General features: G+C 36.5%; 3 protein-coding genes and 1 non-coding gene across 7 annotated transcripts; 3 read left to right on the top strand and 1 right to left on the bottom strand.

Moving 5' to 3' along the window:
• The first annotated feature begins 9460 nt into the window (after positions 1–9460).
• LOC130938303 (small nucleolar RNA R71) lies at positions 9461–9568 on the top strand. Its single transcript, XR_009069474.1, has one exon. It is a non-coding gene; the product is annotated as a small nucleolar RNA R71 (small nucleolar RNA).
• Positions 9569–25721: 16153 nt separating this feature from the next.
• Positions 25722–26186, top strand: LOC130933907 (uncharacterized). Its single transcript, XM_057863508.1, has one exon. It carries the CDS (start codon positions 25722–25724, stop codon positions 26184–26186), a length of 465 nt encoding a protein of 154 aa, XP_057719491.1.
• An 804-nt stretch (positions 26187–26990) lies between these two features.
• Positions 26991–27913, top strand: LOC130933906 (uncharacterized). The gene is made up of 3 exons (XM_057863507.1): positions 26991–27176; positions 27336–27750; positions 27801–27913. Exons 1-3 carry the CDS (start codon positions 26991–26993, stop codon positions 27911–27913), a joined length of 714 nt encoding a protein of 237 aa, XP_057719490.1.
• A 26178-nt stretch (positions 27914–54091) lies between these two features.
• LOC130932646 (uncharacterized) lies at positions 54092–56594 on the bottom strand. Of its 4 annotated transcripts, none has more exons than XM_057862018.1 (4): positions 56281–56594; positions 56065–56170; positions 55481–55641; positions 54092–54439 (listed from the first exon to the last, which is right to left on the bottom strand). In XM_057862018.1, exons 1-3 carry the CDS (start codon positions 56314–56316, stop codon positions 55499–55501), a joined length of 285 nt encoding a protein of 94 aa, XP_057718001.1. In that variant the 5' UTR covers positions 56317–56594; the 3' UTR covers positions 54092–54439; positions 55481–55498. The 4 variants fall into 4 exon arrangements, with proteins under 4 accessions (XP_057718001.1, XP_057718002.1, XP_057718003.1 ...); XM_057862019.1 differs by having other exon boundaries at positions 54092–54431; XM_057862020.1 differs by having other exon boundaries at positions 54092–54372.
• Positions 56595–72089: the final 15495 nt, after the last annotated feature.

Raw genomic sequence — 72089 nt, 5'->3', positions numbered from 1 at the left:
AAAACACTTCTAATTTAGCCAATCTAGTCTCTGATCTGTCAAAGGCCACTTTCAGTTTCATGAATGAAACAAGATCCTCCATTAGAAATCTGGAGGCACAAGTGGGCCAGCTGAGTAAAAAAGTCATTGAAACTCCTCCCAATATTCTCCCAAGCAATACAGAAGAGAATCCAAAAGGAGAGTGCAAGGCCATTGATTTAATCAATATGGCCGAATGCACAAGGGAGGAGGAGGACGAAAATCCCAGTGAGGAAGACCTCCTGGGACGTCCCTCAAGCAAGAAGGAGTTTCCTATTAAGGATCCAAATGAATCTGAGGCTCATATAGAGACCATAGAGATTCCATTAAATCTCCTTCTGCCATTCATGAGCTCTAAAGACTATTCTTCCTCTGAAGAGGATGAAGATGTAACTGGAGAGCAAGTTGCTCAATACTTAGGAGCTATCATGAAGCTGAATGCCAAGTTGTTTGGTAATGAGACTTGGGAAAGTGAACCTCCCTTGCTCATTAGTGAACTGGATACCTGGATTCAGAAAATTCTACCTCAAAAGAAACAAGATCCTGGCAAGTTCTTAATACCTTGTACCATAGGCACCATGACCTTTGAAAAAACTCTGTGTGATCTAGGGTCAGGGATAAATCTTATGCCACTCTCTGTAATGGAGAAGCTGGGGATCATTGAGGTACAACCTGCCTTGTTCTCATTACAATTGGCAGACAAGTCATTAAGACAAGCTTATGGAATAGTAGAGGACGTGTTAGTAAAGGTTGAAGGCCTTTACATCCCTGCTGATTTCATAATCTTAGACACTAGGAAGGAAGAGGATGATTGCATCATCCTTGGAAGACCTTTCCTAGCCACAGCAGGAGCTGTGATAGATGTCAACAGAGGTGAATTAGTCCTTCAATTGAATGGGGACTACCTTGTGTTTAAGGCACATGGCCATCCCTCTGTGACAGAAGAGAGTAAGCATGAGGCCACAACCAAACTCTAATTTTGGTATTAAGACCCCATATCCAAACTCTAAGTTTGGTGTTGGGACTATACAACATTGACCTGATCACCTTGTGGCTCCATGAGAGCCATTGTCAAGCTATTGACATTAAAGAAGCGCTTGTTGGGAGGCAACCCAATTTTATTTATCTAATTTTTTTTTGGATTTTTATTAATTTTTTTTCGATTTTTAATTAATTTTTTCTAGGGTCAGGGATAAATCTTATGCCACTATCTAATTTTTTTTCTATTATTGTTATTTTGTGTTTTATTAGGTACATGATCATGAGGAGTCACGAAAAAAATCAAAAAAATTAAAAACAGAGTCAAAAACAGCAGAAAAAAATTCGCACCCTGGAGGAAGCACAGGCTGGCGTTCAACGCCAGTAAGATGCATCTGGCCGGCATTCAACGCCATAACAGAGCATCATTCTGGCGCTGAACGCCAGAAACAAGCAACATTCTGGCGCTGAACGCCAGGAATGTGCCCAGAGAAGAAAAGCTGGCGCTGAACGCCAGTAACAAGCATGAAACTAGCGTTCAACGCCAGAAACATGCTTTACATGGGCGTTGAATGCCCAGAATGTGCACCACACGGCGTTTAAACGCCAGAATGGTGTGCAAAGACAATTTACATGCCTATTTGGTGCAGGGATGGAATTCCTTGACACCTCAGGATCTGTGGACCCCACAGGATCACCTCAGGATCTGTGGACCCCACAGGATCCCCACCTACCATATTCCTACCTTACCTCCTAATCCTAGTTTTTGAGATTACTCTTTCCCATGTCACACTTCCCAACACCCTTCACCAATCACCTCAATTCCTCTTCCCAATCACCCCCCTCACCACTCACATCCATCCACTCTTCCCCATAAACCCCACCTACCTTCAAAAATTCAAAACCAATCTCCCACCCATTCCCACCCTAAATAGCCGAACACACCCTCCCCCCTCTCCCTATAAATACCCTTCCATTCTCCTTCATTTTCACACAACACAAACCCCTCTTCTCCCACTTAGCCGAACCTACATCTCTCCCTCTCTACCATATTTTCTTCTTCTTCTTCTTCTCTTCTTTCTTCTCTTGCTCGAGGGCAAGCAATATTTTAAGTTTAGTGTGGTAAAAGCATAAGATTTTTGTTTTTCCATTACCATCAATGGCACCTAAGGCCGGAGAATCCTCTAGAAAAGGGAAAGGGAAGACAAAAGCTTCCACCTCCGAGTCATGGGAGATGGAAAGATTCATCTCCAAGAGCCATCAAGACCACTTCTATGATGTTGTGGCAAAGAAGAAGGTGATCCCTGAGGTCCCTTTCAAGCTCAAGAAAAATGAATATCCGGAGATCCGACATGAAATCCGAAAAAGAGGTTGGGAAGTCCTAACCAACCCTATGCAATAAGTCGGAACTTTAATGGTTCAAGAATTCTATGCCAATGCATGGATCACTAGGAACCATGATCAAAGTATGAACCCAAGTCCAAAGAATTATCTCACAATGGTTCGGGGGAAATACTTGGATTTTAGTCCGGAAAATGTGAGGTTGGCATTCCACTTGCCCATGATGCAAGGAGATGAACGCCCCTACACTAGAAGGGTCAACTTTAATCAAAGGTTGGACCAAGTCCTTGTGGACATTTGTGTGGAAGGAGCTCAATGGAAGAGAGACTTCAAAGGCAAGCCAGTCCAACTAAGAAGACTGGACCTCAAGCCTATAGCTAGAGGATGGTTGGAGTTCATTCAATGCTCCATCATTCCCACTAGCAACCAATCTGAAGTTACTGTGGATCGGGCCATCATGATTCATGGCATCATGATTGGAGAGGAAGTAGAAGTTCATGAGGTCATCTCCAATGAAATCTACAAAATAGCCGACAAGCCCTCACCCATGGCACGGCTAGCTTTTCCTCACCTTATTTGCCATCTATGTTACTCAGCTGGAGTTATCATAGAAGGAGACATCTCCATTGAAGAGGACAAGCCCATCACCAAGAAGAGGATGGAGCAAGCAAGAGAGACCCTTCACGGTTCTCAAGAGATGCATGAGGAAGCTCATCATCAAGAAATCCCTGAGATGCCTCAAGGGATGCACTTTCCTCCCAACAACTATTGGGAATAACTCAATACTTCCTTAGAAGACTTGAGCCACAATGTTGAACAATTAAGGGTGGAACATCATGAGCACTCCATCATTCTCCATGAAATAAGAGAAGATCAAAGAGCAATGAGGGAGGAGCAACAAAGGCAAGGAAGGGACATAGAAGAGCTTAAGAACATCATTGGTCCTTCAAGAAGAAGACGCCACTAAAGGTGGATTCATTCCTTGTTCTTTATTTCTTTCTGTTTTCGGTTTTTAATGTTGTGTTTATCTATGTTTTGTGTCTTTACTTCATGATCATTAGTATGTAACCATGTCTTAAAGCTATGAATAAATTCCATTAATTCTTCACCTCTCTTAAATGAAATATGCTTTAATTCAAAAGAACAAGAAGTACATAAATTTCGAAAATAGCTCTTGAATTTAATTTAATTATATTGATGTGGTGACAATACTTTTTGTTTTCTGAATGAATGCTTGAACAGTGCATATGTCTTTTGATCTTGTTGTTTATGAATGTTAAAATTGTTCGCTCTTGAAAGAATGATGAACAAAGAGAAATGTTATTGATGATCTGAAAAATCATAAAATTGATTCTTGAAGCAAGAAAAAGCAGTGAAAAAGAAAGCTTGCGAAAAAAAAAATTTTGAAAAAAAATGGCGAAAAAAAATATAGAAAGAAAAAGAAAAAGCAAGCAGAAAAAGCCAATAGCCCTTAAAACCAAAAGGCAAGGGTAAAAAGGATCCAAAGCTTTGAGCATCAATGGATAGGAGGGCCCAAGGAAATAAAATCCAGGCCTAAGCGGCTAAATCAAGCTGTCCCTAACCATGTGCTTGTGTCATGAAGGTCCAAGTGAAAAGCTTGAGACTGAGTGGTTAAAGTCGTGATCTGGTGCACGAAATTGTGATCACTACTTTTCACAACTCAAATAATCCCTAGTAATGGCTCCAAAGACTTGGTGCTCAATACCATGGCATAAACACAACTTCGCACAACTAACCAGCAAGTGCACTGGGTCGTCCAAGTAATACCTTACGTGAGTAAGGGTCGATCCCACGGAGATTGTTGGTATGAAGCAAGCTATAGTCACCTTGTAAATCTTAGTCAGGCAGACTCAAATGGGTATAGATGATGAATAAAACATAAAGATAAAGATAGAGATACTTATGTATATCATTGGTGAGAGCTTCAGATAAGTGAATGAAGATGCCTTCCCTTCCGTCTCTCTGCTTTCCTACTGTCTTCATCCAATCCTTCTTACTCCTTTCCATGGCAAGCTTATGCAAGGGTTTCACCGTTGTCAGTGGCTACCTCCCATCCTCTCAGTGAAAATGTTCCTATGCTCTGTCACAGCATATGGCTAATCAGCTGTCGGTTCTCGGTCAGGCCGGAATAAAATCCATTGATTCTTTTTCGTCTGTCACTAACGCCCCGCCTGCTAGGAGTTTGAAGCACGTCACAGTCATTCAATCATTGAATCCTACTCAGAATACCACAGACAAGGTTAGACCTTCCGGATTCTCTTGAATGCCGCCATCAGTTCTCGCCTATACCACGAAGATTCCGGTTAAAGAATCCAAGAGATAAACACTAGAGCCTTGGTTGCTTGTAGAACAGAAGTGGTTGTCAGTCATCTTGATCATAAGTGAGAATGATGATGAGTGTCACGGATCATCACATTCATCAAGTTGAAGAACAAGTGATATCTTGGACAAAGAACAAGCGGAATTGAATAGAAGAACAATAGTAATTGCATTAATACTCGAGGTACAGCAGAGCTCCACACCTTAATCTATGGTGTGTAGAAACTCCACCGTTGAAAATACATAAGAACAAGGTCTAGGCATGGCCGTGAGGCCAGCCCTCAAATGATCTAAGAACTAGATGTCCGAAGATGATTTTTAATACAATAGTAAAAGGTCCTACTTATAGGGAACTAGTTGCCTAAGGATTACAAAGATGAGTAAATGACATAAAAATCCACTTCCGGGCCCACTTGGTGTGTGCTTGGGCTGAGCATTGAAGCATTTTCGTGTAGAGACTCTTCTTGGAGTTAAACGCCAGCTTTTATGCCAGTTTGGGCGTTTAACTCCCATTTTGGTGCCAGTTCCGGCGTTTAACGCTGGGATTTCTGAGGGTGACTTTGGACGCCGGTTTGGGCCATCAAATCTTGGACAAAGTATGGACTATCATATATTGCTGGAAAGCCCAGGATGTCTAATTTCCAACGCCGTTAAGAGCGCGCCAATTGGGCTTCTGTAGCTCCAGAAAATTCACTTCGAGTGCAGGGAGGTCAGAATCCAACAGCATCTGCAGTCCTTTTCAGTCTCTGAATCAGATTTTTGCTCAGATCCCTCAATTTCAGCCAGAAAATACCTGAAATCATAGAAAAACACACAAACTCATAGTAAAGTCCAGAAAAGTGAATTTTAACTAAAAACTAATAAAAATATACTAAGAACTCAACTAAAACTACCAAAAACATACTAAAAACAATGCCAAAAAGGGTATGAATTATCCGCTCATCACAACACCAAACTTAAATTGTTGCTTGTCCCCAAGCAACTGAAAATCAAATAGGATAAAAAGAAGAGAATATACTATAGACTCCAAATTATCAATGAAACTAAGCTCCAAATTAGATGAGCGGGACTAGTAGCTTTTTGCCTCCGAACAGTTTTGGCATCTCACTTTATCCTTTGAAATTCAGAATGATTGGCTTCTTTAGGAACTCAGAATCCATATAGTGTTATTGATTCTCTTAGTTAAGTATGATGATTCTTGAACACAGCTACTTTATGAGTCTTGGCCGTGGCCCAAAGCACTCTGTCTTCCAGTATTACCACCGGATACATACATGCCACAGACACATAATTGGGTGAACCTTTTCAGATTGTGACTCAGCTTTGCTAGAGTCCCCAATTAGAGGTGTCCAGGGTTCTTAAGCACACTCTTATTGCCTTGGATCACAACTTCAATTCTTTCTTTTTTTCTTTTTCGTTCTTTTTTTTTTCTTCTTCTTCTTTTTTTTTCGCTTGCTCCCTTTTTTTTTGTATTCACTGCTTTTTCTTGCTTCAAGAATCATTTTTATGATTTTTCAGATCCTCAGTAACATGTCTCCTTTTTCATCATTCTTTCAAGAGCCAACAATTTTAACATTCATGAACAACAAATTCAAAAGACATATGCACTGTTCAAGCATACATTCAGAAAACAAAAAGTATTGTCACCACATCAAACTAATTAAGCTAGTTTTAAAGATGAATTCGAAATCCTGTACTTCTTGTTCTTTTGTAATAAAAATAGTTTTCTTTTAAGAAAGGTGATGGATTCATAGGACATTCATAACTTTAAGGCATAGACACTAAGACACTAATGATCATAAGACACAAACATGGATAAACATAAAGCATAATTTTCGAAAAAACAGAAAAATAAAGAACAAGGAGATTAAAGAACGGGTCCACCTCAGTGATGGCGGCTTGTTCTTCCTCTTGAAGGTCTTATGGAGTGCTTGAGCTCCTCAATGTCTCTTCCTTGTCTTTGTTGCTCCTCTCTTAGTTGTCCCATGTTGGAACTCAATTCTCCTAGGGAGGTGTTAATTTGCTCCCAATAGTCTTGTGGAGGAAAGTGCATCCCTTGAGGCATCTCAGGGATCTCATGATGAGAGGGGTCTCTTGTTTACTCCATCCTTTTCTTAGTGATGGGCTTGAGGTCATGCCTTCTCAGTTGAACCAGCTTCCCTCTTGAGTTTCTCTTCCATTGAGCGCCCTCTTCACAAATGTCTGTGAGGACTTAGTCCAACCTTTGATCAAAGTTGACCCTTCTTCATGGCCACAACTTCATAGAAGTGGTCTTGATGCACCCTTGAGATGAATCTCTCCATCTCCTATGACTCGGAGGTGAAAGCTTTTGCCTTCCCTTTCCTCTTTCTAGAGGTTTTCTCCGGCCTTGGATGCCATAAATGGTTATGGAAAAACGAAAAGCAACGCTTTTACCACACCAAACTTAAAAGGTTTGCTCGTCCTCGAGCAAAAGAAGAAAGAAGAGAGTAGAAGGTGAAGGAATGAGGAAGAAGGGAATGGCTTTGTGTTTCGGCCATTATGGGTGGGTTTGGGTGGGGAAGTGGTTTGAATTTGAATGGTGAGGTTTTATGAAGGATGGAGGTGAGTGGTGAAGAGAAAGATGGGATTTGATAGGTGAAGGGTTTCTGGGGAAGAGGTGTTAAGGTGATTGGTGAATGGGTGAAGAAGAGAGAGAGAGTGGTGGGGTTGGTGGGGATCCTGTGGGGTCCACAGATCCTTAGGTGTCAAGAAAAAGTCATCCCTGCACCAAATGGCATTCAAAAACACGTTTTGAGCCAATTCTGGCGTTAAACGCCGGGCTGGTGCCCATTTCTGGCGTTTAACGCCAGGTTCTTGCCCTTTCCTGGCGTTTAACGCCAGTCTGGTGCCCCTTTCTGGCGTTAAACGCCCAGAATGGTGCCAGACTGGGCGTTAAACGCCCAACTGCTAGCCTCACTGGCGTTTAAACGCCAGTGAGTTCTTCCTCCAGGGTGTGCTATTTTTCTTCCTGTTTTTCATTCTGTTTTTGCTTTTTCAATTGATTTTGTGTCTTCTCATGATCATCAACCTACAAAAAACATAAAATAACAAAGAGAAATAGATAAAATATAACATTGGGTTGCCTCCCAACAAGCGCTTCTTTAATGTCAGTAGCTTGACAGAGGGCTCTCATGGAGCCTCACAGATACTCAGAGCAATGTTGGAACCTCCCAACACCAAACTTAGAGTTTGACTGTGGGGGCTCTGTTTGACTCTGATTTGAGAGAAGCTCTTCATGCTTCCTCTCCATGGTGATAGAGGGATATCCTTGAGCCTTAAACACAAAGGATTCTTCATTCACTTGAATGATCAGTTCACCTCCATCAACATCAATCACAGCCTTTGCTGTGGCTAGGAAGGGTCTGCCAAGGATGATGGATTCATCCATACACTTCCCAGTCTCTAGGACTATGAAATCAGTAGGGATGTAATGGTCTTCAATCTTCACCAAAACATTCTCTACAAGTCCATAAGCTTGTTTTCTTGAGTTGTCTGCCATCTCTAGTGAGATTCTTACAGCTTGTACCTCAAAGATCCCTAGCTTCTCCATTACAGAGAGAGGCATGAGGTTTACACTTGACCCTAAGTCACACAGAGCCTTCTTGAAGGTCATGGTGCCTATGGTACAAGGTATGGAAAACTTCCCAGGGTCTTGTCTCTTTTGAGGTAATTTCTGCCTAGACAAGTCATCCAGTTCTTTGGTGAGCAAAGGAGGTTCATCCTCCCAAGTCTCATTTCCAAATAACTTGTCATTAAGCTTCATGATTGCTCCAAGGTATTTAGCAACTTGCTCTTCAGTGACATACTCATCCTCTTCAGAGGAAGAATACTCATCAGAGCTCATGAAAGGCAGAAGTAAGTCCAATGGAATCTCTATGGTCTCATTTTGAGCCTCAGATTCCCATGGTTCCTCATTGGGGAACTCAGTGGAGGTCAGTGCATGCCCATTGAGGTCTTCCTCAGTGGCGTCCACTTCCTCTCCTTCCTCTCCAAATTCGGCCATGTTTATGGCCTTGCACTCTCCTTTTGGATTTTCTTCTGTATTGCTTGGAAGAGTACTTGGAGGGAGTTCAGTAACTTTCTTGCTTAGCTGTCCCACTTGTGCCTCCAAATTCCTAATGGAGGACCTTGTTTCAGTCATGAAACTTCGAGTGGTTTTGATTAGATCAGAGACCATAGTTGCTAAGTCAGAGGGGTTCTGCTTAGGATTCTCTGTATGTTGCTGAGAAGATGATGGAAAAGGCTTGCCATTGCTAAACCTGTTTCTTCCACCATTATTGTTGTTGAAACCTTGTTGAGGTCTCTCTTGATTCTTCCATGAGAAATTTGGGTGATTTTTCCATGAAGAATTATAAGTGTTACTATAGGATTCTCCTAGGTAATTCACCTCTTCCATTGAAGGGTTCTCAGGATCATAAGCTTCTTCTTCAGATGAGGCATCCTTAGTACTGCTTGGTGCATTTTGCATTCCAGACAGACTTTGAGAAATCAAATTGACTTGTTGAGTCAATATCTTGTTCTGAGCCAATATGGCATTCAGAGCATCAATCTCAAGAACTCCTTTCTTCTGATTAGTCCCATTGTTCACAAGATTCCTTTCAGAAGTGTACATGAATTGGTTATTTGCAACCATTTCAATTAGCTCTTGAGCCTCTGTAGGCGTCTTCTTTAGATGAAGAGATCCTCCAGCAGAGCTATCCAAAGACATCTTGGATAGTTCAGAGAGACCATCATAGAAAATACCTATGATGCTCCATTCAGAAAGCATATCCGATGGACACTTTCTGATCAATTGTTTGTATCTTTCCCAAGCTTCATAGAGGGATTCTCCATCCTTCTGTCTGAAGGTTTGGACTTCTACTCTAAGCTTACTCAATTTTTGAGATGGAAAGAACTTTGCCAAGAAGGCATTGACTAGCTTTTCCCATGAGTCCAGGCTTTCTTTAGGTTGAGAGTCCAACCATATCCTAGCTCTGTCTCTTACAGCAAAAGGGAATAGCATCAGTCTGTAGACCTCAGGGTCAACCCCATTAGTCTTGACTGTGTCACAGATTTGCAAGAATTCAGCTAAAAACTGATGAGGATCTTCCAATGGAAGTCCATGGAACTTGCAATTCTGTTGCATTAGAGAAACTAATTGAGGCTTAAGCTCAAAGTTGTTTGCTCCAATGGCAGGGATAGAGATGCTTCTCCCATAGAAGTCGGGAGTAGGTGCAGTAAAGTCACCCAGCACCTTCCTTGCATTGTTGGCATTGTTGTTATTTTCGGCTGCCATGGGTTCTTCTTCTTTGAAGAATTCGGTCAGGTCCTCAACAGAGAGGTGTGTCTTAGCTTCTCTTAGCTTTTGCTTCAAGGTCCTTTCAGGTTCAGGGTCAGCTTCAACAAGAATGCCTTTGTCTTTGTTCCTGCTCATATGAAAGAGAAGAGAACAAGAAAATATGGAATCCTCTATGTCACAGTATAGAGATTCCTTGAGGTGTCAGAGGAAAAGAAAATTAGAAGGAAGAGGTAGAAGAATTCGAACTTAGTGAGATAGAGTTCGAATTGTGCATGGAGGAGGAGTGATACTCCATAAATAGAAGGATGTGAGAAGAGAGGAAGAAATTTTCGAAAATTAGGTAAAAGATTTTAAAAACATTTTGAAAAACACTAATTGATTTTCGAAAATAAAAGTGGGAAAGAAATCAAGTGAATTTTGAAAAAGAATTTAAAATTAGAAATCAAAAAGATTTGATTGAAAACTATTTTGAAAAAGATGTGGTTAAGAAGATATGATTGGTTTTTTTTTTTAAAAAGATGTGATTGAGAAGATATGATTTGAAAAACATTTTAAAAAGATTTGATTTTAAAAATTAATGACTTGGCTAACAAGAAAAGATATGATTCAAACATTAAACCTTTCTCAACAGAAAAGGCAACATACTTGAAATGTTGAATCAAATCATTAATTGTTAGCAAGTATCTTTGAAAAAGGGAAGAAATTGATTTTGAAAACATTTGATTGAAAAGATATGATTTGAAAAAGATTTGATTTTGAAAAATTTTGAAAACTTAAAAAAAATCTGAATTAAAAACAGAATCTTCCCTCTTGTGCCATCCTGGCGTTAAATGCCCAGAATGGTGCACATTCTGGCGTTTAACGCCCAACCAGGCACTCTGGCTGGCGTTTAAACGCCAGTCTGTCCTTCTTCACTGGGCCATTTGAACGCCCAGCTTTTTCTGTGTAATTCCTCTGCTGTATGTTCTGAATCTTCAATTCTCTGTATTATTGACTTGAAAAGACACAAATTAAAAATATTTTTGGATTTTTAATAATGAGGAATAATCAAAATGCAACTAAAATCAAATAACAATGCATGCAAGACACCAAACTTAGCAGTTTGTCTACTACTGACACTAACAAGATGAGAATGCACATGAGAAACAACAAAACACTCAAGTCAATAGAATTCAAAGATCAAAACAAGGAAATCATCAAGAACATCTTGAAGATTAATGAAGACACATGAATGAATGCAAGAAGAACAGAAGCATGCAATTGACACCAAACTTAAAATTAGACACTAGACTCAAACAAGAAACATAAAATATTTTTGGTTTTTATGATTTTGAAATTTTTTTGAATTTTTCGAAAAATTAAGTGGAAAAGAAAATAAAGGTATCAAAATTCTTAATGAGAATTCCAGGAATCATGCAATGTTAGTCTAAAGCTTTAGTCTAAAGGAATTAGACATGGCTAGCCAAGCTTCAGCAGAACATTGCATTCAAGAGCTAAATTGATGAAGATCAATCAGCTTTGGTGATGATAAGAACATCACCTTGAAACACTAGAATTCATTCTTAAGAACTCTGAAGAAAAATACCTAATCTAAGCAACAAGATGAACCGTCAGTTGTCCATACTCGAACAATCCCCGGCAACGGCGCCAAAAACTTGGTGCACGAAATTGTGATCACTACTTTTCACAACTCAAATAATCCCTAGTAATGGCTCCAAAGACTTGGTGCTCAATACCATGGCATAAACACAACTTCGCACAACTAACCAGCAAGTGCACTGGGTCATCCAAGTAATACCTTACGTGAGTAAGGGTCGATCCCACGGAGATTGTTGGTATGAAGCAAGCTATGGTCACCTTGTAAATCTTAGTCAGGCAGACTCAAATGGGTATAGATGATGAATAAAACATAAAGATAAAGATAGAGATACTTATGTATATCATTGGTGAGAGCTTCAGATAAGTGAATGAAGATGCCTTCCCTTCCGTCTCTCTGCTTTCCTACTGTCTTCATCCAATCCTTCTTACTCCTTTCCATGGCAAGCTTATGCAAGGGTTTCACCGTTGTCAGTGGCTACCTCCCATCCTCTCAGTGAAAATGTTCCTATGCTCTGTCACAGCATATGGCTAATCAGCTGTCGGTTCTCGGTCAGGCCGGAATAAAATCAATTGATTCTTTTGCGTCTGTCACTAACGCCCCGCCTGCTAGGAGTTTGAAGCACGTCACAGTCATTCAATCATTGAATCCTACTCAGAATACCACAGACAAGGTTAGACCTTCCGGATTCTCTTGAATGCCGCCATCAGTTCTCGCCTATACCACGAAGATTCCGGTTAAAGAATCCAAGAGATAAACACTAGAGCCTTGGTTGCTTGTAGAACAGAAGTGGTTGTCAGTCACCTTGATCATAAGTGAGAATGATGATGAGTGTCACGGATCATCACATTCATCAAGTTGAAGAACAAGTGATATCTTGGACAAAGAACAAGCGGAATTGAATAGAAGAACAATAGTAATTGCATTAATACTCGAGGTACAGCAGAGCTCCACACCTTAATCTATGGTGTGTAGAAACTCCACCGTTGAAAATACATAAGAACAAGGTCTAGGCATGGCCGTGAGGCCAGCCCTCAAATGATCTAAGAACTAGATGTCCGAAGATGATTTTTAATACAATAGTAAAAGGTCCTACTTATAGGGAACTAGTTGCCTAAGGATTACAAAGATGAGTAAATGACATAAAAATCCACTTCCGGGCCCACTTGGTGTGTGCTTGGGCTGAGCATTGAAGCATTTTCGTGTAGAGACTCTTCTTGGAGTTAAACGCCAGCTTTTATGCCAGTTTGGGCGTTTAACTCCCATTTTGGTGCCAGTTCCGGCGTTTAACGCTGGGATTTCTGAGGGTGACTTTGGACGCCAGTTTGGGCCATCAAATCTTAGGCAAAGTATGGACTATCATATATTGCTGGAAAGCCCAGGATGTCTACTTTCCAACGCCGTTGAGAGCGCGCCAATTGGGCTTCTGTAGCTCCAGAAAATTTACTTCGAGTGCAGGGAGGTCAAAATCCAACAGCATCTGCAGTCCTTTTCAGTCTCTGAATCAGATTTTTGCTCAGATCCCTCAATTTCAGCCAGAAAATACCTGAAATCACAGAAAAACACACAAACTCATAGTAAAGTCCAGAAAAGTGAATTTTAACTAAAAACTAATAAAAATATACTAAGAACTCAACTAAAACTACCAAAAACATACTAAAAACAATGCCAAAAAGGGTATAAATTATCCGCTCATCATGATCCAAAGCAAAAGAGTGTGCTTAAGAGCTCTGGACACCTCTAACTGGGGACTTTAGCAAAGCTGAGTCACAATCTGAAAAGGTTCACCCAGTTATGTGTCTGTGGCATTTATATATCCGGTGGTAATACTGGAAAACAAAATGCTTAGGGACACAGCCAAGACTCATAAGTAGCTGTGTTCAAGAATCAACATGCTTAACTAGGAAAGTCAATAACACCATCCAAAATTCTAAGTTCCTAAAGAAGCCAATCATTCAGAACTTCAAAGGAAAAAGTGAGATGCCAAAACTGTTCAGAAGCAAAAAGCTACAAGTCCCGCTCATCTAATTATAATTAATATTCATTGATATTTTGGAATTTATATTATATTCTCTTCTTTTTCTCCTATTTAATTTTCAGTTGCTTGGGGACAAGCAACAATTTAAGTTTGGTGTTGTGATGAGCGGATAATTTATACGCTTTTTGGCATTGTTTTTAGGTAGTTTTTAGTAAGTTCAAGCTACTTTTAGGGATGTTTTCATTAGTTTTTATGTTAAATTCACATTTCTGGACTTTACTATGAGTTTGTGTGTTTTTCTGTGATTTCAGGTAATTTCTGGCTGAAATTGAGGGACTTGAGCAAAACTCTGAAAAAGGCTGACAAAAGGACTGCTGATGCTGTTGGATTCAGAGCTCCCTGCACTCGAAATGGATTTTCTAGAGCTACAGAACTCCAATTGGCGCGCTCTCAATGGCGTTGGAAAGTAGACATCCAGAGCTTTCCAGCAATATATAATAGTCCATACTTTATTCGGAAATTGACAACGTAACTTGGCGTTGAACGCCAAGTACATGCTGCTGTCTGGAGTTAAACGCCAGAAAAACGTCATGATCCGGAGTTGAACGCCCAAAACACGTCATAACTTGGAGTTCAACTCCAAGAAAAGCCTCAGCTCGTGGATAGATCAAGCTCATCCCAAACATACACCAAGTGGGCCCCGGAAGTGAATTTATGCATCAATTACTTACTCATGTAAACCCTTGTAGCTAGTTTAGTATAAATAAGACTTTTTACTAGTGTATTAGTCGTCTTTTGACCACGTTTCATCTTTGGTCACAGTTTTGTTTTATCCTTCATCTTAGGAGACTATTGATCATGTTTTGGGGGCTGGCCATTCGGCCATGCCTGAACCTTTCACTTATGTATTTTCAACGGTGGAGTTTCTACACACCATAGATTAAGGGTGTGGAGCTCTGCTGTACCTCAAGTTTCAATACAATTATTATTACTTTCCATTCAATTCTCTTTTATTCTTATTCCAAGATCTACGTTGCACAACACTTTGATGAATGTGATGATCCGTGACACTCATCATCATTCTCACCTATGAACGCGCGTGATTGACAACCACTTCCGTTCTACCTTAGGCCGAGCGCATATCTCTTAGATTCCCCAACAGAATCTTCGTGGTATAAGCTAGATAGATGGCAGCATTCATGAGGATCCGGAAAGTCTAACCTTGTCTGTGGTATTCTGAGTAGGATCCTGGGAATCCGGAAAGTCTAACCTTGTCTGTGGTATTCCGAGTAGGATTCCGGTATTGAATGACTGTGACGAGTTTAAAACTCCTGAAGGCTGGGCATTAGTGACAAACGCAAAAGAATCAATGGATTCTATTCCAACCTGATTGAGAACTGACAGATGATTAGCCGTGCTGTGACAGAGCATTTTGACCATTTTCACTGAGAGGATGGGATGTAGCTATCAACAAGGGTGATGCCTCCAGACGATTAGCCGTGCAGTGACAGCGCATAGGACCATTTTCCCGAGAGGATTGAAAGTAGCCATTGATGATGGTGATGCCCTACATACAGCTTGCCATGGAAAGAAATAAGGAGGATTGGAAGAGTGAGTAGTGAAGTAGAGTTTCAAGAGGAGCACAGCATCTCCATACGCCTATATGAAATTCCCACTATTGATTTACATAAGTATTTCTATCTTATTTTATTTTCTATTTATTATTAATTTTCGAAACCCATAATCCTTTAATCTGCCTAACTGAGATTTACAAGGTGACCATAGCTTGCTTCATACCAACAATCTCTGTGGGATCGACCCTTACTCACATAAGGTTTATTACTTGGACGACCCAGTACACTTGCTGGTTAGTTGAACGGAGTTGTGAATTCAAATAGAGCTAATTATTAAATTTCATACAAGTACAAAGAGCATGGATCACAATTTCGTCCACCACATGGTAAAGGTTCCCACATAGTCAATATAAAAGGTCTCGGGAAAGACAGAGACATTAATAGAACTTCGACACTCAGATTTCAGCATAAAGATCCAACTAAACTAGAAATTAAGTAAGTTATCTAAGGTGTTCAAGTTCTCAATCTAACTTTAACCTAACACTTCACTTTCTGTCTCTTCCAATCCTCCGAATCATCGGTGGAACAATTCCCCTTACACCTCTACCAAGAGAGATCTCTCAGAAAATATACATATAAAATTAAAGCAAGAAAAATACAGATAGATGGGCATTTACAGCAAGTAGAACAAGTAGTAGATAAGCAGAGTTAAGCAGTTAAGTGAACCAAAACAATGTACACTCAAGCAAAACAAACAAATGCATATGATGTATGCCTTTCCTATGGCTGATGAGTCTCATCTGTCGGTTATATCGCCAACCCGGCATATCCTGGTAGCTAACAATTGGCCAGTCCCTCTGTGCACGCATCCCAAGCTCAAAAATAATATCCATGGAGTCAAACTCCAAACTCAAATATAATATTCCATGTATATACGCATGCCCATAGGGAAAGCCGAGGAGTTAAAATGTCCGGTCACATCTTGAGATAGAGGGCCAAAAATTAGTCTAAAATACATAAGCCATATAATAATCTTTTTCTTTTTAAAATAACACTTTAAATCAAAACTCCAATTTTTATAAAAATTTCGACAGTATCTCCTCTAAAACTCAAACTTCTGCCACCTTTCAAGGGTCCCAACCACCAAACCAAACACCTCTCGGTCATTCAAATCATTTCCAGTATTAAATTATTCAAAATCAAACAATTTTAATATTAAATCTTTTTCAAAAATTAACCTACTCCAATAGCAAACCATTTACAAAATCGAATCACACATCTCTCAACTAATCCATTCAATTCAATTTCACAAACTCACCATCAATCTTCAACATATCAATAATCATCATTATTTTATACTCATCAAAATCTTAATCCAACACATACAAACTTCATTCATCCTTTATACACACATCATATACTATATACACAATCCATCACTAATTCATTAGGTCCATTCCTTCTTTAAGGTCTTCTAACCTAAGTTTTCACGTGACATTAAACATTAAGTACAAGAAACCAAAATCATACCTTGGCCGATTTTTTCCTAAGCTCGGAACACCTCAAAAACCTCTCTTTTCACAAGCTCCAAGCTTCCAAACGTCAATTTCTCAAGCTTAATCACCCAGATTTCGTTCTAAACCGCCAAATTGAACTCCAAATCAATAAGTACACAATTTAATTCACACAATATCACTATAATCATCATAGGGTTCACTAATTCAATGATTCACAAGGTTTCAACAGTTTCTTACCTTACCTACGGATCAATTGGACAAAATCACTGATTACCCGCTACTAGAGTTTACCTAACCCGTCAAAATCATTCAATTCCTCAATACCCAAACTCAAAATCCACGAAATTGAGGAGGAAAATAATTTGGTGAGAAATTCAAATTTTTTAGCACTTTGTTCGAATAAAATTGAAGAAAATTCCAAGCAGAACACATGATCGCTAATGGCTCGTCAATCAGTATTCCAGATAAAAAGTTAAGGACGATTCAATTTTTGGAGGAATAAGGATTTTGGTTAGGTTTTTAACCTTCTCCTATCTTCTTTCAGCGTGGATGGCTTTAATGAATGAGAAGGGAGGCCGAAGCAAGGCTTATATGGGTTGGCCTTGGATTTGGTTTGAATTCGATTCAATCGATTCGGTTCGTTGACCCAGTTTTAGGTTAAAACTTTTAAAATTAGTCTCAAAATTCGTATTTTAGTATTTCTACCTTTTTAAATTATAAAATTTAACTTTTCTAATTTTTTTAAATAATTATTAATTTATTAGCTAATTATTTATTAATTTTGCAGAATTTACAATTTAAATATAATCTATTTTATTTTAAAACATTGGTGCAATATGGATCCTTAATTAATTTATTTGTGTAATTTATCTTATTTTTTCATATGGACAACTTTTTTTAAAAAATATCAAAGTTAAAATTTTAGAGGGGGTGATGGTCTCCCACCCTCCCCTGCATCCAGAAATATCTTTTTTTTTAACAAGAGGGCATATTTCCATAGAATTAATTAAAATGTCAAAAGCATAGCACGTTTTCTTATTGATACTACTCATTTTGATACCAAAAAGCGTTCTCCTTTTTATCCTCATGAATCCACCAATACTATGCCTTTTTCTATGTTTATATTAGTATTATTTACTTTGTTAGTTGGAGTAATATGAATCTCTTTTAGCCAAGAAGGAACAAATTTAGATATATTATCCAAATTGTTAATCCCTTTTATAGACCTGCTGCATCAAAATTTTTCAAATTCTTTTGATTGGTTTGAAATTTTAACAAATACAACTTTTTCGGTGAGTCTGTCTTTTTTCGGAATATTTATAGCATCTTTTATCTATGAGCCTGTTTATTCGGTTTTACAAAATTTAAACTTAAAAAAATATTTAAAAAAAATGTTAGTAAAACAAAAATTCTAGAAAAATTGACGTAGGTGGATTTTTCTCAGTATTTTATTGTTAGATATAGTTATGCTTTTTTCCGTCGCGCTGTCGATCGATCAAATAAATAACAATAAGAGTTTCATCTATCAATATGTGTAGTCTTGGACTCTAAATAATAATCTTTCTTTAGAATTTGGTTACTTGATCGATTTACTTACCCTTATTATGTTAATATTAATCACTACTATTGGCATTTTGATTCTTATTTATAGTGATAATTATATGTCTCACGATCAAGGATATTTGAGATTTTTTGCTTATATGAGTTTTTTTAATACTTCAATGTTGGGATTAGTTACTAGTTCAAATTTGATCCAAATTTATATTTTTTGGGAATTAGTTGGAATGTGTTCTTATCTATTAATAGGTTTTTGGTTTACACGTCCTATTATAGTAAATGCTTGTCAAAAGGCATTTGTAACTAATCGTCTAGGAAATTTTGGTTTATTATTAGGTATCTTAGGTCTTTATTGGATAACGGGTAGGTTGGAATTTCGGGATTTGTTTCAAATATTCGCTAACTTGATTTTTAATAATTATCTTAATGTTTATTTTGTTACTTTGTGTGCCCTATTGTTATTTTGGGATTTCGTAGTTAAATCTGTCCAATTTCTCCTTCATGTATGGTTACCAAATGCTATAGAGGGCCTACATATGCCAATTATAAAAACAGCTTTTTTAATAGATATGTTCTTTCTCTTTGTGGTATTTCACCTTTTGCTTGTTTTTTGTCCAAAGATCTGATTCTTAATGATAGTTGGTTGTATTCGCTAATTTTTGTAATATTAACTTATTTTCATATTCATTTTCAAAATCTTAATGGCAAAAAAAATCATTATATTCAATATCTTTGTGAGATAAAAAAATATTTTATTTAATAGACTACTCTCTCTCCCAAAACGTCAGAAGGTATATACATATACATGTGATGTGAACTACTTAGGTGTATCTAAGGGCTTCGGTTATAAACCACCGAGTAGCTTTCAGTGGGATTTTTTATTTAATAAATAAAATAATTATAATAATTACTAAAATAAATAATTTAAAAAATATTTATCGAAATAACTATTCCTCTTATATCTTGTTTATACTGTAAACCAGATATATGTATTTGTAAATATAAAACTATATTTTTTAAAAATAATAAAAAAATATTAATAATTTAAATCGGACCAAACTATTAAAAATAAAATGTTTCAAATGATAGAAAAGATGAACGATTTTAAATAATAGAGAAGATAGACAGTCTATTTAAAATAAATATATTAACACGTTTACTTAGAAAGCACATAAGTGCACCTTTTTTCTAACTACCCATTATTAACATGTTTGCTTCTTTCATATTCACTTACTTCTTTCGTTTGTTATATGTGAGTACATAAGAAATTTGAAATATAATTTAAATAGAAAAGATTTCATATTCCATGCTAATAGAGCAGTGACATGCATTAACTAGTCATCAAATGAATCACGTATATTTAAATTATATTTTAAATTTTTAAATAATGGGTAGTTAGAAAAAAAAGTAACCGTGTTAACAGTGGTCAGTACATTTGCTTCTTCTATATTCACTTACCTCTTTTGTTTGTTGTATGGGAATACATAAAAATTTAAAATATAATTTAAATAGAAAAGATTTCATATTCTATGCCAATAGAGTAGTAACATGCTAAGTCATTAAATAAATCTTTTTTTTGTGACTAAATAGAAAAGAAAGAAGAAAAAAAATAGAGACAAGACTAAATTAATTGGCTAGGTTCATATCTAAATCTATTAGATGTTGAAGCTCACTCCATGGTTGGCTCCAATTCGAGTGAATGTCCGTGTCAGAAGCAGCTGCTTTAGCCATACAATTTGCAACACTATTTGTATTCCTCTAAATTAAAAGAATAGAAACTCTCCAATTCCAATTCATAACCTCCTGTATATGCTTTGCCAAATCCCATTCCGAAATATCCTTACCAAGCATTCTCTGGTTTACCAAGAAAAGAGTTTCTAAACAGTCTGTTTCACAAATAATCTCACAAAATTCACTCTCCCAAGCAAGAAGTAAACCTCTCCAAATTGCATACAATTCAGCAAAAAGAACACTGCACACTTCAATATTTCCAATGCAACCTTTCAACCAACATCCACCAGGATTGCGAATGATACAACCAAAAATAGCATTGCCAAAAGGAGCGAAACAACAAGCATCACAATTCAATTTAACAGAATGAACTGGAGGTGGAACCCAATGCAAACAAAGCGAAGGAGGAGACAAAGATTGATGCATAGCAAAAATATTGTGAAACTCCCTTACTGAACTACGAATCAAACTCACCACTTTAATAGCACCCCAAGAATCATCTATATTAAATAAGTCATGATTCCTGCATCTCCAAATCCACCAGATGGTCGAAAAGAAAAGAAAAACATCTCCACTCCTTGCACCTCTGTAGAGCCAATAACGTAAATCTGAGTTATCTGAATACAGGCCTAAAAGGTTCCAGACCTCCTTGGTACTAGGGCACTCCCGAAGACAATGAAGAATGGATTCAGAACCATTCTGATACCGATGACATGTTCTAAATAAAGCTAAGTCACGACCCAAACAAAACTGCCGTAGAAATAGCATTATGAAGACTGAGCCAAATCAAGAACTTTTACTTCTCTGGAATATGTAGTCTCCATATCCACAACCAATTATCATGCTCATTTCAGTCAAATTTTTTTTGGCTAGCAAACTATACCCACTCCTAGCTGAGTAGAGTGTAAAATGCAGTTATTTAATGGCTAATTAATCCATAAATGAGAATTTATTCTAGAAAGCCAAAAATATTATTTTTATGGCTTAATATGGTAGAGGAGATTAAAACAAAAATTTTGATACAAATTTTATAGAAATCGGACCAAGACTGGACCAAACGGGCTAAATCGGGCTAACCGGGCCCATATTGGGCCCTTGGCCCAACCTAACTAAACCTAAAGAACCCTAAACCAGCATTCTCTCTCCTCTCTACACACTCATACACGCTGAAAATTGCAAAGAATGGGGGAAGAACACTCTCCAAGGTTCTAACACTTGGTTGATCTTCAAACCACCATAACTTTTGATCTAGAGTTCTGATTGCCGCACCGTTTGTGGCCACGCGTTCACCGCGAAGAGCTCTACAAAACCCACTACTTTATTCTTGAGGTAAGCCACGAATTCATTTCAGTTCTTCATCCCTTAATTTCGAATTTTATGGAGAAAAGTGTTGAGATTTTGGGCTCTTTGATGTTATAGGACCCAACTTTGAAAGAGAAGATTAATCTTGTCTTCTCGAATCTTAGGTGTGGTAAGATTCTCAACCCTAGTGGAATTTTTTGTTCTATGATGTTTGGGTATTGAGTTGTTGTGTTTGGGTATGATAATTGTGACTTAGGTGGTGTGTATGTGAATATTCAAGATTGATTGAGATTTTGGAAAGCTTGGAAAAGGGTTTTGGTGTGTTAAAAATCTGTTCTTGGAGGTGTTGAGACTTTGAGAGCTTGTGGACAAGTGATTTGGAAGTGCTCCGGTTGAGCGTGGAAAATCGGCTAAGGTATGGTCTCGGTTTCCTATATCTAAAATGTAATGTGGTGTAAAGACTTAGGCTAGAGTCCCTAATATAGGCATTGAATTGTTGATGTTATTGAATGGTTGAGATATATTATGTGGTCATGTATGTGATTATGATTATTGATGCCTTGATGGTATGATGCATGAGAGATATGGATGTTGTGATATATGCTTAATGATTGATTGAGGTTGAATTGTAGGTGAAACCATGTTAATCGTGAGTATGATATTTGTTATGTGTAATGATGGTTGATTGAAAATAGTGTTGTTGGAAATTGGGATGAGGAAGGATGTATGACATGTTAATGTGTTTGTAATATAGCCATTTGATTGAGATGGGTTAAAATGGTGGGATGGTGGTTGTGAATTTGATGAAAATGTCAATGTATGAGTTGAGGAGGCTTGAGGTTGATTTTTGGTATGTTTTAGGTTGATTTCAAAAAAGGTTAAAATTGGTATGTTTTGGTTGATTTTGAAAAGGGTTGAAATTGGTTTGTTTTGAAAATGGCACTTTGAGGTTTTGTATGAAAAATATGATTTTTGAACATACTTTGATGGAGCATAACTTGGACTCCGGATAACCATTTTGTGCCAAACTTGTTTAGAAATGAAATTGGATTAGGATGTTCATGCCGTTCGAAGAACGGGCGAAAAATGATTTGAAACGAAGAAGTTATATCCGTCGGAAGATTGGGGTTTGAAACTGTAAATTCTGTAGTTTTTAACTTAGTAAAACTTTTGGCAGAATGCACCCTCACGCGTAGGCGTGACGGACGCATATGCGTCATTTTCACTATCCACGCGTGCGCGTGGCCGACGCGTACGCGTCGATACGCTGTACCAATTGCCCAGCTTAATTCCCAAGAGTTGTGCGAGAATTGTGCCAGTTTTGTGCGTGGGGCACAAACCGCAACCACACGCACGCGTGGCTGATGCGTAGGCGTCACTTGGCTGGTTTTCCATTCACGCGTGCACGTGGGCAACGCGCACGCGTGACCCTATTTTCTCTCCAAAGTTGATTTTTGAGGTTTTAAAACCAAATCTCATACTTCTAAGCCTCCGATCTCACCCCCTTATGACTTAAATCATTATGATATGCCTAGCAATGAGAAAGGAGCTAAGGGATGTGGTAACTTGTGAATGAAGAAAGGGGAGAAATAATGATCGATGATGATCAAATAAGATTGTATGAGATACGGAGGATAGAAATGGAAGTGTTGTATGTGCCATGAGCCAATGGGCTGTATTTGTTAATAAATTGACTGGTTATGGATTGAATTATGAGCCGGATGGCTGAGTTATTGCCGAGTTACGGTGGAGCCATTATTGAATTATGGTCGAGTATAAATGCATATATGCTATTGAATGAAATGTGAATGTTGCACTTCCACTATCTGAGACACGAGTTTCCTTGGGAAAAAGCAGTGGCTAGCCACCACGTGCTCCAGGTGGAGACTTGATACTCTACTGACCCTATGTCGTAAGTGTGGCCGGACACTGTGAAAGTTCTGGATGAGCTCATCCCCGTGAATATACACCAGTGAGGGTGTTGGATATGAATTATGAATTATATTGAGTATAATATCTAGTTGGGGATGGATGACAGTGAGACAGTCCAATGGTTAGCTACCAGGACTTGTCGGGTTGGCTTTATAACCGACAGATGAGACTCATCAGCCATTAGGATAGGCATACATCATATGCATATTATGTGAATTATTGAGATTGCCTAATTGACTGCATATTACTTGCTAATTGTCTAAATGTCATATCTGTCTCCTATTTGTATATCTCTTGTTTGACATAACTGTGTTTGCCATATTATACTCCTGCTGGTGGTTGGGAGGTATGAAGGATTTGGAAAGGGAAGTATTAGTTAGACTGAAGATCTTTAGTCAGTTGCCATTTGTGGTTTAGTCTATTTATAAGCTTTGAATTATCTGTTGGAAGTTCTAGGATTGCCTTTGGCTTTCCCAAGATATTACGTGTTAGATATGTGGGAACTGTTACCATACTGAGAACCTCCGGTTCTCACCCATGCGGATTTTGTGATTTTCATATGCAGGACGTGAATCTTCTCGCTGAAGCATGCTGGAGTCTTCTGGATTAGCGAAGATCCTTGTTTCTCGGAACGCTATTTTGGTTTATATGTTTTGTTTAGATACTTTTATCTCCACTAAATAATACAAATTGTGATGTCTCCTCTTAGAGGTGGTGTTTGGAGAATAGGTCTTCTGTATTTTTGTCCCTTTGGATTTTCTTTGGGTTTCTTGCTTTATATATTTACATGTATATATGTCTATGCTCGGACCGGTTATCTTCACAACCGGATTTTTAGTCTTGATATTCCTGTTTTTGGCACTCTTTTATATATATATAATATCACGTTAGTTTATCCTTTATTCGTTACGTTTTCAATCGGGGCGTTGCGCTTTTGAGTTACGATTTTGTTTTACCCCTTTTTATTCAAAGGCGTTATAATCATTTTTTCACACTGTTATACGTGCTAAATTTTATTTTAGAGGTCATAATACCTTGCCATCTCTGAATTATGACTTAAGCATAAGACTCTGTATGGTAGGATGTTACATTATGGTATCAGAGCAGTTCGTTCCTATAGAGCCTGAGAAACAGACTGACTATGCTTCTGTGCATTCTCTGTATGTGTGTTATGTGCTATTAGTATATCTACTTGATATAACTGACATAAACATTCATGAGCATGCATTTGGGACTTTGAAGCACTAAACTTCTGATATTGAGACTGATAAACTTGATATCGATTGTTTGGTGTGTATAGGAACCAGATGGCGCCTCGTGAATGCGATAGAGGCCGTGGGAGAGGTCATACTAATCCTCAGGGGCCGGGGATCAATCCAAATGACCCGGTGAACTTTATGATGGCGTTGGAGAACATGGCTGCTACTATGCAGGCCACTGCTGAGGCTCTTGGGCAACAAATGAACAACCATGGCAATGACGGGGGTGGAGCTGCTCAAGGCCCGATGACATTGGCAACCTTCTTGAAGGTTAATCCACCTAAGTTTAAGGAAACTACTAGCCCGACTAAAGCTTATACCTAGTTTCAGGCTATGGAGCGAGCACTGCAGGAGCAGGTGGTACCTGAAGGGCAATGTGTTGAGTTTGCTACCTATTTGCTCACTAGAGAAGCATCGCATTGGTGGCAAGGAGTCCGACGTCTCCTGCAGCAGGGTGATGACTATATCACCTGAGATGCTTTTCGGGAGGAGTTCTATAAGAAGTATTTTCCAACTTTTGCCAGGACGGCCAAGGAACTCGAGTTACTGCAGCTGAAGCAGGGTACTATGTCCGTATCTGAGTATACTGACAAGTTTGAGGAGCTGTTCAGGTTTTCCCGTATGTGTCAGGAAACTCCAGGAGACTATGAGAAATTAAAGTGCATTAAGTATGAAGGAAGACTCTGGAGCAATATCTTCAGCTCAGTGGGACCAATGGAGATTAGGACTTTCTCAGAGTTGGTGAACAAGAGTAAGGTTACTGAAGAATGTGTGAAGAAGGCGGCTACAGAAAGGGAAAGTCACAAGGGATCATTCCCACAGAATCGAGGAAAAAACTTTGCACCTAGAGGTCTGCCTTTCAAGCGGGGAGGTTCTTTCAGGTAGGCCCAACAATAACAACTCACAAGGGAGAAGGTTTAGAAAATAGCCACAGAACGAGCAAGCTTGTACTAGGTGCAGAAGTCACCATCTGGGAGCCCCGTGCAAGGCCGGGTGGTACTTGTGCTATTCTTGTGCTAAGGTGGGGGCATAAAGCCGCAAATTGTCCGGAGAAGCAGAAACAAGGTGCAGGGAAAGCACAGTAGACTGGTCGGGTGTTCACCAGCTCAGCTATAGGTGCTGAGGGATCTGAGACACTTATCCGAGGTAATTGTGAAATGGCTGGTCAAACTTTAAATACTTTATTTGATTCGGGAGCAACACATTCATTTATTGCATTCGAAAAAGCTAGTGAGTTAGGCTTGAAGATTGTAGTCTTAGGTTATGACCTAAAGGTGTATAATGCCACCCATGAAGCCATGGTATCTAGGCTGGGATGTCCGCAAGTTTCATTTAGGATCAAGCAACATGACTTTGTCCATAATTTAATCTGCTTACCAATGATCGATCTTGACCTTATCTTGGGATTGGACTGGTTATCTGAGAACCATGTCCTGCTCGATAGTTCTGCAAAATCGGTGTACTTTATGCCAGAAGATACAGAAGGACCGGTTGTATTGAATAGTTATTACTTGAATTCTATTATGGTGAATTGTTCTGGGGCCGAATGTCAGGGTATCTTGTTGTTAACTACAGATGTTTCGGGTGATGATCAAAGATTGGAACAAATTCCGATTGTGTGTGAGTTTCCAGAAGTGTTTCCCGACGATATTAATGAATTTTCACTTAACCGAGAGGTTGAGTTTGCTATTGAGTTAGTGCCTGGGGCGGGACCAATCTCAAGTACTCCTTATAGGATGTCACCGCAGAAATGGCCGAGCTAAAGTCTCAGCTGGAGGATCTATTGGGTAAGAACTTTATCCGACCAAGTGTTTTTCCATGGGGTGTGCCAGTGTTACTGATAAAGAAGAAAGACGGGAGTATGCGGCTCTGTGTGGATTACAGGTAGCTGAACAAGGTCGCAATAAAGAATAAGTACCCACTGCCGAGGATTGATGATCTCGTGGATCAGTTACAAGGAGCTGGAGTTTTCTCCAAGATCAACTTGCGATCCGGTTATCACCAGATAAGGGTGAGGGGAGAGGATATCCCTAAGACCACTTTTAGGACTCGTTATGGTCATTACGAGTACACTATAATGTCTTTTGGATTGACAAATGCTCCTGCAGTGTTTATGGATTATATGAACAGAGTTTTCCGTCCGTTTCTGGATAAATTTGTTGTCGTCTTCATTGATGACATACTGATTTACTCCAAGGCTGAAGAAGAACATGCATAACACTTGAGGATCGTGTTGCGGATACTAAAGAAAAAGAAACTATGTGAAATTGTCCAAATGTGAATTCTGGAAGAAGGAGGTGAAGTTTTTGGGTCATGTGGTGAGTAAGCAAGGGATAGCAGTAGACCCATCTAAAGTGGAGGCGGTAATGAATTGGGGGCGACCAACCTCACTGATTGAGATAAGGAGTTTTCTGGGCTTAGTTGGCTATTACCGAAGATTCATCAAGGGCTTTTCGCAAATAGTTTTGCCATCGACAAGGTTAACCCGCAAGGACGCGCCATTTGTTTGGACTCCTGGGTGTGAGGAGAGCTTCCAGGCGTTGAAGTAAAAGTTGACCACCGCGCCTATGTTGGTGTTACCTGAGCCAAATGAGTCATTCGAGGTGTACTGTGATGCCTCACTGAAGGGTCTAGGGTGCGTGCTGATGCAGCATCGTAATGTGGTGGCATATGCCTCACGTCAGTTGAGACCTCATAAAGTTAATTACTCTACGCATGGCTTGGAGCTTGCTGCGGTTGTGTTTGTGCTAAAGGTGTGGAGGAGTTACCTTTATGGGGTTAAATTCCAAGTTTTCTCTTATCACAAGAGATTGAAATACCTCTTTGATCAGAAAGAGCTTAATTTGAGACAGAGAAGGTGGATGGAATTATTGAAGAACTACGACTTTGAGTTGAATTACCATCCGGGGAAGGTGAACGTAGTGGCGGATACGTTAAGTCAGAAGTCGTTGTATGTTGCTTGGATGATGATTCAAGAAGAGGATTTACTCAAAGAATTCGAGAGTCTGAAGATTGGTGTTCAAGAAGTTTCTGGAACTCTATGTTTGAGTCGATTACAGATCTCAAGTGATTTTAAATCCGAACTCCTAAAGGCTCATGAAGACGATGACGTCTTACCAAAGGTGCAACCAGCCATTGAGCAAGGAAAACAGTGGAGAGTGTCGAAGGATAAAGACGGGCTATGGAGATTTAAGGGTAGGATCATTGTGTCAGATGTTGGCACTTTGCGACAAGATATCTTAAAGAAAGCACACAAAGGCGGATTCTCTATTCACCCGGAAAGTACTAAGATGTACCATGATCTAAAGGCAATGTTTTGGTGGCCGGGTATGAAGAATGATGTGGCGGAATATGTTTCAAAGTGTTTAACCTGTCAGAAGGTAAAAATCGAACACCAGAAACCTTCTGGGACGTTGCAACCCTTAGAGGTGCCGCAATGGAAGTGGAAAAGCATTGCGATGGACTTTGTGTCGGGATTGCCAAGGACTAGGGCCGGTTTTGATGCTGTCTGGGTGATTTTGGACCGACTGACGAAGTCAGCTCACTTTTTACCCATTTGTATGAATTATACCCTTGAGGAGCTACCACGGTTATACATAAAGGAGATTGTGAGACTTCATGGTGTACCCGCTACTATAATCTCCGATAGAGATCCTCGTTTCACTTCGAGGTTTTGGGGTGCATTTCAGAAAGCTTTTGGAACCTGATTAAGCTTGAGCACGGCTTACCATCCTCAAACAGATGGTCAATCCGAGAGGACGATCCAAACCTTAGAAGATATGTTGAGGGCTTGTGTTCTGGATCAACTGGCGGGCTGGGATCGATATATGCCGCTAGTAGAGTTTGCGTACAATAATAGCTACCATGCGAGCATCGGAATGGCTCCTTTTGAGGCTCTATACGGGAGAAAATGTCAATCTTCGTTATGCTGGTATGAAGCTAGGGAGAAAGGCTTGTTGGGGCCGAAGATGATAGCTAAGACCACTGAACAAGTCAAGAAAATTCGAGATAGGATGCTTACTGCTCAAAGTCGTCAGAAGAGTTACGGCGATCAGAGGTGGAAGCCCTTAGAATTTGAGGAAGGAGATCATGTTTTCCTTAAGGTACTCTAACCACAGTAGTAGGTAGGACAATTAAAGCAAAGAAGCTGAATCCTCGGTACATTGGTCCGTTTCAGATCCTGGAGAGGGTTGGACCGATGGCGTATCAGATGGCTCTACCACCTCATCTTTTGAACCTGCATGACGTATTTCACGTGTCACAGCTTTGGAAGTATACTCTTGATTCTAGCCATGTGTTAGAACCTAAGTCGATTCAGTTAAAAGAAGATTTGACGCTTCCAGTGGCTTCGGTTAGAATTGATGATATGAGTATCAAACGATTGTGTGGAAAAGATGTTTCGTTAGTTAAAGTGGTAAGGAGTCGAAGCGGTGTTGAGGAACACACTTGGAACTCTAGTCAGAGATGCGAGCTGACTACCCGTACTTATTCTCAGGTAATTGAATTCGAATTTTGTGGGCAAAATTCTCAATTAGATGGGTAGAATGTAAAACCCAGTTAATTAATGGCAAATTAACCCATAAATGAGAATTTATTCTAGAAATACAAAAATGTGACTTTTATGAATTAATATGATAGAGGAGATTAAGACGAGAATTTCGATACCAATTTTATAGAAATCGAACCAAGATTGGACTGAACGGGCCAAATCGGGCCAACCGAACCCATATTGGGCCCTTGGCCCAACCTAACTAAACATAAAGAATCGTAAAATAGCACCCTCTCTCCTCTCTACACACTCATACACACTGAAAATTACAAAGAATGGGGGAAGAACACTCTCCATGGTTCTAACCCTTGGTTGATCTTCAAACCACCATAACTTTTGATCTAGAGCTCCGATTGCCGCACTATTTACGGCCACGCATTCGCCGCAAAGAGCTCTAAAAAACCCACTACTTTATACTTGAGGTAAGCCACAAATTCATTTCAATTCTTCATCCTTAATTTCAAATTTCATGGAGAAAAGTGTTGAGATTTTGGGCTCTTTGATGTTATAGGACCCAACTCTCTTGAAGGAGAAGATTAATCTTGTCTTCTTGAACCTTAGGTGTGGTAAGATTATCAACTCTAGTAGAATTTGTTGTTCTATAATGTTTGGATATTGAGTTGTTATGTTTGGGTGTGATAATTATGGCTTAGGTGGTGTGTATGTGGATATTGAAGATTGATTGAGGTTTTGGAAAGCTTGGAAAAGGGCTTTGGTGTGTTAAAAATCTGTTCTTGGAGGTGTTGAGACTTTGGGAACTTGTGGACAAGTGATTTGGAAGTGCTCCAGTTGAGCGTGGGAAATCGGCTAAGGTATGGTCTCGGTTTCCTGTATCTAAAATGTAATGTGGTGTAAAAACTTAGGCTAGAGGCTCTAAGATAGGCATTAAATTATTGATGTTGTTGAATGGTTGAGATATATTATGTGGTCATATATGTGATTATGATTATTGATGCCTTGATGGTATGATGCATGAGAGGTATGCATGTTGTGATATATGCTTGATGATTGATTGAGGTTGAATTGTGGGTAAAACCATATTGATGGTGAGTATGATATTGGTTATGTGTAATGATGGTTGATTGAAAATGGTGTTTTTGGAAATTGGGATGAAGAAGGATGTATGACATGTTAATGTGTTTGTAATTTAGCCATTTGATTGAGATGGGTTAAAATAGTGGGATGGTGATTGTGAATTTGATGAAAATGTCAATGTATTAGTTGAGGAGCCTTGAGATTGATTTTTGGTATGTTTTGGGTTGATTTCAAAAATGGTTGAAATTGGTATGTTTTGGTTGATTTTGTAAAGGGTTGAAATTGGTTTGTTTTGAAAATGGCACTTTGTGGTTTTGAATGAAAATATGGTTTTTGGGCATACTTTGATGGAGCATAACTTGGACTCCGGATCCCCATTTTGTGCCAAACTTGTTTAGAAATGAAATTCGATCCGGGATGTTCATGTCATTCGAAGAACGGGCGAAAAATAATTTGAAACGAAAAAGTTATGTCCGTCGAAAGATTGGGGTTTGAAACTGTAAATTCTGCAACTTTCAACTTAGTAAATTTTTTTGTAGAATTCACCCCCACGGGTAGGCGTGACTGACACGTACGCGTCGTTTTTGCTACCCACGCGTGCGCGTGGCCGATGCATATGCGTCGATGCGCTGCACCAATTGTCCAGCCAAATTTCCGAGAGTTGTGCGAGAATTGTGCTGGCTTTGTGCGTAGGGCACAAAACGCACCCACACATACACGTCGTTTGGCTTTTCTCCCATCCGCGCGTGCGCGTGGGCGACGCAAACGCGTCAATGTATTTTTGGCTTTCCACGCGGGCGCGTGGGGGACGCGCACGCGTGACCCGGTTTTCACCCCCAATATTGATTTTTGAGTTTTCAAAGCCAAATTTCATACTTCTAAGCCTCCGATCTCACCCCTTATGTCATAAATCCTTATGAGTTGCCTAGCAATGGGAATGAAGCTAGGAAATGTGGTAACTTGTGAATGAAGAAAGGGGAGAATTAATTATCAATGATGATCAAAGATGATTGTATGAGATATGGAGGATGGCGATGGAAGTGCTTTATGTGCCATGAGCCGAAGGGCTGTAATTGTTAATAAGTTGGCTGGTTATAGATTGAATTATTTTTGAGTTATTGCCGAATTACGGCGGAGCCATTAATGAATTATGGCTGAGTATGATTGCATATATGCTTATTAAATGAAATGCAAATGTTGCACTTCCACTATCTGAGATACGAGTTTCCCTGGATGAAAGCACTGGCTAGCCACCACGTGCTCCAGGTAGAGACTCGATACTCTACTAACCCTATGTCGTAAGTGTGGTCGGACACTGTGAAAGTTTCGGATGAGCTCGCCCCCGTGAATATACACCAGTGATGGTGTTGGATATGAATTATGAATTATGTTGAGTATAACTCGAGTTGGGGATGCACGACAGTGGGACAGTCCAATGGTTAGCTACCAGGACTTGTCGGGTTGGCTTTATAACCGAAAGATGAGACTTATCAGCCATTAGGACAGGCATTCATCATATGGATATTATGTGAATTGTTTGGAATTGCCTAATTGACTGCATATTACTTGCTAATTGTCTAAATGTCGTATCCGTTTCCTATTTGTATATCTCTTTGTCTGATATAGTTGTGCTTGCCATATTATATTACTGCTGGCGGTTGGGAGGTCTGAAGAATTTGGAAAGGGAAGTATTAGCTAGACTGAAGATCTTTAGTCAGTTGCCATTTATGGTTTAGTCTGTTTATAAGCTTTGATTTATCTGTTGGAAGTTCTAGGATTGCCTTCGGCTTTCCCAGGACATTACATGTTAGATATGTGGGCACTGTTACCATATTGAGAACCTCCGGTTCTCACTCATGCGGATTTTATGGTTTTCAGATGCAGGACGTGAGGCTTCTCGCTGATGCATGCTGGAGACTTCTGGATTAGCGAAGATCCTGGTTCTCGGGACTCTATTTTTGGTTTTATATTTTTTCTTAAATACTTTTATCTCCACTAAATAATACATACTGTGTTGACTCTTCTTAGAGGTTGTTTTGGAGAACAGGTTTTCTGTATTTTTATTCCTTTGGGTTTCTTACTTTATATATATATATATTTGGGTTTCTTACTTTATATATATATATATATATATATATATATATATATATATATATATATTATATATATATATATATATATATATATATATTATGTGTGTGTATATATTGTTATGCTTGGACCGGTTATCTTTGTAATCGGATCTTGAGTTTTGATATTCATGTTTTTGGCACTCCTTTGTATATATATTATTACGTTAGCTTATCCCTATCCGTTACGTTATGTCATCGATCGGATTGTTGCACTTTTCAATGTTCGAATTTGTTTTACCCCTTTTTTTTCAAAGGCACCTAGTTATAAACGTTGTTTTCACTCCTACGTATACTAAATTTTTAATTTTAGAGGTCGTAATACCTTGCCATATTTGTTTTATGAGTTAAGCATAAGATTCTGTATCGTAATGCGTTACACCACCCTCCAAAACCGTGACCATAAAATGTTTCGAAAAATCATGACCAAAGACCTTTTTAGGCCACCCCAAAACCATGACCATAGATACCTTTAGGTCACCCCCCAAAATCGTAGCCATAGACCCTTTTAAGTCACCTTCAAAAACTCTGGCCATAGACATGTTTTGGTCACCCTTGAAAACCGTGACCGTAGACCCTTTTAGGTGACCATTTTTGGAAAAACCGTGACCATAGACCTTTTTTGGTCACCTCTAAAAACTGTGGCCAGAGACTCCCTTTAGGCCACCCTCCAAAATCGTGACCATAGACCCTTTTAGGTCACCCTCCAAAACCGTGACCATAGACATGTTTAGGTCACCCCCGAAAACCGTGATCATAAACCCCTTTAGTCACCCTTTTTTGAAAAACCGTGACCATAGACCCTTTTAGGCCACCCCCAAAACCGTGATCATAAACCCTTTTAGGCCACCTTTTTTTTAAAACTGTGACCATACCTTTTTTTGTCACGATAAAAAACTGTGACCATAGACCCTCTATAGTCACGGTTTTTACCGTGACCAAAAATATCGTGACCATAGGTCCAAAATATTATAGTGATTAAAGGAACAAATCAAATATCATCGACTTGATTCAATTCAAAACAATGATCGAATTTGTCTTAATTCAATTAATCTAAACTTGCATCATGTCTTGTTTTTTAAAATGAAAAAGCTATACAATTCAAATTTCATTGCTTGATTTAAAAAAAAAAACCTAGAATCACCACAAAATAACTAAAAATTTGATTAAAAATAAGTTCAGATAAACAACATTGATTGCCAAACGAAAAATCTGTGAAAAAAAAAAAAGAAAAATCCACAGAAAACACTGACAAATTAAGAAAAAAAGCAAAACACAATAAAAGAAGCCGTTTACATTAAAAATCAGTTATATATGTTACACTAAATGACGCGTGTATGTAAAATACGTTATAACAATTTGGTTGGAATTAATTAATTAATTCATTTGGTTATAAAACGTTATTGTTGTTAAAAATAAAAATATTCAAGTTTTTAACATATTTATTCTGTATTTATTACAAAAAAATTAAAACTTTATTAATAATAATTTTATTATGTGTTTCTAGAATACATATTAATTAAATTATATATAAATCATATAGGTTTTAGGTAAAGTTATTTTTCATGCAATTTTAAAATTATAAAATTAAAATTAAACAAAACTTGTAGTATATAATAGTTAAGAAAGCAAGGGTTAAATAGAAGAGTACTAAAATAAACAAATTATCCAAATATTAAAAATAACATCATTCGTTAATTGGTAAATTAACAATGATGCAATGTAAAAACAAAAAACTATATTAAATCAAAATTACAGTAATGAAAAACATATACTACGAGTACGACTAATTTTTTGCTTGATGCCTTCTTACAAGGTTGTCAACGCATATACATTTTGTAGAAAATGTAAATAGAACTTGTTATTGTTATCGTCATTGTAAATATTTTGTGTAGTCGAATTGTGAGAAATAAAAATTTGTTAAATCACAATTAAGTTTTATAATTTAAGGTAAAATAACTGTTATATTTAGTATGTATGCGTGGAATTGAGTTTTTATTCTTTTAATTAGTTTTTTTTAGATTTTTTTAAATCAGTTTTTGTTATATGAATTTTTTTTTATTATATAAATCGTTCTAGTATTTTGTGTTTTAAGTTTGGATATTAAATATCATAGAGTGAAGTGATTTATGTTTAAATTTCTTAATCCAAAAGCATATAAATTGTTTTAGGGTATTGTGCTTCATTAAATGAGTATAAATCGTTTTAGGCTAAACAGATTTATGTATTTTTAGGATAAAACACAATAAACAAAAACGATTTACTCGCATTGAATAACAATCAGAAGTATATTATGATCTATTGTCAAAATTTAATACACAAAATTCTGGAATAATTTATGTAAAAAATCAAAGATCCGATATACATTCTCAAGAGTTACGTTTCGTAAAGAACTACTATTGTAACTGCGATGAAGTTTTTTGAGACAAGAAAAATTGAAAAAAAAGACACGTCTGCGCAGTTGAGGAAGAAGAATCTGAGGTCTATATATTTTTTAATTATTTTTATTTATATATATATTTTATGGAATTTTTTGTTATTTTTTATTTGACTTTGTATAATTTTTATGGTGTGTTTTTTGAATTAATATGTGTTTTGCTTATTATTATTATTATTTGATAGTATAAATTATTTATTCAATTAAAAAGACTAAATTAAATAAAAAAAACCCTAAAAATTATAATTAAAAGAGTACTAAATTTTAATACATAAATTTAAGGATTTTTTTTTATAAAAAATAGAGCCAAAAAGAGTGTTTAAAAAAATGTAGTTTTACCTAATATATATTTATGTCTTTCCAAATAAATATAAATTTAAATAAAAAATACATGAATTTAAATTACTAAAAAAGATATAAATTTATATTACTCAAAATTATACTTTTAACATTTGTTGGCTCTCATTTTTTAAAAAATAATTTAAATTATGTGTTAAAATTTAATTTTCTTTTGGTTATAATTTTTTAGTTGTTTTTTATTTAATTTGATCTTTTTAATGGAATAAATAATTTATATTATAAAAAAATAATAATAATATGCAAAGTACATACTAATTTAAGGACATACAATGAAAATTATACAAAATCAAATAAAAAAATAACAAAAAATTTTATAAAAAATATGTATAAATAAAAATAATTAAAAAATATATAGACCTCCTGATTCTTCTTCTTCAGTCTTCTTTCCTAATTTTTCTTGTCTCAAAAAACTTCGTCACCGTTATTATAATGGTGGTTCTCTACGAAGTAAGTCTTGAGAATGTATTGTGTCTTTGATTTTTCACATAAATCGTGGCAAATTTCTGAGTGTTATTCATTACAAGTAAATCATTTTTGTTTACTGTATTTCATAATTCATATCCAACACCCTCACTGGTGTATATTCACGGGGAGAGCTCACCCGGAACTTTCACAGTGTCCGGCTATACTTACGACATAGGGTCAGCAGAGTATCGAGTCTCTACCTGGAGCACGTGGTGGCTAGCCAGTGCTTTCATCCAGGGAAACTCGTATCTCAGATAGTGAAAGTGCAACATTCGCATTTCATTCAATAAGCATATATGCAATCATACTCAGCCATAATTCATTAATGGCTCTGCCGTAATTCGGCAATAACTCAAAAATAATTCAATCCATAACCAGCCAACTTATTAACAATTACAGCCCTTCGGCTCATGGCACATAAAGCACTTCCACCGCCATCCTCCATATCTCATACAATCATCTTTGATCATCATTGATCATTAATTCTCCCCTTTCTTCATTCACAAGTTATCACATTCCCTAACTTTATTCCCATTGCTAGGCACCTCATAAGGATTTATGACATAAGGGGTGAGATCGGAGGTTTAGAAGTATGAAATTTGGCTTTGAAAACTCAAAAATCAATATTGGGGTGAAAACCGGGTCACGCGTGCGTGTTTCCCACACGCCCGCGTGGAAAGCCAAAAATACATCGACATGTATGCGTCGCCCACGCGCACGCGCAGATGGGAGAAAAGCCAAACAACGCATGCTCGTGGGTGCGTTTTGTGCCCCACGCATAAAGCCAGCACAATTCTCGCACAACTCTCGGGAATTTGGCTAGGCAATTGATTCAGCCCATCAACGTATACGCGGCGGCCATACGCACATGTGGGTAGTGAAAATGACGCGTGCGCATTGGCCACGCTTACGCGTGGGTGTGCGTTCCGCCAAAAATTTTTCTAAGTTAAAAGCTGCATAATTCACAGCTTCAAACCCCAATTTTTTGACGGGCATAACTTCTCCGTTTCAAATCATTTTTCACCCGTTCTTCGAATGGCATAAACATCCCAGACCCAATTTCATTTCTAAATAAGTTTGGCACAAATCAGGGATCCGGAGTCCAATTTATGCTCCGTCAAATTATGCCCGAAAACCACATTTTCATACAAAACCCCAAATTACCATTTTCAAAACAAACCAATTTCAACCCTTTTTAAAACCAACCAAAACATACCAAAAATCAACCTCAAGCCTTCTCAACTCATACATTAACAATTTTCATCACTTTCACAAACCACCATTCACCAATTTAACCAATCTCAACCAAATAACTCAATTTTAAACACAATATCATGTCATATATATACATCCTCATCTCAATTTTCAACAAACCAACCCCATCAACCACCAATTCATACAATCAATATAATCCTTACCATCAATATTGTTTCACCCACAATTCAATCTCAACCAATCACTAAGCATATATCAAAACATGCATATCCCTCATGCATCATACCATCAAAACATCAATATTCGCAATCACATATATAACCACCCAATTTATCACAACCATTCAACCACATTAACAATTCAAATCCTATCTTAGGGCCTCTAGCCTAAGTTTTCACACCACATTATATTTTAGATACAGGAAATCGAGACCATACCTTAGCCAATTTTCCCGCTCAACCGGAGCACTTCCAAATCACTTTTCCACAAGCTCTCAAGTCTTCAACACCTCCAAGAACAGTTTTTTAACACACCAAAGCCCTTTTCCAAGCTTTTCAAAATCTCAATCAAGCTTCAATATTCACATCCACTATACCTAAGACACAATTATCACATCCAAACACAACAACTCAATACCAAACATCTTAAACCAACAAATGCCACTAGAGTTGAGAATCTTACCACATCCAAAGATTAAGGAGACAAGATTAATCTTCTCTAGTTGGACTCTATAATATCAAAGAGCCCAAAATCTCAACAATTTTTACCCAAAAATTCGAAATTAAAGGATGAAGAATTGAGATAAAACCATGGCTTACCTCAAGAATAAAGTAGTAGGTTTTGTAGAGCTCTTCGCGGTGAGCATGTGGCCGCAAAGGGTGCGGCAATCGGAGCTCCGAATCAAAAGTTATGGTGGTTTGAAGATCAAACAATGGTAGAACTTTGGAAGAGTGTTCTTCCCCCTTTTGCTTTCATTTTCAGTGTGAGTGAGTGTGTAGAGAGGAGAGAGAGTGCTGTTTTTAGGATTTTAGGATTTTAGGTTTAGTTTGGTTGGGCCAAGGGCCCAATATAGGTCCATTGGCCCGGTTTGGTCCGTTCGGTCCAATTGGCTCGGTTTGGTCCGTTCGGTCCAATCTTGGACCGATTTCTATAAAATTGGTATCAAAATTCTCGTTTCAATCTCCTCTATCATATTAAGCCATAAAAATCATATTTTTTATTTCTAGAATAAATTTTAATTTATGGATTAATTAGTCACTAATTAACCGGGTTTTACAGGTGGTCTAAAGGGGTCTATGGTCACGGTTTTGGAGGATGATCTAAAAGGGTCTATGGTCACGATTTTTTGAAAGAGTGACTTAAAAGGGTCTATAATCACAGTTTTGAGAGTGACCTAAAGGGGTCTATGATCACGATTTTGAAGGATAACCTAAAAGGATCTATGGTCATGGTTTTACAAGAAGGTGACCTAAAAGGATCTAAAAGGGTGACCTTAGTTCTAACCATAACCCTAAGCCTAATTACTATTCAAGAATATTTTTGTAACTAAATTAAGTTTTAATAATTTAAATTTAAATTAATTAAAATTTAAAAATTTTAATAATTGAAAATTAATTCGAATTTTATATAATTTAATTTAAATATTAAAATTTTAAAATTAATTTTCTAAATAAAAAATTAAATAAAATACTTTTAATTTTAAATTAAAACATTATTTAAAACTTAAACTAATTAATAAATTGATAAATAAATATTATATTTTTAAAATAATTTAAATAAATTATGATTGATTTTTAATTACTATTCTACTTTTTAATTTTATTTAAATTCTTATGCTATTCTAATCCAAACTCTCATTGTAATTTTTAAACCCTAACCCACCCTAATTTTATTTAAATTACACTACCTTAATTAACCTAAAAATTCTCAAATTAAAACCCCCACCTAAACCTAGCCCCCCCTCACCAAATACAACCAACAGCAGCAGATAGCAGAAAGCAAAGGGAGAAGGGAGATAGCTCGGGAACGAAGAAGAGGAAACCGCACCGCGTCCTGCTGCTTTGCCGCCGCCGCATCCTGCTGCCGCTGCCATCCATGTCGCACGCGAGAGAGTCATCGAACTCAAGGGTGAAAGACGCGCGTGAAAGAGGGAAGAGCCGCGATGCTGCCGCCATCCATCCCGCCTCGCCATTGTCGCCCTTGTCGTCGCGCCTCAAGCTCATCGTCGTCGCAAGCTCGTCGCCGTCGAAGCTCGTGGTCCTTTGTCGCGCTCTGTCACCGTCGCAAGCTCGTCTTCCTGCTTCGGCCATCAACGCCTCCTTTGTCATGAGTTGGTGTAACATCCCAAGTTTTTGGATAATTAAATTTATTATATTTGTTGAAGTTAAAGTTCTGGTGATAGAAAAATAAAGAAAAACTATATCATTTTATTTGAATAATTAATATTTTGAGAATAAATTATATTTTATAAAATGTGATTAATATGTTCATTTTCTAATTTAAATTAAAAATAATTAATTGAACTTAGCAATATGTTGATAAATAATGTTCTTAAATATTTTTGATAAAATATATTTGATTTTAAAATCACTCCACCCTCCAATTTTATCAAAATATCTATTCATATCTATCTTTATTCCTTTATAAAATCTCTAATTTTTAACCTTAATTCCCAAATTGAATCAGAAACCCTAATTTCCAAATTGAAGAACCCTAACCCTAATCCCTCCTCACCACACTCAGCTGCATCCCCTTTCCCTTTAATCCCTTTCAAACGTAACACAGCAGCAGAGAAGGAGAGCTGTGATCGAAAGAGAGGAAGAGCCACGCTGCCGCCGCTGTTCAGCTACCTTGCCACCACTGTCGTGTCGCCACTGCGCCATTGTCACTCCCTACTCACTGCCATCCTCCAAGTCGTTGTCGCCACTATTCACAAAAAGGAGAGAGCTAGAGAGACGTTGAGACAGAGCAGCACTGAGAGGAAGAGGAGCCGCTATCATCGTCGATTCGTGCTCATCAGAGGAAGCCACTGCCGCCGATGAGTTGTCGCCGCTGTGACGTGTCCGAGAGGAGAGGAGTCGTGCGTTGAAAGCCGTCGCGTCTTGCCGCCAAGGGTTCCATCGCAGCTAACCCATCGCAATTGGTGTCACCGCCGTCCCTGTTGGATTCCACCATGGAGAGGAGAACGACAAGAATTCTACTGATTGATGTTTTAGCCCTATATCTCCAATGGTTTTGAGGAAAATGGGAAGATGTCCATTGACACCAGAAGAAGCAGCACTTGTGCTAGAAGGCCTTGGTTTCAAGCCCTATATCTCCTTGCTCGGTTGCTCCCAATGAACTTGAATCTTTTAAGAATTTTTATTCTTAGGTAATAAATATTCATGTTAATAATTTTCAAATTCAGTTGAAGCATGATTACTAATACTTAACAATGAAGGTTTGATGTTAATGCAGCTTGCTGCTTTGGACTTTATTTCATGTGCAACTGCTGATGTATTTTCCATAACAGACTCTGGTAGCCAACTCTCAGCAATGGTGTCTAGATTCAGAAGCTACTATGGTGGCGATTGATAAACCACTATTTTATGGTTTATATTGTGCTAAATTGAGTGGATTTTATCAATCTTTCGTACACTTATTCATACTAATTGCATGAGTTTACATTCTCCTTCCTGATTTCGTGCTATGATTGAAAACATGCTTCTTTAGCCTTATATTGCTAATATTAATCCTCTCTTATTACCATTAGATGCCTTGATATGTGTGTTAAGTGATTTCAGAGATTACAGGGCAGGAATGGCTCAGAGGATGGAAAGGAAGCATACAAAAGTGGAAGGAATACAAGAAGTTGAAGGAACTGCAAAGCTGTCAACATGACCCTCTCGCACTAAAACGATCATAACTTGAGCTACAGAGGTCCAAATGATGCGGTTCTACATGCGTTAAAAAGCTAACGTCCGGGGCTTCGATTTGATATATAATTCGCCATAGTGACCGTACAGATAGGCGACGCGAACGTGCACTCTACGCAGACACGTCGCATCTGCGAATCTCATTCCACGCAAACACGTGGATGACGCCTCCGCGTCACTTTGCCGCGACCTGTACGGACCAGATTTCACAATCAGCGATTTCTGGGCTGTTTCTGACCCAGTTTTCGGCCCAGAGAACACAGATTAGAGGCTATAAAGTGGGAGAATGCATCCATTCATAATAATTCATTCATAACTCACAATTTTAGGTTTTAGATGTAGTTTTTAGTGAGAGAGGTTCTCTCCTCTCTCTTAGGTTTTAGGATTAGGATTTCTTTAGTCATTAGGATTACTTCATCGTATCAGGTTCAATAATTTATGTTTCTCTTCTACTTTTATTTACTCCGATACTTTTATTTGTGTTTGATTTATGTTGCCCAATTGGCTTATGAATATTGTCCATGTTGGAATTGACATCTTTATTTAATATAAATTGAGGTATTTCAGACTTATATGTTATTGATGCTTGGGCTCTATCCAAATTATTTTTATTCAAGTAGATTTTATTCCCTTTTGGCTTTGGTTGATTAATTGGTAACTCTTGAGTTGTCAAACTCAGCAGTGGTTGAAATTGGCAGATTCTAATTGATCTAGATCGCTCTAAAACTAGTCTTCCCACAGGAATTGACTAGGACTTGAGGATCAAACTAATTAGTCCACTTGACTTTCCTTTGCTTTAGTAAAGGATAACTAAGTGGGATTAAAACCTAATTATCATCACACCTGATAAGGATAACTAGGATAGGACTTCCAATTTCTCATATCTTGCCAAGAGTTTACTTTACAGTTATTTATTTATTTTACTTGTCATTCAACATACTCCTTCCTCACTTTCAAAACCCCCAATTTACAAGACTCATAACCAATAATAAGACCATACCTACCTGCAATTCCTTGAGAAGACGACCCGAGGTTTAAATACTCGGTTATCAATTTTAAAGGGGTTTGTTACTTGTGACAACCAAAACGTTTGTACGAAGGGATTTTCTGTTGGTTTAGAATCTATACTCACAACGCGACTATATTTTTACAAAATTCTTTACTAGCAAAAATCTTAACGTCAAAATGGCGCCGTTGCCGGGGAATTGCAAACCGTGTGCCTTATTATTGGTTATTGTAAATATTTTTCTTTTACTTGTTTATTTGTTTCTTCTCTTCCCTCCTCATTTCTAATAACTACTATGAATTCTCACCCATCTCGCTTTGAGTTTAGTTCTAATTTTGTTGCAAGGAATGGAAGCTATAACAGGACTATGCATCAAGGTCTAAGCAATCAAAGATGGATGGAGCCAAGAGGATCTGATCACCCCTTTAGGCAACAACACCCTCCTAGATATCATGGACAGAGGCCATTCTACAATGCATACCCAACTGATAGATTTGGTGGACCCCCTTGTAGCTACCAACAAGCCCCACCCTATGCTCAGAGACCACCCTTTCAACATAACCTTAACCCACCATACTCACAAGCTTCTTTTCACCATTCGCCACCATATGATCCTTATCCGCCCCAACACTAATCCAATTATTTCCAAGAACCACCACTCTCCTACACACCATGTCCATATCCATCAAGCCAAGAATCACAGGTTCGCTTCGAAGAATCAGTAAACCAATTCAATGCAACCCTTCATCAACTGGAGCAAGCAATAAATCAATTATCTTCCAGACGTTCAGACACTCAACAGACTCCCATGACTTCATGTGGAGAATCTAATAAATAATGTATTGTGAAGAAGACACGAGAAGCTCCAATGGACAGCATAGAGCATAACTTCGTACTGGAACAAGTAGAGGACGCTGTCATTGTAGAAGAAGAAGAGTTGGTTGAAGATTTAGGAGATGCTGAACCTCCGTAGGAATCCAGAGTTGTGGAGAATTCCGTCGAGGACGTTACAATTAATGTTAAGGAGGATAGTGCACAACCCCCAAGGCAGGTATCTTATGAGGAACTGGATGGAATGACCCAAGACTCAAGTTTTCTTGATGATGATAGTCACCACTCAAGTTTTCCTAGTAATGCTCTTGCATCCGCAAGTGAATTCTTTGAGACAGAAGAATCTTCCCCAAGTGAATACAAAGATGATGCAGAGGTCAACTTTTCTCAACCTCCCAATTATGACTCGAGTGATGAAGAAGATATCGGTGACCTTGATCAAGACATGGTTGAATTGGAAGAAAATTGCCAAGAAGTTGAGGAATTCACTGAAGACCACAAGGGAGTAAGTCTTGCAGAACCACCGGAAACACCTATCCCACGGCCATTACCACCCAATACGAACTTCAAGGGGGTAAAATCCTTGACTTTCATCTTTACTTTTCCACTTGAATATGGTTTACTTGAGACAGATAGCCAGCTTAGAGCTCTTTGTGGCTTTAAAAGCAAACGGGAAATGACTCGCACTCAGAGCTGGTATGCAAGATTCACTAAGGTTTCACACTTCAATTTGAGGTGCAAGAATTGGTGTCAAGCTCAATTGGAAGGATCTCGGACGCTGTTTGGTCACTGCAGTGAGAATTTGGATTACTCATCACCCGACTGAAAAAATGCAGACCAAGATAAAGACGGGTGTAAAAGTAGAATTTGGGATCCTGGAATCTATTCTACTATTCAACACTCCGGAAGCCTGCAAGCCTGTTTGAACTCACACAAGGGCTTTACGTACTTTGTTTGGGACCCCGAAGGATGCTGGCATTCCAAACACTGGTGGAGATTTCTGGACGAATTAAGGCACAAGCCACCATAGCAGGAAGCTCATCAAATGTCCAACTTAAGGACTTTAACTAAAAGTGCTAGGTGGGAGACAAACCCACCATGGTATGATCGTTCCCCCTCTATTTTGCTCTGTTTTTGAATTTTGTTTGAACCTGAAGTTTTTGCATGACATTCACTGCATTTTGTATTCTGCATACTGCATAAAAAAAAAAGCGTCGTTGCTGTTGCATAAAATTTTGTTTTATGTATTGTGTAAGTGTGGGAACCTTATGGGAACATGGATGATAGAAACAAAAGGGTAGAAAGTTAAAAAGAATAAAATTTCTTATATAAAAAAAATCGCATGTGACGCGACCGCATCGATGACGCGTCCGCGTCATATGTGCGTTGGGAAGAAAATAATATGAACAGAGAGTCACACGATAGCGCGGATGGAGGCGTGCCTTTGGCACAAATTGGTCCACGCGACCGCGTCGATGACGCGTCCGCGTCACCCACGCGAACGCGTGCCTCAAAATCGACATAAAAATGGTGTATGGCCGAAAGTTGAGCTAGAATTGGGCTGGACTCGTGCTAGAAGCACAAGCCCTGCCACGCGTACGCGTACCCCACGCATCCGCGCCGTTTTCAAATTTAGGTCATCCACGCGATCGCGTCACCCAAAGATTTGGCAATATGAATTTCAAACAGAGAGTTGCGCGACCGCAAGGCTGCCCTCGCGTTAATGGCACAAATCGATCCACGCGACCGCGTGGATGACGCGTCTGCGTCATTTTATAGAAGCGCTATCCGCACGAATGCGTCGCTTACGCTTCCGCGTCACAAGCGGCGCACAGCTTATCCAGAGCAGCTAATTATCTTATCCTTTCTTTCCCATATCTAAATCTTTTCTTTCCCTTCTTATTTCTTTCTTCCTCCCTTCTTCCTTTCTCTTTCTTCATCCCTTTAACTTCTCATCCTTCTTCACTCTCATTCTATTTTCCTTATTTCCATTTGTGTTAAATGCTCTTATTCAACTGTTGTATCTTTTCTGGTATTATTTTGGTGCTCAGTGACTTGTTTTATGCTGTTGGGTAATATTTTTTTAAGTCAATGCTAATCCTTTATGATATTTGTATTAATTTTGCATTGACATGAAATTATATTGTCTTGCACTCTCTTCCCCTTTGTTGTAACTTTTGCACCACTGGTATGCCATGTGCTTCTATTATTATTTTCTCATTTGCATGTTGTAGCTACCATATAATTGGGACCCTCATTATTTGGCATTAACCTACCCAGACTTTTTTTTATTTTCTTATTTTTATTTCTGGATTACTTTTTCTTCTTTTTTCTCTTCTTTCAGGATGGCCACCGAATAAGGAAAGGAAAAGAACTTCTATATGGGGTGACAAACAAGTCCATCTGCACAAACCTTGGAGAAAAGCGCCAGTTGGAACAGCCAGTCCACCTGCACATCTTAGCATGCATCGAGGACGGTGCAATCTTTAAGTGTGGGGAGGTCGATACCGATCTCCATGGGTTAGTTATTCTCTTCTCAACACCAATATTCTATTTTCTTTGTTTATTCATTGTTGCATTGCATAATAGATTGCATGTGTAGTTGATTGTTTGCATTTAAGTACTTCTTGGTTGAAAAATAATAAGTTTCTTTTAAAGACCCTATTTTTGAAAAATTTCACTAATTTAAATTAAAAAAATTTAAAATTTTCTATGTGTTAAATTTGTTTGAAGTTGTATTTGGAACATGGTTTTTGAGCCAAAGAACACACAACCTGTGAGGTTTGAGCTTATTTATATGGTTACATTATTTAACCATAAATTTTTATTCTTGTGTGTTTTCTTCTCTATGATTGTACTCTTTATTTTGTTCCAATCTATATGTCCAATATTTAGTGTATTTACATGCTTGCATATGATTGAGGCCATTACTTATTTTTGCTCACTTATTCCAAATAAGCCTACCCTTTTATGTCACTCTTGTTAGCCACTTTGAACTTTTTAATCCCCTTCTGTTCTATAACAACATCACTAGCCTTAAGCAGAAAAACAAATTAAATATCCCAATTGAATCTTTGGTTAGCTTAAGATAGAGGTTGTGTATCAACTAAATGTGGGAAAACTGTGGGAACATGGGTTAATAAGGGAATGTATCATGTTTCTAATTCTGAATATTGGGAAATTTGGGTATCTACTCATGTAAAACAGAAAATTAAAAAAATTCCATATGCATTGATATGTTATTTTAATTTTTATGTCTCTATAAAAAAAGAAAAAAAATAAAAGAAAAAAAATATATAATATAAATAAATAAATAAGGGGACAAAATTACCCCAATGTTAAGTTAATAAAAGATCAATGCATATGTGACACAAATCAAAAGAAAAGTTGACACATGAGTATGTGATATAAAAGTGGGAATTATGGGTAGCTAGGCATGATTTTAGAAATTATATAGAATGTATGTATGTTAGGTGATAGCTCAGGTTACTCAAAGATTCAATTTATAGCTCACTTAGCCATACATATATCATCACCCTTGCCTTGGCCCCATTACAACCTTGAAAAGACCTCATGATGTGTGCATGGGTATACTAAATATTTGTTGATTGGTTAGATGAAGGACAAAGTTTAGAAAGCATGATTAGGGAAGAATAGAGTGATTGACCCTAGACACTTGAGAGATTAGAGTGATATACACTACCAGTGAGGGTTCAGTGCTTGATTCTATGTTCCCTGCTTTCATGAGCTATCTTCTTCTTGCAAGTTATTTGTATTGTATTTTGTGATTTAAATTAGTGAAATCCAGTTCATATTTGTTCTTGAAAGATTTATTTACTTTTAACCAAGTAGGTAGAAACATCTTTGCATGTAGTTGCATTCATATAGGTAGGTTGCATTTCATACATTCTATCATTCCTCTTCACTCTTTTAGTTCTCTTGAGCTTAGCATGAGGACATGCTAATGTTTAAGTGTGGGGAAGTTGATAAACCACTATTTTATGGTTTATATTGTGCTAAATTGAGTGGATTTTATCAATCTTTCGTACACTTATTCATACTAATTGCATGAGTTTACATTCTCTTTCCTGATTTCGTGCTATGATTGAAAACATGCTTCTTTGGCCTTATATTTGCTAATATTAATCCTCTCTTATTACCATTAGATGCCTTGATATGTGTGTTAAGTAATTTCAGATATTACAGGGCAGGAATAGCTCAGAGGATGGAAAGGAAGCATGCAAAAGTGGAAGGAATACAAGAAGTTGAAGGAACTGCAAAGCTGTCAGCATGACCCTCTTGCACTAAAACAATCATAACTTGAGCTACAGGTCCAAATGAAGCAGTTTTACTTGCGTTGGAAAGCTAACGTCCGGGGCTTCGATTTGATATATAATTCGTCATAGTGACCGTACAGATAGGCGACGCGAACGCGCGCTCCACGCGGACGCATCGCGTCTGCGAATTTCATTCCACGCAAACGCGTGGATGACGCCTCCGCGTCACTTTGCCGCGACCTGTACGGACCAGATTTCACAATCAGCGATTTCTAGGCTGTTTCTGACCCAGTTTTCGGCCCAGAGAACACAGATTAGAGGCTATAAAGTGGGGGAATGCATCCATTCATAATAATTCATTCATAACTCACAATTTTAGGTTTTAGATGTAGTTTTTAGTGAGAGAGGTTCTCTCCTCTCTCTTAGGTTTTAGGATTAGGATTTCTTTAGTCATTAGGATTACTTCATCGTATCAGATTCAATAATTTATGTTTCTCTTCTACTTTTATTTACTCCGATATTTTTATTTGTGTTTGATTTATGTTGCCCAATTAGCTTATGAATATTGTCCATGTTGGAATTGACATCTTTATTTAATATAAATTGAGGTATGTCAGACTTATATGTTATTGATGCTTGGGCTCTATCCAAATTATTTTCATTCAAGTAGATTTTATTCCCTTTTGGCTTTGGTTGATTAATTGGTAACTCTTGAGTTGTCAAACTCAGCAGTGGTTGAAATTGGCAGATTCTAATTGATATAGATCGCTCTAAAACTAGTCTTCCACAGGGATTGACTATGACTTGAGGATCAAACTAATTAGTCCACTTGACTTTCCTTTGCTTTAGTAAAGGATAACTAAGTGGGATTAAAACCCAATTCTCATCACACCTGATAAGGATAACTAGGATAGGACTTCCAATTTTTCATATCTTGCCAAGAGTTTATTTTACAGTTATTTATTTATTTTACTTGTCATTCAACATACTCCTTCCTTACTTTCAAAACCCCCAATTTACAAGACTCATAACCAATAATAAGAGCATACCTCCTTGCAATTCCTTGAGAAGATGACCCGAGGTTTAAATACTCAGTTATCAATTTTAAAGAGGTTTGTTACTTGTGACAACCAAAACGTTTGTACGAAGGAATTTTCTGTTGGTTTAGAATCTATACTCACAACGCGACTATATTTTTACAAAATTCTTTACTAGCAAAAATCCTAACGTCAGCGATCATGCTCCCACTTTGAGGCGTAACAAGAAGAGGCTGGCAGCAATCTTGTGGCAGAATGGTACCATAGGATGGAACAGTTTTGAAGAAAGAGTAAAGAAGATGATCTAGGAAAGTCAGAAAGTTACAATGAGAAAGTTTGGTAAAAGCATTTACAGACAACCAAGGTCTCTCGAGTGCATGTGTAGACAATCTTAACACCATCAATCAACAACACTCACGCACCCATTGTATAATATTAGACTAAGACCAGCCCAATGCACATGGAGTTGAATTACTTATACTATATAGTAGTATAGATCTAAAAATGTTATTACTTATAACTTAATTTATGTATAATTTTATTGATTTTATTGATATGTTAGTTGGTTTCTTTTAATCACAACTTATCTTAATTGTTGATTATCATTTTTTATTTTTAGATTTATTTTTTTATTATCATTATTTTGGGATGTGATTATGTTTTAAAAAATAAAATTAAATCCCAAAAAATAAAATAGGCTATGGTCACGGTTTTAAGGTGGGGTGACCATAGATAAACTATGGTCACGGTAAAAAACCGTGACTATAGATAAAGCTATGGTCACGGTTTTAAGGAGGGTGACCATAGAGGCTATGGTCACAGTGAGATAAGGCTATGATCACGGTTTTAATGTGGGGTGACTATAGAGGCTATAGTCACGGTAAAAACGGTGACCATAGATAGGGCTATGATCACGGTTTTAAGTGGGGGTGACCATAGAGTTATGGTCACGGTTTTAAGGAGGAGTGACCATAGAGTCTATGGTCACGGTTTTAAGGAAGGGTGACCATAGAGGCTATGGTCACAATGAAAAACGTGGCCTAAAGTGTCAGAATTTGAAAATTGAAACCGTGACCATAGATAAGAAAACCGTGACCATAGACCTATGGCCACGAGAGAATAAGCCACGGTAAAAAATCGTGACCATAGGTCCAAAATCGTGACCATAGATCTATTATCACCCTTTTTACTAGCTATGATCACGGTTTTTTACCGTGACTATAGGCCTTTTTTGTAGTGAATTAATCTAGCTCGTGAGTAGTTGATGCTCCTGTAATTGTTTTGTATACAAGTTGAATAATTTCGTTTTCTTTGTGAAAATCAGTATTCATGATTAAGAATTTGAATTTAAATGGAATCTAAGAATTCTGAATTTTTTTATCAATCTATTTATATTATAGGATAAAGTACTAAATTAGTCCCCTACGTTTAGGCGTAATCTTATTTTGGTCCTTAAGGTTTAAAGTGTTCTATTTGAATCCAAAAATGTTTCATTTAACTTCAATGTAGTCCCACTGTGAGGTGAAAGTTAAATAATTAATTAGCGGAATGTCTTACATGATAGCAGTACAAGAATAAGGTCGATAATCTGGAGAACAGGTACAAGCTCCAGAGGCACAAAATCAACCATGGATGCATCAATACATTTATTTATCATTCTCCTTAGTTCTATAGAAAATATTTTATTTAAATTATAAAAAAATGATAAACAAATATATTGATACATCTACGGTTAATTTTGTGTCTCTGGAGCTTGTAGTTGTTCTCCAGATTATGAACCTTGTTCTTGTACTGCTATCATGTAGGACATTTCATTAATTATTTAACTTTGACTTTACAGAGGAACTACATTGAAGATAAATGAAATTTTTTTGGATTCCAATAAGACACTTTAAACCTTAAAGACCAAAATAGGATTATGCCCAAACTTAGAAAACCAACTTTTATATGAGTTTCATTTAACAATGAGCGGATTAAATTTTTTATTACGAAAAATATGAACAATTTTAGTATTGTTGTTAGTTTACAATGGTGTCATGCTTATAATTTTTTTGTGTGTTTTGTAGTTTTTATGTGATGTTAACGAGTAATTTATGCCAAAAGATAAGATAATTTTTAACACACTTAAAGAAGTTAAAAAATTCTACGAAAAATATTCTAAACTTGTAGGTTTTCTACTAAAATAAAAAACACAAATAGAAAAGAAAATCAAATTTAAAAAAAAGTCATGAATATGACTTAAATGACACCAAAACTATTACAATTCTCTTGTATAACTTATTACATCAAATCCAAATCAATGAGACCAAGTGCACCTCATTTAAATGAGAATGACATTAAATTATTTAATGATGATGACATACAAACTCAGTTCAGAACAAACACATAAACAAAACTTCTAATCAACTACAAAACATATCCAAATTAATTTTGGATAAGAAAAAGTCATCAATACGACTAAAATGATACCAGAACCACTACAACTCTCTTGTATGGTCTAATTACTTCAAATCCAAGTTTATGAAATCAAGTGCACATCATTTAACTTAAAATGATATCGAAATTACTTAATGATGACGATACACAAACTCGATTCAGAACAAGCACATAAATAAGACTCAATCAACCACAAAACACATCCAAATCAATTTTAAATAAGAAAAAATCATGAATACAGCTTAAATGACATCAGAATCACTACAACTTATATAACCTAATTATAACAAATCCAAATTAATGACAACAAATTCAACATATTTAACTCAGTATGATACCAAAAGTAATTAATGATGATGACATGAACTCAATTCAGAATAGGCACACAAACAAAACTCAATCAACCACAATAACACATGCATATAAATTTTAAATCCAAAAAAGTCATCAATATGAGTTAGATAACACCAAACTGACACAGTTATTATAAAATCAACACTATAAAGAGAACTACGATTCGTAATTCTACTTTATCGTGGGAACACAAAATTAAAATATTTGTGTTATTGTTAAGAAATTCTGTGCTATTTTTCTAATAAATTTTGTACAATTCAAAATGTTTCCTCCTCCTCCTTTTTATTTTCTGCTTTTTTTCATCTTTTTTTCTTCATCGATCTTCTTGTTCTTATTTCATTTTCTCATAATTTTTGTTTCACTCTATTAAGAGGAATATATAAAACCAAGAAAAGAAGAAAAAAATTCAAACAAATAAGAAGAAATAAGTGAATAACACATGAGAAAAAAGAGGAAAAGAAAAAATAAAAATAAAATGCAGCAATAGCCGCACTAATAGAAGAAGGAAAAAAAAGGAGGAAACAACGTACGAAAAAAAGAAAAAACACGAAGAAGAAGTGTGTGATTTTACAGACACATTTGTGAGTGAATTTTATTGGATTTGAGCCAACTTAGTTGGATTTAGTTGCCAAAAAAATTTAAATATATAATGAGACTATTTTAATAAAAAAATTTTCAATTTATAACTTTAACATGTATTTTTAGAATACAAAACCTATATATATAGTTTTCTGTCAATAATGACCTAAAATCCACCGATAACCTAAAAATCCGTCAAAAAGAGTAAAAAATTTTGTTGGTGAATCGGTCTGTAATTGTGATTTTATATATGATCTTAACAGTGAGATATATTGCGTTAGTTGTACGAATGATGAAATTATAGCCATGGCATGAAAAGAAAATAGCTTTTGGAGAGTATAAACCAAGGTTCTGAAAACCGAATCGGTCATCGAACCGTTCTAGTTATTGGTTTACTGGTTCATAGGTTCAACCGGTTTGACCGTAGTTGAACCGAAAAAATCGTTTTATAATAAAATAAAAAATAAAATATAAATAAATATATTAAAACATAATTATAGTCTAATATAAATATACAATGCACAAGTTAAAGATAGAAAATATTGTCTTAATGTAGCTGAGTCAAAAAGTAAAACAAATTGATACTATTGCACAACAAACACAACAGGACCTGAAACAAAAACACAAAAGCTGAAACAAAAAAAAATCTAGCACAAAGGAGGGGCAGCAAGTCGGCAGAGATCGAGAGGAGGGACGGTGCAACCAAACAATGAACAAAACTCAAAAAACTTTGAATCAGTAACATAGTGCAAATTCAAGAAACTTTAATAAAATTTAACTATACAAACAGACAATAAAGCAGTAATAGAGTTATAAATCTAAAATTTATCATCAAATATAATCAGTGAGCAAAGCCAATCAATCAAGCATTGACTGGGCATTCGAGAAAAAGAAAGAATAAAAAAGAACATTTAAATCACAGCAACAACACAATAACACCAATTGAAACATAAAGAAAGCAACCAAAAAGAATATCTAAAAATCACCAAGGTTGAAAACAATAATTTGATCTCAACGAATTAAAAGCTAAGCTTCCAGGAAAGTGAAGAATACCAAACCAAAGAACCTTCAATCACAGCTTAAACCAAAATTCAGAATCCCCTCAAATTGAATCAGCAAGCAACTTGAAAATCAAAGAACAAAAAAATAATAGATCAACGAATTAAAAGCTAAGCTTCCAGGAAAGTGAAGAATACCCAAACCAAAAAACCTTCAATCATAGCTTAAACTAAAATTCAGAATCCCCTCAAATTGAAGTAGCAAGCAACTTGAAAATTAGAGAACCAAAAAATAATAGATCAATGAATTAAAAGCTAAGCTTCCAGGAAAGTGAAGAATACCCAAACCAAAGAACCTTCAATCACAGCTTAAACCAAAATTCAGAATCCCCTCAAATTGAAGTAGCAAGCAACTTGAAAATCAAAGAACCAAAAAATAATTTTCAAATAACAGATTCAAATCACCAATCCTAACCAGAAATAAAATCAAATTCCAATAACAAAGAAATCTAGAAGCCTAGGAAGAGGGGGAACAGCAAAATTTCAGCACAATTTTAACAAAGATTAACCATCTTTTTTCAAAAATTAACCAAAAAAAATACAATAGCAATACAATGTCACAACAATCCAATAGCCTTAGGTATTTGTTAGTTGATACTCTCATCCATACTTAAAAATCACCAACAATCCAATAACAATACAATCCAATTACAATATCACAGTAACCCACAGCAACTCACTCCAACTCAGTAATCTCAAGTCTCAACAGTCAAAATTATTCAACAATTATTCAATTCAATAACAAGTCTATAGATTATCTAACAACAATTATTCTGCAATTATTCAACCCAGTAACAGCAAGGTTCACAGGCTAACTAACAAATAACAACAATTATTCAACAATTATAGTTTAAAAAAAATTAATACCTAGAACTAAATGCTAGAACAGAGTAGAGCAGATTAGCAGCAAGAAAGGAACAGGGCACGACCGAAGGACTGACCCGGTGGAACAGAACTGGCGACGGCGGGACAGTGGCTGCGCGACAGAGGCAGGAGGCTAGGCCGGCGACGGTGGTTTCGAAGTGATGGAGGAGAACGACGTTGCGACGGCGGCTTCAAATCTCCAAGTTGCGACGACGGCGGCGGTTGCTTGCCGGTGGCGAGACGGAAGTGAAGGAGGAGCTCAATGACGATGAGAGGAAGGATGATGGCCTGATGGGAGTGCTGCGCTTGTTTGCCGTTTTGGAGAGTCAGGGTTGGGAGTGGGCCATTTTGGAGAGTTAGGGTTGGGAGTGAGACGTTGGGTGTTAGGGAGTTCCTCAATCCAAACGGCAGCGTTTTGAAGAAATTCAAAAAACCGGCCGGGTCGCGGTTCGGTTCGACCGACCAGTTCCCGGCCAATTCGACGGCCTAATGACGATTTTTTAAATCTCCGATTTTGGTATCTGTCCGAACCGCTATCTCTATCGGTTCGCGGTTCGACCGGTTCGAACCGGTTTTCAGAACCTTGGTATAAACACAAGTTAAACGAGGGAGAGAGAGATAGTGAGTGATCGAGTGAGGTGACCTAATATAAAGGCTCAAATCGCCTCATTTATTCTGATTCCTATACGGCACACTATACATACATGTTTATTTAAAAAATAAAATCCTAACCATTTTCCTCTTTTCTTTATAAAACTGGTGGAAAGCGACTCTGCTACAGCGACTGTTTAAATACAATAAGCACAAAACACAACCTCAAAACCCCACCACATACATGTACGTACCTACCTACGTTGTCAAATACGAATTGCACATTGCCACCACCTATATATAAAGGCATCCACAAATCTACGTTACATCATATATCCGACCTCACCTCACCAGTCACCAATGAAACAATTAACAACATTGCACAGCACAAAAGGCACGTATCCAATTACTAGAAAATTATTATAGTGTGCTTCCGAAGGGACTAACCTATTTATTATTATTTCTCTAAGCAAGAAAAAAATAGAGGTTATAGTGTTATAGATATAGTTCAAATATCTAAAACATTAGATGTAAATGATGGGAAATGCTAATACATTTCTCTTTATATAATATGATAATCCAGATGTACATATGGACTCATGAGTCTTACACATTCTCTTTACGAGTAATTATTTGACACGTGCGTCCACGTCACGCTCTCCCAGTCACTGTAGTGTGTAGAAGTGCTGTGTTGACTTCAACTAATTGCACATATTAAGACAAATCAAACAGAGACATTTGTACCGTCCATTATTAATACGACGCCGTTCTGTTCCCTTCTCCCGCGTCGTTTTGTCCCCGCCAGCTTGCTCCTTCACCATTCCACTCTATTGTCAATTCAAAACAAACCTCAATTGGTGACCTCAGTTACCTATTTACCTGAACAGATTTGGTGTTATTTCTATATATTTTTATTTTATATATTTATTTAACATTTTTTTATTATGATTAAATAGACTTTCGTGATATGCTTTTTAAACAAGAAATGCCGTTTTGAACTTTTACGGTTATAATTTATTTGTTTTAAACTAAAACATATTTATATATTATTGCAATTTATTAATATAAAAAATATGACAAATATGTGAATATTTTGAAAGAAAATAAGAAGATAGTTAATTATTTTTTTAAAATACATATTTTAACTTTTTAAAAGATATGTGTTGATTCGGTATTTTTGTAAGAAAATTATAAAAAAATACTAGGTAAATATTATTTTTTTATATTTGAAGTAATATTGATCAAATTTTTATTTATTATTTATTAAAAATACTGATTTCTTAATATTCTCACAAAAGAATAATTTACCTAAAATGCATCTCTCAAAGATTTAAGCATCGAGGAAAAGTCTAAAAAATTAAAAATGACAACTATTTTTTAAAAAATTAAGATGATGTGACAAGTACGAATTTTTATGTGACAATCTTATATGGTGTCACACCCTCTTTTTGGTCAGTAGACACAGAATTATTTGACGACTAATCGTTTTTATTAATTTTTAAAAATGGTAGCATTTTGTTTTTTAATTATTTTTGTCCAACACGTAAATTTTTCAAATGTAATTTACTAGTTTACAGAATATTAATTATTATTAGCATCTAATTAATTCAAGAATGTGATTTGCACATTAAATCAACTATATATATATATATATATATATATATATATATATATATTCTACCGGAATAGTTAATTTTAATGAAAAATTTTTAAGAGTTAGTAAATATTAGTATTTTTTGTATCATTTGACTAATATAAAATTAAATTATTTTTAATAAATAAATTTTATTAATTTATATTAATATAAATATAAATTATTATTAATTAAATGTTAATAAAAAATAATAATATTTACTGATGATATAAGATTGGTCAATTTTAATGTAGAGTTGGTGGTGGAATTAATTTGAGAAATATAACCTTGTTTGCGTCCAAAAGCTAAACTCGTTGTTTGGAAGGATCTGAGAGCATGTCGCGAATCATTTGCCTTGTGTCTTGCTCTGAAGCTGCTGCTCTCTGGGCTCTGCTATTTGAGTATGCCTCGAAGAACTCCTTATTCTCTTTCTCCAACTCCTTCCACACTGCTCTCAACACATGCATGCACGTGCGTCATTCAAATATCCATTTCATTTTTTATTTGGCCGCCATGCCCCCAGCAACAACCAAATATCAAAATAAATAAATGAGTTTGAAAATAACAATGAGATAACATCATCCATAACAATTCATGAATTATACATTTTTCTGTTCCTTTTTCCCAACCTATACGTGATAATAAATACTACATTAATACAAGCTAATGGACTCATTAATTACATTTTCTGTATTAGTCTCGAAAATTAATAAACAAGCACATGATATATATATATATAATATATATATGTGATGGAATTAAAGAAAAAATGAAAGTTCATTTTTATTATTATTGATCCAACATACAGAGCCGTTGAAATTAAAGCAGTTAAGCTAATTAAGCAAGATAGGTGATTTAGTTAATTAATTACCGGTGGAGGTAATAACGGGCTGAATATTTGCATGTTTGGAAAGAGCTTCCATACACTCTTCTCTGCTCATGTTGAAGAGGATACACTCCTCTATCAAACGGTGCACCTATACACATACATATATATATTAGACCCTTGTATAATTATTAATTAAAATTTCACTTATATTTATATCACAAACCGAAAAAGGGGAAAAGAAGAAAAAGAAAAACTCACCAGGTGGATATACGATGCAGATGAGGAGTTTTCCATGGTCTTTATATATTAATCCGAGTCTGAGAATAATCTTATATTTGTTCTACTTTAGAAAGAGGTTTAATATGATTTGCTCTCCTCGATCTTGTTATATGATCCGATCTGATATTATGATAAGTTTCTAAGTATATATTGTACTACTTCTCTGTAAAAAATATAATTAAAGAGAGAGTAAAGAAGGGCTAGCTAGAAGAATGAAGAAAAGATTGGAAAAGACAAGAAATGGGGTATGAAAATTAAACCAGGCGAAGAGAAAGACAATGAGATTTGTTGGATTTGTAGGGAAGGTGGCTACATATATAGCGAGGTTGCTGGTTAAAAATATTAATATATGAGGAAAATATTATAATAAGAATGCACGTAAAAAGAGAGAGATAAAAAGGTATATACAGCAAACCCAAAGCAAATTGATAAAAGTTCATAATATATTATACACAAAAATATTATTGTGCACAAAAATATTCATTAAATTAATTATTATGTATTTATATATAACTATGATATATTTTTATATATATTTTATATTTTAATATATATTATAAATTGTTAATTTGACTCATTTTTAAATTTATTTAACATCGTTATATTTTAAAACATAAATATTAAGTAACTAATATTTTTTTTGTATTTGAATTAATAATTAATTTTAATTCATTTTTATTAAAATTGTTATTTTTTAATATTTTATTTTAAAGATAAATTTAAGATTTATTTTATCATGAAGATTTATTGATAAATAATTTCAAAATTTTTTATAAATAATATATTTTAATTTTGATAAATCTAAATATTTAATTTAGCTAAATGTTAAGTATAAAAATTAAAAATAAAAACAATTTATTAGTGAAATAAAATGTTTCAATTCATAATTAACTAGTAACTTTGTAGATAAATGAAAACTACAAAAAGGAAAGAAAATTCTTAAGAAAAAGGAATATTAACGGATAATTACTGATCAAAATAATTAGTTTCAAATAAAAAGCTATAAACGGCAGGTAAAGTACAATAAAACACATGAATAGTGAAGTGGGACCCAAAGACCCACGTGGGAGGAGAACGAGGATTGGTGGCGAGAAGATTAGAGGAGATTCTGTAAATGAAGAGTGCCTAACGCAATTGTTTGCTGATTACGTGGCGGTGGGACCATCTTCACGTGACACGTGGGACCTTCCTCTTTCCGTAAATCCTACGTGGACTACTTGGTCCAATTAAAGCCGATTTCTTCATATTAATTCGTTGTTAGTTTATACAAAAATACTACGTGATTAATATTCTTTATATTTAGATTAATATTAATTAAATTTTTATTTTTTTACGTTAAATATTAGTCTATAACACTTTCTATAATGAGACACGAAAGCAAATTTTCATTATTTCTTTAATTTTAATGTACTAAAACTATAAAATATTTTATAGTTATATAATTTTATTTATTTATTTAGATGATTATTTATGTAATTAATATAAAAAATAATTATTTTTATTGATGTGATATTACATTATTAAATGTACGTATAAAATTTTATATTTATAATACATAAAAATTAAATTCTCATAATATATAGATAGGTATAAATAAATTAAGTTATTCCGTGGAAAACTCCATAATGAGTGTTTTTTATTGTGGTTGGAGTGTGTGTTATGTGCTATGAACCTATGACTGGAAATAATTTTTTATTTAAAAAATTTAATTTTTAATATTTTTTTAAATGAAACTGTATTATTGGCTCATTGTTTTCATATGAAAGAATTATTGGTATTTTTAGTAAAAATAGGTATATTTGGTGTATTTGTAAATTGGTAGATGTATCAAGTAAGTAGTTACAATATGTAAAAGGTGTGCTGACTCAATATGTAAGGGCGTAATATCGACGTATATTATTCTGATTTATTGACGATGCAACACGTAATCTGCGTGCTGGATACTCTTCTTATATAAGGCAAAATTCGATACCATTTCATTGCAAAGAGGAGAGTTGTTTGAGCGTGTTTCTGGTGTGATGAAGGGTGCTGCAAATTTAGTGGGATATCACAACGGTGAAATTATACGGAATATTCATAAGGGAGTGAGTTTTGCGTGTGAGAATCCATTTTTATTTTTGGTTCTATGCACCATGACGTTCATAGAATTTCAGCACGGTATTTATCAAAGCATGGAGAAAGATATGTTGAGGAGAGTGGGCAATATCCTGTACCAAAATTTCGTTATAATTTTTTGTGGTCGAATACAGTTTGATATTATGCTGATCATTAACGTAGCAAGTATGCAGAACATATTCCATATTCACCGGAAGACTCAAGGACGACAGCCAAAGATTGAGTTTTATGTTGAGTTTGAAAATGTAGAGGAAGATGGGATTCAACATGATTCAGATATAGAGGATGATAAAGTTGAAGTATATGAAGGAATGAACAGTAATAACAAAGAGGACTTTGAAGCTACTTATGAAGCAGGCGACGAAGATGAGGATGGTAATATGGGAGGTGAGGCAGTAATGGAGAATGTAGTGGTTGTTGGGAATAAATAGTATGACCACAATCCAATCAATCATGTGTCAAATAATTTGTTATTGTTATTATATTAAAATGTTAATATAATAAGGTCATTGATTAAGTTTAGAGATTTATCATTGTGATGGTGATCATAATGTTGAGAGATGAATCTTTTATAATTTAATCTAAATTGTTCTTGATCATAAGATTATTAATGATCTTCATTGGATGAAAATTAATAGATCTCATTTATTAAATTATATATATATATATATGGTGCATATAGAGATATGACAATTGAACTGACTCACTTTGAGAATTTCTAATGGTTATAATTATCGCATATTTATCAATAGGATATTCTCAAGATGAATATAGTAATAGAGTTTCTTTTGACCCGCGACTATCATAGTAATTAACAATGTATTTATTATACTTTGATTCCGGACACCTAATACCCTAGGGTGCTAGTTGAATGGATATTGGGTATAATTTAAATACTTGTAGAATTAATGATTAGTCAATAAAGAATCTGTCAACTCTTGGTAAAGAGTTTGAGCTCTATGATTATAATGACTCAGATGAATAAAACCTCAGCCAAGGAAATTGAATGAATGAAGAAATGAGTTTCTTTAGTCATTCACAGTTCATTATAATAATGGTAACAAGTTAAAGTTTGACAATTAAACCATACTCTAAGGGTTAACCAAGAGCTAGAAAGATGGAAGGAATTATACTTTGTTCTTCTAAGGTTCTTAGTAAAAATATATTACTTCATACTATCGGGTCATTGAGAAGTGTTGTTAGACGCCAACCTTGATTAGTAAATTTAGTATGACTAATTTTCTACCCGTTTAGTATTGAACCTATGGGGTCACACACTAACGAGTGTTTTAATCTTTGCTATAGAATTATTTAATTATTATTTTGATTTGATCAATTAAATAATTATATTAATTCAAAATAGAATATTATTATATTCTTTGCTAGCACCAAGAATATAATAATAGTATGATAATTGAGAATATTAAATGAGATTTGAGAATAATTAGTTATTCTATTTCTAAATTTGGATGAGATCCTAATTGATTCTGTTTCAAATTGAGTTATGATATTGATAAACCACTAGTTTATGGTTTATCTTGTGCTCAATTGAGTGGTTTTTATCAACTCTTTACCCACTTATTCATACTATTTGCATGGTTTTACTTTTTCCTTCCAGATTTTGTGCTATAATTGAAAACATGCTTCTTTGGGCTTTAAATTTGCTATGTTTAATCCTCTCTTATTACCACTCGATGCCTTGATATGTGTGTTAAGTGATTTCAGGGATTACAGGGCAGGAATGGCTTAGAGGATGGAGAGGAAGTTTGCAAAAATGGAAGGAACACAAGAAACCAAGGAGATGACCAGCGAACACCGACGCGGACGCATGGCTCACGCGACCGCGTGAAATGGAGAAAATCGCAGTGACGCGTTTGCGTGCCTGACGCGAACACGTGGATTGGAATCTGCACGAATGACGCAAACGCGTAAACGACGCGTACGCGTGGCAAGGAAAACGCTGAATGACGCGTACGCGTGGACGACGCGTACGCGTGACATGCGCGATCTGCAGAATTATCAGAAATCACTGGGGGCAATTTCTAGGCTGTTTTTGACCCAGTTTTCGGTCCAGAAACACAGAATAAAGCCAGGGAACATGCAGAGAATCAAGGGGGTTATACTAAATACAACATTCATTATTCACAATGTTAGTTTTAGATGTAGTTTTTCTAGAGAGAGAGGCTCTTTCCTCTCTCTTAGGATTTAGGATTTCTATTAGTTTTAGGATTATTCTTTTTCATTCCAGGTTCAATGTTACTTTAATTTATGTTTCTCTTCTACTTTTAGATACTCTAATGCTTTTACTTGTATTTGACTTATGTTGCCAAATTGGCTTATGAACCCTTTCATGTTAGATTTAAATTTATGTTTAAATATAATTTGAGGTATTTCAGATTTATGATTTTTACTTAGCTTTTTATATTCTTGGCTTTAATTGATGAATTGATTAATTGGAGACACTTGAGTTATGAAACTCATTGTGATTGATAATTGTTATCTTTGCTAATTAATTTGAATTCCAATAACTCTAGTCTTTTCTTAGGAATTGACTAGGATCTGAGGAATCAAATTGATTCATCCACTTAACTTACCTTCATAGTTAGAGGTTAATAAGGTGGGAGCAAAATCCAATTCTCATCATAATTGATAAGGATAACTAGGATAGGATGTCCACTTTTCATATCTTGTCAAGAGTTTTTTTAGTTATTAATTTATTTTTCCTGCAATTTATTTGTCCTGTTCAACCTTTCAAAAACCAAAAAATATTATTTTCCATAACCAATAATAAATCATACTTCCCTGCAATTCCTTGAGAAGACGACCCGGGTTTTGAATACTTCGATTATAAATTTTATTGGGTTTTGTTACTTGTGACAACCAAACTTTTGTACGAAAGGATTCTCTGTTGGTTTAGAAACTATACTTACAACACGATTATATTCTTGTGAATTTCTTTACCGATAGAAATTAGTTCGTCAGATATGATTCATAAACTTGAAGGATTCAGATTTAGAATTTCAAGATATGATTTAAATTTGAATTGAGATTCAAATTTAAAATCAGTAACAAATCTCGTATTATATATATGTATGCTAAGAGTACAGGAAACAGAAGAGAATAAAAACATGAGTTTTATTCCTTTACCTCTACACACATAAACGTATGTGAGCCTAATTCTTGGAGAAGAATTTTATGGCATGCAAAGAGTTGCAAGAGATTTCTCAATTTAGATCAGATGTCCATTAGTCAAGAAGTTGACAATAAAGGTTGGTCTCGGAGTGGATATGCATAGCGCCTTCGTACCATCGAAGGAGAAAATAATTTTTATTAGCGTACACACAGGTATTTAGATCTGATCTATATATTGTTTATTATTGGAATAAAGTTTAAGTACAAAATAGATCTTTAGGATTACTTTTTTACTTTCGCTGCGTGTTATGAACAACATGGTAATCCTTCAGTGGTTCCTCCCGCAGTTAGTCAACCGATGGATGTTCAACCTTTTATACGTAACTTGGATCTTGACGCCATGCATGCACTGAAATTTTTCGAATATGCAAACATAGGTATGTGATGAATGAATAATACATTTTTCTTAATTTATATTTTGGATGGATCAATGAGTGATGATTTTTGTTTTGTTTGGTGTTGTTAATCCTGAGGACGGAGAATTTAGGATTGGAATAGAATATAGTTCTAGAAAGTCAGTTGTCGGAGCAATTAGAAGTTACACTATCTCTAGAGGAGTCGACTACAATGTATATGAGTCTGAGCCACAGACGTTTTATGCAAAATGCAATACGTATGGTGATGATTGGATTTTTGACGGTTTAGAATTTTACAAATGAAATCTCGTCGAAGTATAGTCTCTAAACCAACAATAATCCTCTCATACAAAAATTTGTTTGTCACAAGTACAAACCCCTAAAATCTATAAACCGAAGTATTTAAACCTCGGGTCGTTCTCCCTAGGATTTACAATAAAGTGTCTTGTTATTGGTTGTGAGTTATTTTGGGGTTTTTGAGATTATAGACAAGAATTATAAATGGCAAAGAAAATAAACTAACAACTAACAAAGCTCTTGGCAAGATATGAGAACTAGAAGTCCTATCCTAGTTATCCTTCTCAATTGTGATAAGAATTGTGTATTGCTCCCACTTAGTTAACCTCTAACCATGGAGGAAAGTCAAGTGGATGAATCAATTTGATTCCTCAAGTCCTAATCAACTCCTAAAGGAAAGACTAGCTTTAGAGGCATTCAAATCAATTAGCAACTTCTAATTATCAACCAACAAAAGAATTAGATAACTCAAGAGTCACTAATTACTCTACCTAGGCCAAGAGGAACAAAACCTACACTAAAATCCAACCAAGCATTTCATCAAACACTTGGAAGGCACAAAAGAAAAGCAAAGCAAATTGACAACAAGAAGAGAATCTAACAACAATTATTGAAAGAAATTAACAACAACAATCAAAAGAAACACAATTATTATGAATTACCTTGAATTGAATTGAAAGAAAGTAGAAGGAACAATACTAGATCTATGATGAGCGGATAATTTATACGCTTTTTGGCATTGTTTTTACATAGTTTTTAGTAAGTTTAAGCTACTTTTAGGGATGTTTTCATTAGTTTTTATGTTAAATTCACATTTCTGGACTTTACTATGAGTTTGTGTGTTTTTCTGTGATTTCAGGTAAATTCTGACTGAAATTGAGGGATTTGAGCAAAACTCTGAAAAAGGCTGACAAAAGGACTGCTGATGCTGTTGGATTCTGACCTCCCTGCACTCGAAATGGATTTTCTGGAGCTACAGAACTCCAATCGGCGCGCTCTCAACGGCGTTGGAAAGTAGACATCCAGGGCTTTCCAGCAATATATAATAGTCCATACTTTATTCGAAGAATGACGACGTAACTTGGCGTTAAACGCCAAGTTCATGCTGCTGTCTGGAGTTAAACGCCAGAAAAACGTCATGATCCGGAGTTGAACGCCCAAAACACGTCATAACTCGAAGTTCAACTCCAAGAGAAGCCTCAGCTCGTGGATAGATCAAGCTCAGCCCAAGCACACACCAAGTGGGCCCCGGAAGTAGATTTATGCATCAATTACTTACTCATGTAAACCCTAGTAGCTAGTCTAGTATATATAGGACCTCTTACTATTGTATTAGACATCTTTGGTCTCAGTTTTGTTTTATTCTTCATCCTAAGAGGCTATTGATCACGTTTTAGGGGGCTGGCCATTCGGCCATGCCTGAACCTTTCACTTATGTATTTTCAACGGTGGAGTTTCTGCACACCATAGATTAAGGGTGTGGAGCTCTGCTGTACCTCAAGTATCAATGCAATTCTATCTTCTTTTATTCGGTCTCTATCTTATTCTTATTCCAAGATATTCATTCGTACCCAAGAACATGATGAATGTGATGAGTTAGATAACCCTCATCATCATTCTCACTTATGAACGCGCGTGATTGACAACCACTTCCGTTCTACATGCAACAGAGCTTGAATGTGTATCTCTTAGATTCCCCAACAGAATCTTCGTGGTATAAGCTAGATAGATGGCGGCATTTATGAGGATCCGGAAAGTCCAACCTTGTCTGTGGTGTTCCGAGTAGGATCCTGGGAATCCGGAAAGTCTAACCTTGTCTGTGGTATTCCGAGTAGGATTCCGGTAATGAATGACTGTGACGTGCTTCAAACTTGCAACCTGCTGGGCGTTAGTGACAAGCGCAAAAGAATCAAGGGATTCTATTCCAGTAGGAGCGGGAACCAACCGGTGATTAGCCGTACTGTGACAGAGTGCGTGAGCATTAGTTTTCACTGCGAGGATGGGATGTAGCCATCAACCATGGGTGATGCCTCCAGACGATTAGCCGTGCGACTGACAACCGCATAGGATCATTTTCCCGAGAGGATGAAAGTAGCCACAGCTGATGGTGAACCCCTATACAAGGCTTGCCATGGAAAGGAGTAAGAAGGATTGAGTAGAAGCAGTAGGAGAGCAGGCGTCCTTGAGCCATGCAGCATCTCCATGCGCTTATCTGAAATTTCCACCAATGAATCTGCATAAGTATTTCTATCCTTTTTATTTATTTATTATTTATTCCAATAATCACAATTACCCTTTAATCTCCCTAACTGAGATTTACAAGGTGACCATAGCTTGCTTCATACCAACAATCTCTGTGGATTCGACCCTTACTCACGTAAGGTTTATTACTTGGACGACCCAGTACACTTGCTGGCTAGTTGAACGGAGTTGTGAAAATAAACAGTGCCCTAAGAGTAAATTCATCAAAGTATAAAGAACATGTGATCACAATTTTGTTCACCAAGTTTTTGGCGCCGTTGCCGGGGATTGTTCGAGTATGGACAACTGACGGTTCATCTTGTTGCTCAGATTAGGTAATTTTCTTTTCAAAAATCTTTTTCAAAAATTTTCTTTTAATTTTCGTTTTTCAAACTTTATTTTCGAAAAAAAATTAATAAAAATCCAAAAAAATTAGAAAATCATAAAAATAAAAAATATTTTGTGTTTCTTGTTTGAGTCTTGAGTCAATTTTTAAGTTTGGTGTCAATTGCATGTTTTTAAAATTTTTCTTGCATTTTTCAAAAATTCATGCATTCATAGTGTTCTTCATGATCTTCAAGTTGTTCTTGACAAGTCTTCTTGTTTGATCTTGATGATTTCTTGTTTTGTGTTGTTTCTTGTTTTTCATGTGCATTTTTGCATTCATATTTTCCATGCATTAAAGATTTCTAAGTTTGGTGTCTTGCATGTTTTCTTTGCATCAAAAAATTTTTCAAAATTATGTTCTTGATGTTCATCATGATCTACAAAGTGTTCTTGGTGTTCATCTTGACATTCATAGCATTCTTGCATGCGTTCATAGTTTTGATCTAAAAATTTCATGCATTGAATATTTTTGTTGTTTTTCTCTTTCATATTTAAAAATTCAAAAATAAAAAAAAAATATCTTTTCCTTATTTCCCTCCAAAATTTCGAAATTTTGGGTTGACTTGGTCAAAAATTTTCAAAATTAGTTGTTTCTTACAAGTCAAGTCAAAATTTCAATTTTAAAAATCTTATCTTTTCAAAATCTTTTTCAAAAATTATATCTTTTTCATTTTTTTTATTATTTTCAAAATTTTAAAAATTATTTTTCAAAAATCTTTTTCTTATCTTTATATCATATTTTCAAAAATTAGCTAACAATTAATGTGATTGGTTCAAAAATTTGAAGTTTGTTACTTTCTTGTTAAGAAAGGTTCAATCTTTAAGTTCTAGAATCTTATCTTGTAGTTTCTTGTTAGTTAAGTCAATTTTAAAATTAAATCTTTTTCAAAATATCTTTTTATTAAAATTTTTATCTTATCTTTTTATCTTTTATCTTATCTTTTTCAAAAATTTTACCTTTTTCAAAATTTGATTTCAAAATATCTTATCTAACCTCTTATCTTCTTATCTTTTTCAATTTTGATTTCAAATCTTTTTCAATCAACCAACTAACTTGTTGTTTGTTTCTTATCTTTTTCAAAACCATCTAACCACTTTTCCCTCTTCTATTTTCGAAAATATCTCTTTCTTTTTCAAAAATTCTTTTTAATTAATTAATTGTCTCATGTTTTAATTTTAATTACATTTTATCTCTAATTTTCGAAAATTACTAACCTCTTTTTCAAAAAAAAATTATTTTCGAAATTCTCTTTTTCTTTTCTTCTTCTATTTAATTATTTAATTACTAACACTTCTCTTCACCTCTCTTCATCCATAAATCCGAATCCATCCTTCTTCTTTCTTCTGCCCCTTTCTTTTTCTACTAACATAAAGGAATCTCTATACTGTGACATAGAGGATCCCTTTTTCTTTTCTTGTTTTCTTCTCTTTCATATGAGCAGGAACAGGGATAAAGGCACTCTTGTTGAAATTGACCCAGAACCTGAAAGGACTCTGAAGAGAAAATTAAGAGAAGCTAAATTACAACAATCCAGAAACAACCTTTCAGAAATTTTCGAACAAGAGAAGGAGATGGCCGAAAATAATAATAATAATGCAAGGAGAATGCTTGGTGACTTCACAAAGCCAACGTCCAAGTTTGATGGAAGAAGCATCTCCATTCCTGCCATTGGAGCCAATAACTTTGAGCTTAAGCCTCAACTAGTTGCTTTAATGCAACAAAACTGCAAGTTTTATGGACTTCCATCTGAAGATCCTTATCAGTTTTTAACTGAGTTCTTGCAGATTTGTGAGACTGTAAAGACGAATGGAGTTGATCCTGAAGTCTACAGACTCATGTTTTTCCCTTTTGCTGTAAGAGACAGAGCTAGAGTATGGTTGGATTCACAACCCAAGGATAGCCTGGACTCATGGGATAAGCTTGTCACTGCATTCTTAGATAAATTCTTTCCTCCTCAAAAGCTGAGCAAGCTGAGAGTGGATGTTCAAACCTTCAAACAAAAAGATGGTGAATCCCTCTATGAAGCTTGGGAAAGATACAAGCAGCTGACTAAAAGATGTCCATCTGACATGTTTTCAGAATGGACCATATTAGATATATTCTATTATGGTCTCTCTGAATTTTCGAAAATGTCATTGGACCATTCTGCAGGTGGATCTATTCACCTGAAGAAAACGCCTGGAGAGGCTCAAGAACTCATTGACATGGTTGCAAATAACCAGTTCATGTACACTTCTGAGAGGAATTCCGTGAGCAATGGGGTACCTCAGAAGAAAGGAGTTCTTGAAATTGATGCTCTGAATGCCATATTGGCTCAGAACAAAGTGTTGACTCAACAGGTCAACATGATCTCTCAAAATCTGAATGGATTGCAACATGCATCCAACAGTACTAGAGAGGCAGCTTCTGAAGAAGCTTATGATCCTGAGAACCCTGCCATGGCAGAGGTTAATTACTTAGGTGAACCTTATGGAAACACCTATAACTCATCATGGAGAAATCATCCAAATTTCTCATGGAAGGATCAACAAAAACCTCAACAAGGTTTTAACAATGGTGGACGTACTAGGCTGGGCAATAGCAAGCCATATCCATCATCTTCTCAGCAACAGACAGAGAATTCTGAACAAAACAATTCAAATTTAGCCAATATAGTCTCTGATCTGTCAAAGGCCACTTTTAGTTTCATGAATGAAACCAGATCCTCCATTAGAAATCTGGAGGCACAAGTGGGCCAGCTGAGTAAGAAAGTTATTGAAACTCCTCCCAGTACTCTCCCAAGCAATACAGAAGAAAATCCAAAAGGAGAGTGCAAGGCCATTGACATAGTCAATATGGCCGAATGCACAAGGGAGGAGGAGGACGAAAATCCTAGTGAGGAAGACCTCCTGGGACGTTCCTCAAGCAAGAAGGAGTTTCCTATTAAGGATCCTGAGGAATCTGAGGCTCACCTAGAGACTATAGAGATTCCATTAAATCTCCTTCTGCCATTCATGAGCTCTGAAGAATATTCATCGTCTGAAGAGGATGAAGATGTGACTGGAGAGCAAGTTGCTCAATACTTAGGAGCTATCATGAAGCTGAATGCCAAGCTGTTTGGTAATGAGACTTGGGAAAGTGAACCTCCCTTGCTCATTAGTGAACTAGATACTTGGATTCAGAGAACTCTACCTCAAAAGAAACAAGATCCTGGCAAGTTTCTAATACCTTGTACCATAGGCACCATGAGCTTTGAAAAAGCTCTATGTGATCTGGGGTCAGGGGTAAACCTTATGCCACTCTCTGTAATGGAGAAGCTGGGGATCATTGAGGTACAACCAGCCTTGTTCTCATTACAATTGGCAGACAAGTCAATGAGACAAGCTTATGGAATAGTAGAGGACGTGCTAGTAAAGGTTGAAGGCCTTTACATCCCTACTGATTTCATAATCCTAGACACTAGGAAGGAAGATGATGAATGCATCATCCTAGGAAGACCTTTCCTAGCCACAGCAGGAGCTGTGATAGATGTCAACAGAGGTGAGTTAGTCCTTCAATTGAATGGGGACTACCTTGTATTTAAGGCACATGGCCATCCCTCTGTGACAAAAGAGAGCAAGCATAAAGAGCTTCTCTCAATTCAGAGTCAAGAAGAGCCTCCACAGTCAAACTCTAAGTTTGGTGTTGTGAGGCCACAACCAAACTTTAAGTTTGGTGTTCAAACCCCATATCCAAACTCTAAGTTTGGTGTTGGAACCACACTTAAATTGACCTGATCACCTAGTGGCTCCATGAGAGCCACTGTCAAGCTATTGACATTAAAGAAGCGCTTGTTGGGAGGCAACCCAATTTTATTTATCTAATTTTATTTTATTTTGTTTCTTTGTTATTTTTGTGTTTTATTAGGTACATGATCATGAGGAGTCACGAAACAAATCAAAAAAATTAAAAACAGAGTCAAAAACAGAAGAAAAATTTTTTCACCCTGGAGGTAGCACAGGCTGGCGTTCAACGCCAGTAAGGTGCATCTGGCCGGCGTTCAACGCCAGAACAGAGCACCATTCTGGTGCTGAACGCCAGAAACATGCAACAACCTGGCGTTAAACGCCAAGAACGTGCACAGAGAGGACAAACTGGCGCTGAACGCCAGAAACATGCATTACATGGGCGTTGAACGCCCAGAACATGCACCAATGGGCGTTTAAACGCCAGAATGATGCACGAAGGCATTTTACATGCCTATTTGGTGCAGGGATGGAATTCCTTGACACCTCAAGATCTGTGGACCCCACAGGATCACCTCAGGATCTGTGAACCTCACAGGATCCCCACCTACCTCGCCCTCTCTCTCTCCATTCATGGTCATTCCTTCTGTTTTTCATTCACCACCCACATTTATCCACTCTCCCCCATACACCCCACCTACCTTTACAATTCATATTCTCCTTCCCACCCAATCCCACCCATATAGCCGAATCCATCTCCCCTCACTCTCCTCCATTTTCTTCTTCTTCTTCTTCTTCTCTTCTTTCTTCTCTTGCTCGAAGGCGAGCAATATTTTAAGTTTGGTGTGGTAAAAGCATAGCTTTTTTGCTTTTCCATTACCATTAATGGCACCTAAGGCCAGAGAAACCTCAAAGGGAAGACAAAAGCTTCCACCTCTGAGTCATGGGAGATGGAAAGACTCATATAAGCTGGAATAGCTCAGTTGGGTAGAACATGTGGCTGCAAATCAAGAGATCCCTGAGATACCTCAGTGAATAAGTTGTCCTCCACACAAATATTGGAAGCAATTAAGGGGAGGAACACCAAAATTACTAGGAATCATTCAACAGAAGCAAGGAAGAGACATAGAGGAGCTCAAAGAGCACCATTGGTTCTTCAAGAAGGCGCCACCCTCACTCAGGTGGATTCATTCCTTGTTCTCATTTCTTTCTGTTTTCGGTTTTTAATTATTGTGTTTATCTATGTTTTGTGTCTTTATTTCATGATCATTAGTATGTAACCATGCCTTAAAGCTATGAATAAAATCCATTAATCCTTCACCTCTCTTAAATGAAAAATGTTTTAATTCAAAAGAACAAGAAGTACATAAATTTCGAAAATAGCTCTTGAATTTAGTTTAATTATATTGATGTGGTGACAATACTTTTTGTTTTCTGAATGAATGCTTGAACAGTGCATATGTCTTTTGATCTTGTTGTTTATGAATGTTAAAATTGTTGGCTCTTGAAAGAATGATGAACAAAGAGAACTGTTATTGATGATCTGAAAAATCATGAAATTGATTCTTGAAGCAAGAAAAAGCAGTGAAAAAGAAGAAGCATTCGAAAAAAAAAAAAGGCTAAAAAGAGTATATAGAAAAAGAAGGAGCAATAGAAAAAGCCAATAGCCCTTAAAACCAAAAGGCAAGGGTAAAAATGGATCCAAGGCTTTGAGCATCAATGGATAGGAGGGCCCAAGGAAATTAAATCCAGGCCTAAGCGGCTAAATCAAGCTGTCCCTAACCATGTGCTTGTGTCATGAAGGTCCAAGTGAAAAGCTTGAGACTGAGTGGTTAAAGTCGTGATCCAAGGCAAAAGAGTGTGCTTAAGAGCTCTGGACACCACTAACTGGGGACTTTAGCAAAGCTAAGTCACAATCTGAAAAGGTTCACCCAGTTATGTGTCTGTGGCATTTATGTATCCAGTGGTAATACTGGAAAACAAAGTGCTTAGGGCCACGGCCAAGACTCATAAGTAGCTGTGTTCAAGAATCAACATGCTTAACTAGGAAAGTCAATAACACTATCCAAAATTCTAAGTTCCTAGAGATACCAATCACTCTGAACTTCAAAGGAAAAAGTGAGATGCCAAAACTGTTCAGAAGCAAAAAGCTACAAGTCCCGCTCATGTAATTAAATTAATATTCATTGATATTTTGGACTTTATAGTATATTCTCTTCTTTTTATCCTATTTGATTTTCAGTTGCTTGGGGACAAGCAACAATTTAAGTTTGGTGTTGTGATGAGCGGATAATTTATACGCTTTTTGGCATTGTTTTTACATAGTTTTTAGTAAGTTTAAGCTACTTTTAGGGATGTTTTCATTAGTTTTTATGTTAAATTCACATTTCTGGACTTTACTATGAGTTTGTGTGTTTTTCTGTGATTTCAGGTAAATTCTGACTGAAATTAAGGGATTTGAGCAAAACTCTGAAAAAGGCTGACAAAAGGACTGCTGATGCTGTTGGATTCTGACCTCCCTGCACTCGAAATGGATTTTCTGGAGCTACAGAACTCCAATCGGCGCGCTCTCAACGGCGTTGGAAAGTAGACATCCAGGGCTTTCCAGAAATATATAATAGTCCATACTTTATTCGAAGAATGACGACGTAACTTGGCGTTAAACGCCAAGTTCATGCTGCTGTCTGGAGTTAAACGCCAGAAAAACGTCATGATCCGGAGTTGAACGCCCAAAACACGTCATAACTCGAAGTTCAACTCCAAGAGAAGCCTCAGCTCGTGGATAGATCAAGCTCAGCCCAAGCACACACCAAGTGGGCCCCGGAAGTAGATTTATGCATCAATTACTTACTCATGTAAACCCTAGTAGCTAGTCTAGTATATATAGGACCTCTTACTATTGTATTAGACATCTTTGGTCTCAGTTTTGTTTTATTCTTCATCCTAAGAGGCTATTGATCACGTTTTAGGGGGCTGGCCATTCGGCCATGCCTGAACCTTTCACTTATGTATTTTCAACGGTGGAGTTTCTGCACACCATAGATTAAGGGTGTGGAGCTCTGCTGTACCTCAAGTATCAATGCAATTCTATCTTCTTTTATTCGGTCTCTATCTTATTCTTATTCCAAGATATTCATTCGTACCCAAGAACATGATGAATGTGATGAGTTAGATAACCCTCATCATCATTCTCACTTATGAACGCGCGTGATTGACAACCACTTCCGTTCTACATGCAACAGAGCTTGAATGTGTATCTCTTAGATTCCCCAACAGAATCTTCGTGGTATAAGCTAGATAGATGGCGGCATTTATGAGGATCCGGAAAGTCCAACCTTGTCTGTGGTGTTCCGAGTAGGATCCTGGGAATCCGGAAAGTCTAACCTTGTCTGTGGTATTCCGAGTAGGATTCCGGTAATGAATGACTGTGACGTGCTTCAAACTTGCAACCTGCTGGGCGTTAGTGACAAGCGCAAAAGAATCAAGGGATTCTAT

The sequence above is a fragment of the Arachis stenosperma genome, chromosome 6, assembly GCF_014773155.1.
Source record: "Arachis stenosperma cultivar V10309 chromosome 6, arast.V10309.gnm1.PFL2, whole genome shotgun sequence".
In the NCBI taxonomy this organism is placed as follows: domain Eukaryota; kingdom Viridiplantae; phylum Streptophyta; class Magnoliopsida; order Fabales; family Fabaceae; genus Arachis; species Arachis stenosperma.
Note: the sequence above shows the minus strand (reverse complement) of the source record. Positions and strands in the feature narration are given on the sequence as shown.

What these genes read in the sequence shown, in the direction of transcription:
- LOC130932646 (XM_057862018.1), bottom strand. Translation starts at nt 56,316, where the DNA reads ATGGAAAACTCCTCATCTGCATCGTATATCCACCTG. An exon ending in CTGCATCGTATATCCACCTG is followed by an intron (nt 56,171 to 56,280) that starts GTGAGTTTTTCT and finishes GTATGTGTATAG; the next exon opens with GTGCACCGTTTGATAGAGGA. An exon ending in GCCCGTTATTACCTCCACCG is followed by an intron (nt 55,642 to 56,064) that starts GTAATTAATTAA and finishes TGTTGAGAGCAG; the next exon opens with TGTGGAAGGAGTTGGAGAAA.
- LOC130933907 (XM_057863508.1), top strand. Translation starts at nt 25,722, where the DNA reads ATGGTATCTAGGCTGGGATGTCCGCAAGTTTCATTTAGGATCAAGCAA.
- LOC130933906 (XM_057863507.1), top strand. Translation starts at nt 26,991, where the DNA reads ATGTTGGTGTTACCTGAGCCAAATGAGTCATTCGAGGTGTACTGTGAT. An exon ending in CGGTTGTGTTTGTGCTAAAG is followed by an intron (nt 27,177 to 27,335) that starts GTGTGGAGGAGT and finishes CATCCGGGGAAG; the next exon opens with GTGAACGTAGTGGCGGATAC. An exon ending in GGCAATGTTTTGGTGGCCGG is followed by an intron (nt 27,751 to 27,800) that starts GTATGAAGAATG and finishes TTAACCTGTCAG; the next exon opens with AAGGTAAAAATCGAACACCA.